This window comes from Trichosurus vulpecula, chromosome 2, assembly GCF_011100635.1.
Source record: "Trichosurus vulpecula isolate mTriVul1 chromosome 2, mTriVul1.pri, whole genome shotgun sequence".
In the NCBI taxonomy this organism is placed as follows: domain Eukaryota; kingdom Metazoa; phylum Chordata; class Mammalia; order Diprotodontia; family Phalangeridae; genus Trichosurus; species Trichosurus vulpecula.
Genome location: NC_050574.1, coordinates 251,232,677 through 251,304,765, shown reverse-complemented (window position 1 = coordinate 251,304,765; position 72,089 = coordinate 251,232,677). Strand labels below are relative to the sequence as shown.

At 41.2% G+C, this 72,089-nt stretch overlaps 1 pseudogene; it reads left to right on the top strand.

Moving 5' to 3' along the window:
• The first annotated feature begins 60,340 nt into the window (after positions 1-60,340).
• On the top strand, positions 60,341-60,779 carry LOC118835325 (annotated as a pseudogene).
• Positions 60,780-72,089: the final 11,310 nt, after the last annotated feature.

Genomic DNA, 72,089 nt, shown 5'->3' with positions numbered 1-72,089 from the left:
GCTTAGAATTATGCCTGACACATGGGCATTTTAATCAAAGCAATTCAATTCGACAAACATTTATTAGATGCCTACTACGCACCAGGCACTCTGGTAAGTGCTGGGGATACAAAGAAAATAAAAAACAAAACAGACTGCTCCACTTATGTTCTAATGGGGGAGATGATGTACAAATACCTAGGTAAAAACAAGATAAATACAGTATAAATTGAGGATAAACTAAGATTTCCAGTCTGGGAAAGCCTTCTTGCTGAAGGTGGAATTTTAACTGAGACTTGAAGAAAGTCAGGGAAGGCAGGAGGCAGAGATGAGACAGGAGAGCATTCCAGTCATGGAGTCAATGAGCAAAAATGCCCAAAACATAGAGATAAGAGGGTCCCTTCTGTTGGAGGACCAAGGAGTCCAGTATCACAATCTCAGAGCGTGAAGAAAGCAGTAAGGCATAAGGAGATTGCAAAGATAGGAAGGGGTCAAGTTACAAAGGGCTTTAAAAGCCAAACAGGATTTTATTATATTTGATCCTTGAGGGGCAGCTAGGTGGCTCAGTGGATAGAGCGCCAGCCCTGGAGACTGGAAGACTTAAATTCAAATACCACCTCAGATACTTAGTAGCTGTGTGATCCTGGGCAAATCATTTAACCCCAATTGCCTCCCCTCCAAAATGAATAGATAAATTAAATATTTGATCCTTGAGGTAGTAGAGACCTACTGTAGTTTACTGAGTAATACAGTCAGACCTGTGCTTTAGAACAGGGCTGTCCAAAATGCGGCCCACAGTGCAATTTTATGCAGCTGGCCTGTGGGTTTTAATTTTCAAAAGCAAAGAATAAAATAACAATTTGCATGGAATGTGTATTAGATTTTTTAATTCCATCGCTAATAAATAATCTCGTTGATGTTAATTTTCTTTGGTGTTTTTAAGCAGTATTACAGACAGAACATATCACATGGAATTTTCAATCGATCTGTGGGATGCATTCCGTCTGTACCATACACACTAGTCAATATGTACCTACCTTTATACTGCTGTGTTGTAGCATTGTTGTTTTGTTTGCTTGCGCGCTCTGCCTGTCGTATTGATGACGCGCATTCCCCCACTTTCTATTAGTATACTGTGTTTTTTATTCTGAGTGCGGCCCTCAAATAATTATTTTATTTTAACGCGGCCCCAAGATAACCTAAGGTTGGACAGCCCTGCTTTAGAATGATCACTTTGACAGGTGAATGAAGAATCAATTGGAGTAAAGAGACACTTGAGCAGAGGGACTCAGCAGTAGGCTAATGCAGTAGTCTAGGCATGAGGTGATGAGGGTGGTGGCAGTATTTAAGTAGCGAAGATGAGTTGAAAGATATTGCAAAAGTAAAATTGACAGGCTTTGGATATTTGGCAGGGCGGCAGGGGAAGAGAGAGAACTATTTCAAGCCTGGATGACTGAGAGGACAGCAAAAGCCTCTAATAGGGAGGTTAGGAAGAGGGAAAAATTGGAGGAAAAAGATGTAGGCATATCTTTTACTGAGAGCTTTATCCAATCACTCTAAATTCTAGCAACTTCTCTCTGTTAATTATTTCTTTATTCCATATATAACTTGCTTTCTATACATTTGTTTGCATGTTGTCTCTCCAATTAGAGTGTAAGATTTTTGAGGGCAGGGACTATCTTTTGCCTCTTTTTGTATTCTCAGTGCCTGATACATTGTTGTAGCTGTCATTTTTCATTCATGTCCGACTCTTCATGACCTCATTTGGGGTTTTCTTGCAAAAATACAGGAGTGGTTTTCCATTTCCTTATCCAGCTCATTTTACGGATGAGGAAACTGAGGCAAACAAGTGACTTGCCCAGGGTCATATAGCTAGTAAGAGTCTGAGGTCAGATTTGAACACAGGAAGAGGCGTCTTCCTGACTTCAGGCGCAGCACTCTGTCCACTGTGTCACCTAATTGCTCCTAAACTGATTGGACATGTTGAGCTTACAATGTCTACGAGACATCCAATTTGAGATATGCAACAGGCAGTCAGAGATGGCAGACTGCAGGTCAGGAGAGAGATTAAATCTGAGAACTAAATGCAGAGAAATGATAATGGAATCCATGGGAGCTAATGAGATCGCCAAGCAAAATAGTATAGAGGGAGAAGAGAAAAGTGCCCCAGATAGAAGCTTGGGGGACACCCACAGTTAGAGGGCGTGTCATGGATAGAGATCCAGCAAAGAAGACTGAGAAGGATCTTTCAGGCAGGTAGGAGAAGAAACAGGTGAGAATAATATTACAAAACCATAGAGAGAAAAGTATTGAAGAAAAAAGGATGATCAACAGTGTCAAAGGCAGCAGAGAGATCAAGAAGGATGAGGACTGAGGAAAGGACATTCGATTTGGCATTTGAGAGATCCTTGGTAATAAATGCTTATTCCTTTCATTGGTCATCAATCCTTCAAAATGAAGATAAAACATCAGATTGTTGAACCAGAACGTCACAAATCCTTCTAATGAAAAAAAAAGTCAGTCATAGACAAGCAATGCCAGTGATTGTTGTCAATTATGTTTCTGAGCACCCTTCAAACCTCAGGGTTGGAAGTTATGATCTATAGTTCTCTGGATTAAAGAGAGAATCAGTTAATGAGCCAATCTGTTGTGATGGGGTAAGCAACATGTCTGGCTAGGTCAATGGAAACTTGACATTCAAATGTGACTGACTATCCATATATCACCTTTGTAAAGATAAAGTCTTTTGGAGTCAATGAGTCTACCATGGAAATGATTATGGAGCCAATTTTTTAAAGTCAAATTAGCTTAATAGTATAGCCAAGAGAATTAGAGGAAGGTTCACTACTACTAGGACATACCCTTCTGTGACAAATTTATGGCAAGACCTCGCTTAGAAATTCACTGGACAGGCAGGTATGGATGCTTTGGAATCTGCCTAGGTGAATACAAGTCCTATCAGGATGTTGCAGTTTGCACGACACCACAAATTCGTTGAAATACGGGAATACTGAAGCAGGGTCAACACCATAAAATTTGTACCATTTGCACAAAAATACAGATGAGCACCACAGTAGTTGGACTCAGTGGTGGGATTCAAATAAATTAGCAACTTGTTCTCTGACCTAATTAATGACTGTTGAGTGAATGTTGGTGAATGTGTATGAATGTGTGTGTGTGTGTGTGTATGAGAATATGTATAGTCTGTGAGTGTGTGTCAGTTTGTGTATGTGTGTGTGTGTGAATGCGTATGAGTATGTAATTGAACATATGCGAATGTATATGAGTCTGTGACTGTGTGTGGATGTGTATTTGTGAGTGTGGATGAATGTATAGAAGTATGTGAGTGAATGTTGGTGAATGTGTATGAATATGTGCGTGTGTGTGTGTGTGTGTGTGTACGCGTGTGTTTGTAATAAACACATTCAGAAAATGTGGATCGCCTCAGAAAAATGGTCTTGTGATGGGTTGTATACATGGGGTTGTTGTACTGATGGACTCGAAGCCCGACTTCTCCCAGGAGTCAGCCAACACCATCCTGAGACCTGGAGACATCAGGACTAAGGTGAGCTCAGGGCCAGGGGAAAGGCAGAGTTTCTTTTGAACAGCTTTAGTTACACTAAAAGGCCAAGTCTGAGGCACCAAGGACAATCTAACTTTTTAGCACGTTTCCCCCTGCCCCGCCCCTCCTCTTGCCCCCCATGGAACACTTCCTCTGAGCCCTTGGCATCCTTGATTTCCATGACACAAGGGTCTCTCAGTCATCAGGATCAGTTGGGACCAGCTCTGGTCAGGGCTCGGGTCTAGAGAGAAAGGTAGGTTGATTACAAGAAGGGGAGAGGGTGCTGGCAGAGGGAGCAGGGTCGGTAAGGGCCAGGCCAGGTGTGTAAGGGCCAAAGGGAGAAGGTGGTTAGGGGCAGTTGGGGGGGGGCAGTGTTTGCCATGTGTTGGGTGGCTTCCACCATCAGCACTTTCTACCTCCTAGCACTAGCTAGGTACAGTAGAAGTGGCAAGCAGGCAGGAGGCAGGAGGCAGAAGGCCGTGGGAGGAAGCCCAAACTGCTTGCTTTTTCTCGCCTTTATGCTAAGAGATGCAGTCCCAGCCCTTTAGCTTCCCTGCTGGCCCCCAGAGGCTCAGCTCGGTGGGTGATTCATTCACAAGCAGATGGAGAGGGAGGAAGTAGGGGAGGGAGGAGGGTCTAAGCCCATCGCAGCCTCTGCTGCTGCTGCAATCACCCCCCTGCGTTCCCATCCCCTCCACCAGTGGCAGCTTCTGCTGGGTGTGTAGCCAGACCCCCCATCCCGGGCCTGGCTCTCCTCTTCCCTTCCTCCTTCCATCTCGTACTGGCACCTCATTATGGCATTCCCGCTTTCCCTTGTGCCTCCATCCCAGACCCCATTCTTGGGCCAGCACCTTTGGGAGGGGTGGGGAATATAGATAGATAGATAGATAGATAGATAGATAGATAGATAGATAGATAGATAGATAGATCTATATATAGATATATACAGATATAGAGAGATATATCTATAGATAGAGATAGATATAGATATGGATATAGATATAGATATACATACATATTTGTGATTTCCACATTGGGCAGCTGCCCAGAAACCCACCATAGAGAGAACTCGGATTACAAGCGACATTTTAACAACAAGGTTGGCCAAACTCAACATAAAACTAGGTATTGGTTCTGCTGAACTGGTGTGAACTGGCTGAATCCCACCAGTGATTGTACTGTGTATCTTGCAGGGTTTTCTTGACGGTGAGGATCAAGTTGTGAGTGCCTGGCACATAGTAGGCACTTAATAAGTGCTTGTTGATTGACAGTGGATAAGAACCAGATGAAATAATGTATGAAGGACTTTCTAATACTACTGAACTATTTAAATCCAAAGCAAGTGGGGAGGGGAGGAGATGAAAGTGGTCAATGCCTCATCCTGTCCAAATGGGTGGATTCTTAGTGATAGCCAGTCTTGTATTGTAACTGAAGTCAATTCTAGACAAAGCTAAGAATGAAGTTGTCTTTTTTCCCCTTTGCTACTTCCCTCCCCACATTGCCTTTTTGGTGACTCCTCCCTCAACTCCCTTCCTCTTAATTCTGTTGAAGAAAAAGCTAGGAATACTCTAAAACACCATCAGTACTCTACTCTGCATTATTGGCACAAGTCTACCAGAAACAATTTTTATTACTTTACCATTATCCTAATGGAGAAATGTCCAAACTGCTCTAGTGGTCAGTGTTGTGGTGGAGCCAGTACTTCTCTGGACTTCTCTATCACACCCTGTAGCCAGAATGGACTTTGTTTTCTTTGAATGACTCAGCTCGCTTCGTTGAGCTTCCCTGGATGCTGGGGCTTGCTCTTCCGGGGCAGGACCAGACAACTTCCTGTGTGATGAGTCATGGGGCTGGCTGAGGGGAGGTGTTAACGGCTACGCTAGGGGGAGGGGCCAAGTCAAGAACCAATCGGCCCTGGTCGTTCAGGCGGTGCTTGATGATGTCAAAAACTCTATAAGAGGGGAGAGGACAGCTTGAAGATCCTCTTTTCCTTTTCCGGTTGGAGCCAGAGACAGTTACAGCGACAGTTACAGCTACAGTTACAGCCACAGCCACAGCTGAAGCAGGAGCTGCCAGTAGCAGAGCTGACCTACGGGAGGAAGCTGAACAAAGACTTCAGTCCAGTGGGTAATCTTATTACCATAGAGGGGGAAACATGATTTTGCTTTACGCAATCATGCTTCTCTGTAGCCTCCTGGTTACTCTTTCAAGGCGTACTTATTGGGCCTGGAAGCTTTTGATCAATATATCAAAATGGGGTTGCTGGTTCATGGGTTGGTTACTGTGGAGCCTAAATAAATGTTTTGATTCTTCTGCCTTCTACTTTGAGAGTTTCTTATATCCGGCGGTTCCGAACCTTTCAGACATGTTTATGATCCTCTTTGAGATTATAAACTCTGCCCTCCTAATACATTTGGCGACCAGGATGGGATCGCTAGGTATAAGATCTCTATTTAGAAGCAGAACAATTCCAGAGGAAGAGATGAATATCCCAGGATGGGAGGATCCATTTTATTCCTCCCTAGCAAAAGAATTGGCTAAAAAAGCTGGACCCTGTGAAAACTGGGAACCAAGGCTACGGAGAGGAGATCCTAGGGATTTGGAAAAGTGTTTACGAGAAGTTGGGATTCAGTCAGGGGCATCACTATCTAGGCAAAGCTGGATAGTGTTATCAGCCTACCGGCTAGTATACGAAAGATTGAGATTAAGTGAAAGACATGGGGGCACTCCTACCCCACAGGAAGAAGGGGAATCTCAGATAGCAGGAGACCAAACTGACTCAAATGAGAACTTTTCTATTAATGTGGCTAAGAGCAACAGGAGACCAAAAAAGCCCAGAGTGCATTTCAACCCAGCCCAGAAAGAGCCTGACTGCCTGCTTCGTCCTAGCCATGGTGGCAGAGGAAGTGAGTGGGGAGAGAATGAGACAATGTTAGGGGCTGAGGCACAAAACACTACTGGGGTTCAGGATGTGCCTCACACAGAGAATAGGAGATGGTTAAATGATCAGACAAGGGCTCGACCCATACAAAGGAGGAAGACAGAAACCCGAGGTGAAGATTCAGTTACAAGGGAAATTCAGGAAGATTTCTCACCGCAAGAGGTCACAGATATTTTGAGTAGATTCAGCCAAAGAATAGGAGAACCATTGATATCTTGGATGGTAAGACTCAGTGATCAAGGGGCCAGTGGAATATCAGTAGATAGGACAGACTGCATGAGATTCATAGGTATCAGCCATGATCCTCTAGTTCAACAAGCTTTTAGGGAACATCATCAGCAAGGAGATGGTGATAGCAGGACTACTCTGTTGGCATTAGCCGCTGTGGGATGCAATAAGAGATATGATACTGATTCTATGTGGCCCACTGAGCACAGACCCTGGTATTCACTTAGAGATTGTATCATGAGACTAAAGGAGGAGGTAATGAAGACTGCCATTATGATAGGAACTGCAGACAAATATTACAATGATCCAATGGAACTGCCTCATAGGAATTTAATAATTAGGACAGCTCCCCCTGCTTATAAACAACTAATTTTGAATTTATTACTTGGAGAAGTAGGGAGCCGTCTTACAACAGTGATAAATAAGATTTTACAGTTACATGACTTAGGTGACTGGGGAAGGGATAGATCTCCTCGAGAGAGAAGGGTGAATAACCAGCAAACTTGGCGCCAAAGGAGAGTAACAAGGAAAGAAATGTTTACTGCTTTATTGAGAGCAGGGGTAGGTTTTGAAATGATAGATGGAATTCCAACCAATGAATTATATAGAATGTACAGAGATAAAGGCCTTGATAACAGGAGAGATAGGGAAATAAGAACTGCTCCTGCAAATACTACAGATGTTGAACCTTCAAACCCAAGTGAATCATATGAAAGGGAATACTAGGGAACAGGCCGAGCCCCAGTCCAAATTAAGGAAATACACAGGCTGGATTGCAGACCTCACATTAACTTGACCATATATTGGAAAAATGGGTCAAGTACGGTAACTGAGGCATTAATAGATACTGGGGCCGAGGCCACCCTTATTTATGGAAATCCAGACAAGTTCAGCCATGGAACTCCTATTACCATTACAGGACTAGGAGGGACTGAAATATCAGCCAGGCAAGTTAAATTAATGATGAAAATTGGACAGTTGCCCAAGAAAGAATATAGTGTGGTTATTGTGCCTATTCCCGAATACATCATTGGAATAGACATATTGAAGGGTATGACCTTAAATTTACCCGAAGGGAAATACCAATTTGCTGTGAGGAAAATGGGCATTAATGCAGTCTTAGTGGGGAAAATCAAGATGGATCCAATCACTTTGCCCGAACCTTCTAAAATAATTACTTTGAGGCAATATCGTGTGCCAGGTGGGCAAGATGAAATTGCCAACACTATAAGAGAATGTGTTGAGGCAGGAGTGTTAGTCCCTACAACTACTCAATGGAACAACCCTGTCTGGCCAGTCCGAAAGTCAGATGGAACATGGAGGATGACGGTAGATTATAGACAGCTGAACAAAGTGACTCCTCCCTTGTATGCTGCTGTCCCAGACACGGTTACTTTAATAGAGAGAATACAAAAACGTGAAGGGACTTGGTATGCAGTTATTGATTTGGCCAATGCCTTCTTTACAATCCCAATAGACCCCAAGCAATGGAATCAGTTTGCTTTTACTTGGCAAGGCCGACAGTATACATTTACACGCCTGCCGCAAGGATATATTCATAGCCCAACTATTTGCCACAGGATTGTAGCTGAACATTTGGATGAATTAAAGTTACCTGGTGTACAGCTTACACATTACATAGATGACATCATGATACAGGGAAAGAATATAAAGGAGGTGGAGGAGAGTTTAGTATTATTAATTGACCATATGAAAAGCAAAGGATGGGAAATCAACCCCGCAAAGGTTCAAGGGCCAGCTCAAACTGTAAAATTCTTGGGGATACAGTGGAATAGAGGACTGCGAGAAATTCTCCCACAAGCTCGACAAAAAATCCAGGATTTTCCCACCCCTACCAATAAGAAAGAGGCCCAAAAGTTCATAGGGTTGTTTGGTTATTGGAGACACCACATCCCACATTTGGGACAGATTTTAAAACCCTTGTATAAAGTCACCAGAAAGAAATATGAATTTGACTGGGGACTTGAACAAAGTAGAGCTTTTGAGGAAGCAAAGGCTACTATTCAATTAGCTCTAGACTTATGGCCTATGCAAAATGGGCCAGTGGAGTTACAAGTGACTGTACAAGATGACTATGCAAATTGGAGTCTGTGGCAAAAACAACAAAGCCGAAGTGTACCTTTAGGCTTTTGGTCAAGGAAACTGCCCTCATCTGGAGTGCAATATACACCTTTTGAGAAGCAGCTGTTAGCTGCATATTGGGCTTTAGTAGAAACTGAGCAACTAACTCTGGGTCATGAAGTGGTATTAAGGCCTGGAATTCCAATTATGACTTGGGTAATGAGTACCCCAGCTTCTCACAGAATTGGACATGCACAAGAGGCAAGCATAATCAAATGGAAGTGGTATATTCAGAATAGGTCCAGAGCAGGCAAAAATGGAGTTTCTGCTCTACATGAATCTGTGGCGAACATTGATACTGAGAGCAATGAAAAGCCCCTTGAATCTAAGCAACAGATGGTACCATCCTTAGTGAAATGGAATAATGGATATGACGGACTAAATGAAGAACAGAAGAAACATGCTTGGTTTACTGATGGGACAGCAAAATATTTAGGACAGAAGAGACATTGGAAAGCAGTAGCCTATAACCCCTGTACAAGGAGAACTCTGGAAAGTTCTGGGATAGGTGGAAGTAGCCAATATGCTGAACTGATGGCAGTGCATCAGGCCATCAGAGCAGAGAAAGGAGGACAGTGTCATATATTTACTGACTCGTGGGCGGTAGCTAATGGATTAGCTACGTGGATGCCTATATGGAGGAATCAGAATTGGGAGATTCATGGCAAACAAGTTTGGGGTAAAGAGTTATGGGAAAATATATGGGACATGTCTTTGGTTACAGATCTGTCAGTTTTTCATGTTGATGCTCATGCAACCCTGACCACACCAGAACGTGAGTACAATGCACATGCGGATCGACTAGCAAAGATTGCTACTGAATGTATTGTCCCTACTCCGACTCCAACTGATGACCTAGCCTTAGCAAGATGGGTCCACCAGACTGCTGGCCATTTAGGGGTCCAGGCCACCCATCGATGGGCACAGGATCGAGGTATCAGTATTTCTCATGCGTTGTTAAAACAAATAACAGAGGAGTGTTGTATATGCCAATTAGAAAAAGAACGAACTCTTCCTAGGATAGTTACTGGAGAAATAGCAAGGGGAAAAGTTCCAGCCCAAATTTGGCAGATAGATTATATTGGCCCACTACCCCAGGATAAAGGATGTAAATATGTATGTACGTGTGTTGACACCTATTCAGGTGTACTAGTAGCTTGTCCTTATAAAGACGCAACTCAGAAAAACACCTGTAAAACTCTAGATATTGTAAGTTTATATTATGGAACCCCAATGCAGATTCAAAGTGACAATGGGTCACATTTCAAGGGCAAAGAAGTGAAAAGATATTGTGTGTTGAATAATATAGAATGGATATATCATATTCCATATTACCCACAAGCATCTGGGCTAATTGAAAGAATGAATGGATTGTTGAAAGAACAGCTGAGAAAATTAAGCTCAAATAATTCATATCGACATTGGAAGGATAATTTGTCTATTGCCTTACGTAATTTGAATAATAGGCCCTTAGGGGGGAGTACACCTCTAGCCAGAATGATGACCCCAAATCTGCAGATCAGAGAACAGCAAACATGTGAGATCCAAAACATTGAATTTTGGACTGTGAGGGAAGATGTCCCACTACCAAGTCCAGGAACACCTGGTTCAGCAGGATATGATTTACATTGTATAGAGAATTTTAGGTTAAATAGGAAAGAGATAAGAAAAACCCCTACTGGAGTATGTATGAGAATCCCCAAGAATCATCTTGGACGGATATTACCTAAACCAGGATTAGCGGCTCAAGGAATACATGTATTGGCTGGAGTGATAGATTCTAATTATCAAAAAGAAATTGTTGTGACACTCCAGAATATGGGTAAAAAACCTGTACAATTTTGTAGAAATGATAGGATGGTTCAAGTCATTATTATCCCCTGTGAAAAAATACCCTTTGTGAAAACTGACCCTCCTCCCAAAATAACTACTAGAGGGGCAAAAGGGTCTTGCTCCATTGATAGAATAAAGTCAGGAGCTAAGGTATGGGTAAAACGGAAGCCAGATGATATTCCAAAGGCTGCAGAAGTTATAGCCCATGGGAAGGACAACACTGTAACAGTTGTCTATTCAGGGGAAAATAATTACCAAATCGTACCCCTGAACCATATATTTTACCGTGAATAGGTTATAATAATAGATTCACAGACTCCACAGGTATGGCTGATGCTGGTAAATGCCATAAACCACTCAGAGGAAAGGTAACTTTGTGTGATTAACGGATGAAAACTTGTACATTTGGGGAAAGGCTGGGAGGACAATCCTAGTCTCTGTCTAGGATGGGATCCTCTTGGCTTCCTCATTATGTTCCTTTTGAAAAGAAACATTTCCCACCTGAGTTTGGCTCTGATGTTGGATCTTTGCATAACTGAAATCTCAACCAAACTTGAGATGATTTTATTTGAAGAATTATAGTCCATACTTGTCTATTCTTTTTGTCCTTTGTTTTGGCTAACCTTGTTGCTAGTTTTGTTTCCTTCAGGCTTAAGCACCCTGCACTTTCCGGTGACTGCCTAAGCATGTAGCATTCTTGGAATTCCTGCCAGCTCGTTAAAGAAATGACCTCTGGAATGGGACTTTTTGGGGGCAGGGCCATCTCTACATCCAATTTCAGCATGAAGAAGCTATGGAAAATGAGACCTTCACCCCTCACCCCAAGATTTTGAGCCCCAATCGTTCAAGGGGGGTGGAAATGATGATAGTGTTCTGTTTACTTATTTTGTGTTATCCTTGCTGTGTTGTTTTATTGTCATGATATTATTGATCCTATGTAATGGATACAAGGATTTAGGGGTGGACATTTGAATTATTAATAATTATTTTGGGGATGATTGATTGAAGAGATTATCTTGCTGGGACCTAGGGGTGGATCACATTTGAATCGTAAACCAATATTTAGGAATGTCACCAAATGATATGTTTTGCTTTATAATGAATGATATGTTTTAGTTTCCTTTGTAATTGGATCACAATGTATGTTCTAGGATACATGGCTGATTAGATTATGTATCCTATAACAAGGGGTGGAGTGTAGCCAGAATGGACTTTGTTTTCTTTGAATGACTCAGCTCGCTTCGTTGAGCTTCCCTGGATGCTGGGGCTTGCTCTTCCGGGGCAGGACCAGACAACTTCCTGTGTGATGAGTCATGGGGCTGGCTGAGGGGAGGTGTTAACGGCTACGCTAGGGGGAGGGGCCAAGTCAAGAACCAATCGGCCCTGGTCGTTCAGGCGGTGCTTGATGATGTCAAAAACTCTATAAGAGGGGAGAGGACAGCTTGAAGATCCTCTTTTCCTTTTCCAGTTGGAGCCAGAGACAGTTACAGCGACAGTTACAGCGACAGTTACAGCGACAGTTACAGCTACAGTTACAGCCACAGCCACAGCTGAAGCAGGAGCTGCCAGTAGCAGAGCTGACCTACGGGAGGAAGCTGAACAAAGACTTCAGTCCAGTGGGTAATCTTATTACCATAGAGGGGGAAACATGATTTTGCTTTACGCAATCATGCTTCTCTGTAGCCTCCTGGTTACTCTTTCAAGGCGTACTTATTGGGCCTGGAAGCTTTTGATCAATATATCAAAATGGGGTTGCTGGTTCATGGGTTGGTTACTGTGGAGCCTAAATAAATGTTTTGATTCTTCTGCCTTCTACTTTGAGAGTTTCTTATATCCAGCGGTTCCGAACCTTTCAGACATGTTTATGATCCTCTTTGAGATTATAAACTCTGCCCTCCTAATACACACCCCCAGGAACCCCATCAGCCTACAAGATTGTACCAACCTTGGTTGTGTTGTAGTTGTGGTTTGTCCTTCATTCTTGAAGAGTACTGTGACATCAGGGAGATGATGCCTTGACTTGTAAGTGAATTGGATTTAAGTGAGGGAGGGCTGTGCAAAGTCACCAGTCTCACTTTCTCCTCCAGAGCCATTAGGGTCCAGCGGCCAGATATAGATCAGGGTGACTGGAGATGGTTTAAAAGGGCCAAGGTCTCCCACTGCATCCACTTTGGTACTCATGCCTCATCAGAACCCTCTCTCCTGGGACCCTTCTGATTGGAGGGCAGAGTGAAGAGGTCCTCTCAAAGCCTCTATTTAAGAAAAGTGCCCAAGCTAGCCATCGGTTTCATCCCAGTCTGGACTCCTTTTGATTTCTTCATCATGCCCCCAAGTCTAATACATACCTTTATGCCCCACCCCCACCCCTTTCAGCTTTTATGTGTTGTGCTCAGTGGAGAGAGCCCCTGGAGTCGGGAAGGCGTAAGTTAAAATCTGGTCTCAGACATTTACTAATTGTGTGACCCTGGGCAAGTCACTTAACCCTGTTTGCCTTTATCTACTGGAGAAAGAAATGGCAAAGCACTCCAGAATCTTTGCAAAGCAAACCCCTTACAGGAACACCAAGAATGGGACATGGCTAAACACCTGAACAACAACAACTTTTCTCTGCTAGATTATAAGATCTTTGAGGACAGGGGTTCTTTTTCATATTTGTGTATCTGTTTTTTATATCTGTTTTGTATCTGTGCCCCCAGCACTTATCACAGTGTCTGACACATAGGAGGAACTTAATAAATATTCCTTTACTGATAGTTTGAAATAGCTTAAGAGAGCTAATAGTTAAATTTCCTGCATGAGCCTTTACACCTTATAGTTCTGCAAATGCTACAAATCAAGGTTTGTTTGTTGTTTGTTTTGTTTATGGTCTAGTCTTAATAAAATCATGTCAAAAATGTTAATAATACAGATTTAAACTTAAAAGGGTGTCCTATATACATTTTTTTGGAGAGCTAGTAGTTAAACGTTTACCTGCACACTCCTGCCTGTATAGTCCCCTTCCCACCCCTTCTCCCCCACTCTCTCAGACATTGATATTTTCCTCCAAGACAATTTGATCTTCTAGTAGGCATCTCAAACTCAACATGTCCAAAGCTAAACTATCACTCCCTCTCCTCCCAAGCGCACCACCCCCTGCCTACCACACACACACGCAGAGCTAATCATTGCCAGGCCTGTCATTACTACCCTTGAAACATCTCTCATATATTCCTCTTTCTCCTCCAAACCTGCCACCACCCTGGTGAGGGCGTATGCTCTCATCACCTCACTCCTGGACTACCTCCATAGCCTTTTCATTTGTCTTCCTACCTCAAGTCTCTTCCTTCTCCAATATATCCTCCCCACAGGTTGCTGTTGCTGTTTTTATTTGTCCTTCATTTTCAAAGGGAACCAATGATACCAACGGTGATGCTATGACTTGCACATGAAATGGATTTAAGTGAGGCAGAATGGACAAAGTCATCAGTCTCACTCTCTCTTGGAGAGTCATCAAAGTCCAGTGGTAAGACAAAAGTCAGGATGACTGGCAATGGCCTGGAATGCAATGGATGACCTTGGCATCTTCTATGTCTGACCCAGCTCTCAGAGCTCCATGGCACCTGCTTCAGCTGCCTTCATGACCATTAGAATAAATGTTCTCATCTGCCCACTCCAGGGGAAGTCTTCACATGCTTGGGGTAGATGTTGCACTAACCCACTGACAGGTTTGAGGCCTGTTGGTTACCTTCAGCCTGTTTAGCCTGTTTGTACAGACAGTTTTACCAGTGGCCACTATACATTCTATAGCTTCTTGGAGTCACAGCTGAGAGTTGAGTGCCAGGTAGACACCAAAGGGGGGTGAGCAGCCCTCATGCCAGAGGCACTAGTCTTTCCTGGACAACTCATACACCCCACAGCCAACAGATAAGCATCCTTAAAGCAAAGATCATTCCCCTGTTTAAAAAAAAGTGGGAGGACACCAGTGCCTCCCTATTGCTTCTATGACAAGACAGAAAAGTTTCTGCAGGTATTTAAAGTCCTTCACAATCTGGCACCAGCCAAAATGTCTGACATGCAACTTCTAATATAGAGCACCCCTCAACTATCTCCATGTTTGTTCAATGGCTGTACCCCTTTTCCCCCCTGGAATGTATTCCATTCTCATATCCACTTCTTAGAAAGCCCAGCTCTGGGGCAGCTAGGTGGCACAGTGAGTAGAGCACCAGTCCTGGAGTCAGGAAGACCTGAGTTTAAATCTAGCCTCAGACACTTGACACACTTACTAGCTGTGTGACCTTGGGCAAGTCACTTAACCCCAATTGCCCTGCCTTCCCCCCTCCAAAAAAAAAGCAAGCCCAGCTCCTCTCAAAGTTCACGTCATGTACCTCTTCTTACATGGAAACTATTCTGGATGTGAGTAAACCAGTTCCAACCATTCTCAAGAGCCAATTGTTAAATTTTTACTTTGAGCATTTTAATATCAGAAATTAGGAAATGCTACAAATCAGGGCTTGGTTTGTTGTTTTGCACATGGTTTAGACTCTAGGCAGAAAGTAAAGGAGATAACATAATAATGTTGCTGTTCAGTCATTGTAATGGCGATTTGGATTTGAAGATCTTTCCCGCCCATTAATAGGCCATGTGACCTGCTTACATCACAGGAAGCCTAAGTTACATGGTGGGAGGAGCTTCCTGAGAGGAAAAGGAAGTTATGTCACAGAAAATGCTGAGAGAGACAGATGTTATGGCCACTAATGGCTGCCCTCATGATAGTTAGAACTGAACAGGCTGACTTAGCTGTACTGTGAGTTTGTTTTGGGGAAGACCCCAGCAGGGGGTCGGAGAGGTTTTGGGATGTTGAGGCTCCAGGTTGTTATATTATGTATTGAGTGTTTTGGGTTCCTTGCTGTTATGATGAAGTGGACTGACTGGATAAATGGCTTGTGGGATATGCTTCTCTGGTATCTGAATGAATGGTTTACTTCTACCTTCTACGTGGAGAGTCTCGTATACTTTGCAATACAGAACCACATAGGTGTTAACAATTATCATCTACATTGTTATTATTGCCTTACTGATACAGTCATTCAATAGTGTCTGACTCTTCGTGACCCCATGGACCACTGCCTTCTGATACTGTCCATGGGGTTTTCTTGGCCAAGATGCTGGAGTGGTTTGCCATTTCCTTCTCTAATGGCAAACAGAGATTAAGTGACTTGCCCAGGGTCACGCAGCTAGTGTCTAAAGCCATCTTTGAACTCAGACCTTCCGGACTCCAGGACTCCAGGAGCCATCTAGCTGCCTCTGTTAATAATGTGATTAGATTTAAAGGTAGTAGTATGCTTGCACATAGCAGGTGCTTAATAAATGTTTAAGTGAGCAATACATTTTCCCCCAGAGAGCCAGTTGTTAAACATTTATCAGTATACCCTTAATTCCCACCTTGAAGTTATTTTGCATATATTTTACATTTTCTTATAGGTTACTTGTGGTTTCCTTGATAAAACACAAGCCTCTTGAAGTCAGATAACATTTTTTTTTGGTTTTGTGTTTATATCTCCATATTCTACTCTGCACTGTAACAGTATACTCTATATTGTAAATGTAGGCATTTAATATTTCTTGAATAACTAAATTTCTTCTTATTAGATTCAGCCTAACATTCAATATAAAGTCTTACACCAAGGTTCAAAAAACCTTTCTTCATAATTACAATATGGGGGGAGGGGTAATAGCCAAATATTATTTCATCTGAAAAAGCTCTGAGGTTTTTAACAAGATTCACATTCTAAGTCAACGCTGTAATATTGCAGGAAAAAAAAAAAACTGGTTGTAATGTAAGGCTTCAGTAAGAGAGGCTCAGGATTCAGAACTAGGCAGGTAATCTCCATTCTGCCCTGATCAGAGCACATCTGGAGGACTGTATTCAGAGTCAGCAAGGTGGCACGGTAGATAAAGCACCAGGCCTGGAATCAGAATGACCTTAATTTAAATCTAGCCTTAGACACATATTAACTGTGTGACCCTGGGCAAGTCACTTAACTTTGTTTGCCTCAGTTTCCTCATCAGCAAAATGAGCTGGAGAAGGACATGGCAAACCACTCCAGTGTATCTTTGCCAAGAAAACCCCAAATGGGGTCAGGAGGAGTCAGACATGACCAAAATGGTTAAACAACAACAAATTCAGTTCTTCACACTACATTTTAGGAAGGACTGATAAGCTAGAGACCAGGCCCCTCCTAGAGTCTGTGCTACATGACAATAGTGCCCAGGATGCTTATCTTTGAAAGGAGGGGTTGAGATGGGGGGACAAGAAAAAAAAATTAGGTGCCTGAAGGACTCTTCCACAGAACACAGATTAGACTTGTCCTGCTGGGTCCCAAAAGGCAGAGCTAGGAACCATGGGTGGATGTCACAAAGTTGGGAGCTTAAGGCTTGAGTGTAAAGAAAATCTAACAATAGAAGCTGCCGCATTTATCTTGTATGGAGGAGTTTCTTTTCCAGGTATGGGGTAACAGACCAGATGGGACTGGCCTCTGAGGTCCCTTCCAACTGTGAGATTTATTCCAGTTCTGAGATCCTGGGATTTTGTGAAAGTGAGGTCCAGAGGTGTTAAGAATTTTGCTTTGCTGTTAACAAGTAGCAGAGTCAGCACCTGAACCCAAGTCTTCAGAGACCACTACTCAGCTGCCTGTCTTTGATCTTAGATTTTGGTCTAAACCTTAGGCTGAAGCTGACAAGAAGCTGACTATGAAAGAAAATACAGGGAATATTTAAAATATAGAATCAAAGGGCTGTAGAGCCAAAATTGACTGTAGAGAACTATCGTAACTCCAACATTTACAGAAGTTAAAGGAGGCCCGGAAATATAAGTGACCTGCCTAATGTAACAAAGCTTGTTAGTGTCAGAACTGGGATTAGAGCTCTGGTCTTCCTCCTTCTCAGCCTAGTACTTGATCATCTTTGCCACAACAGTGCCTCCCCAGCAATAATATTTCAAAAACATTTCAGTCGCTCTAGCTTTTCCTATTATTTTGCCTGAAGGGATTTTTAGATAAGGCTGTGGCTTTGTCCTATCACAGTGTTGGACTTGTAGTCAGGAAGACTTTAATTCAAATTCTGCCTGAGAAACTCATTAGCTGTGGACCTATTACTTAACTTCTCAGTCTGTCTCCTCCTTTGTAAAATAGAAATGATAAAACCACCTACTCTCAGGATTTTTGTGAAGATAAAATGAGGTGACTTGTGTAAGGTACCTGGCAAACCTTAAAGGGATATATCAATGCTAGCTATTATTAATATTAATTATTATGGCTTGCATATGTGATGAAATTATAGAGTATATTAATGAAATAAATAATGACATGACAACTATACTCCAAGCCCCCCCCCAAATTTCTTTCTATGACTACAGTAATATAAGCCCTGCTATAAGCCAAGTCCTCTAAGGGATTCACTTTGGAAATAGGATCTGTGAAATAATCCTTCAACCTCTAACTTGTCTCAACATTGCCACTGGTCTTTTCCCATTGCAGCCAGACCCGGACAACAGACCTGAGACTGACTCCATTCATGACACCAGCACCATTCATGACATCCATTGACACCAACATTCTAATCAGTACATTGGGACCTCTTTATTTGTAGCTTCTGCCAACCAAGTCTTTCCCCTGTACTGTGACTACTTAATCCCTACCTCCTCCCTCCCAGCTCTCTTAAATCTAAGACTTTCAGGACTATTAACTGTCCAGGCAGAAATTCATTTCCCCTTTCACTTCTCACTGAACCTTTATCCCTATTCATCCATATTCCTCCCTGGTCTCTATCCTTAGCTGCTGAATTGATAATGAATTTATGAAATTATGAAATGGGGGCAGCCACACTCAGTTCTTTGGGTACTTAACTGGAAAGATGATGATGGCAGCTGGAAATGGGGTAGCAATCACACTTCAATAACCACAAAGGGTTTAGGGGCAAACCAGTCCAAAAAATATAAAGATGAGCGGGAAAAGGAGTGGGGGATGGGATGGTGAAGAAAGGCAAACAGTGGGGAAGTGGTGAGGAGAGGCAGCAAGTATCATTTGTGTAACCATTGGGAGCTCTAGGCAGCTTGGACCCAATGGAGATGGAAGAGGGCTGGGGGTATGGGGTGGAGCGGGGAGGGCAGGAGCTTGAACTCTGGTTTTTCCAGGTTTTTGCAGGGAACAAACAGACTCAACTCCCATCTGTGCCACTTTGGGGTTAGTTCATTAACATATCCAACTCATCTCAAAGTTGTCAGTAAAACTTTAAGGCTAACATGTCCACATCACCTCAAAATTATCAACTCCTTCTGGTATTCCATGGATGTCTAGCGTTTGTCTGAAATTTACATATCATAGGATCAAAAACCTTGATGGTAGAGTCCTGATTTCTTCTGATTCCACACATACTACCAGGATGTGATTTTTGGTTAACGTATGATACAATTTGTAAATTGTACTCCTTTGATCTTTGGGACAGTGTTTCAACAATTCAGCTAGCAGCTGCTGTGGGGGTGAAAAAACCAACACAAGCCCAACAACAAGACTAGGTTCTTTCAATCTGCTTTACTAGGGAAAGCAACATTAAGGGGTTAACAATCTTACTTTAATCCAACATACAGATATCATTCACTCAGCTCAGGGGGAAAAGTCAGCACCCTGAGCTTCAGAGCAAATACAAACAGAGCAAATAAACACAAATCAACAGACAGATTTCTGTCTGACAAAATCACAATATACAGTTACCAGAGAAGCATCAACATCAAAGCCAGGGAACTAATAACAACGGCTGGCCTAGAGTCACGCACCATTCCTGCTGAGGCTCATAGCTCCAAAAGAGAAAGCCAACCTCTGTGTTTATATATCTTGTTCAGGGTCAAAGGTGAGCCACACATCACAAAATCATCGCAAAAATGCTACTTAAACCCATGCAGTCTAAAAGCCTCTGATGTCACAAACTTGTCACTCAAACCCATGTAAACTAGGCTTTCCCTTGAGGCAAGGAGGTCGTCAAGGACTCCTAATTTAATCAGGGAAACAAAGACCAAACTCTTCAAGGGCACTTGGTTGAATAAGTGCTAAGAGCCCATCTTGATTCCCAATACAGACAGTTTGATTCTAGATTCCCCTCTGCAATCTTATTTTCTCCTATTGTCATTTTACACTAACTACTTATAAACTTACTATACTGACTAGAAGGGAGGCAGGGTGGTGAGGGCAACCAGAACAAGATACAGTTTTGACAGAACTACCAACCTTTCTTCTGTGACCCCTCCAACCGCAGCTGCCTCAATCAAAAAAATTCTTCAGTCTCATCCATGCAGAGCCAAGAAAGCAATACCTGAACAGCAACTTGCACACTGACTACAACTCAGGCGTGTTTTTTGTTTGCCTGTTTATTTTTAACCTATTACAAAATCTTTTAAGTACACAGAGAAAAAAGAGACAAGAAAGGGAACCAGGGCAAATAAGATGTTTCTGTTATTTTGGCAGGGTAATGGATATGTGTGGTGTATTGGAGAAAGCATTGAACTTGAAGATGAGAAAAAGCCAGATTTGAGTCCCGCTTCTGACACTTATTGGCTATGTAGCCATCAGCAAGTCGCAACCTCTCTGAGATTCAGTTTCCTGGTGTGTAAGATGGGATCAACGATAATAGTTACAGTATTTATCTCACAGCAGTTATTTTTTGTTTGTTTGTTTTTTGAGGCCTTTAAGGAATACAGAACAATCTGCAAACTTTAAGGCTATTATTTTTGTCAAAATTAAATAATCTAGCATTTGGAGTTTTATGTACTTTTCCTCACTTTATTTGATTGTTCCTTTTTGTTAAAATGATAGTCACCTGTGTTTTCTCTTAATGAGGCATCTTTCTACCTCTATGAACTGACGTAGAACAAAATAATCAGAATAAGGAGAACAATTTGTACCGTGACATCATTATTAAGGAAAAAAGTTACGTTTGAGAGACTTAAGAACTGTGATCAATGCGAGGATAAATGTGTCTAGAAGACTGAAGATGAAACACAATACTCACTTTCTGCCAGAGAGAAGATGGACTTAAAATGCAGAGAAAGGCCTATATTTTGGGTCATGGCCAATGTGGGGATTTGTTTTGCCTGGACTATGAATGTTTATGAGGTTTGGTTTTTTTTTGTGATTTTCAGTTGCATGTAAAAAAAATTTTTTTTTTTGTAAAAGATATCTTTTCTCATCACCCTCTATAACACTGTTTCTTTCTCTTAAGCATCTTACTCTAATTCCCTGGAGAGATTAAATGAATACATTCTTTGATTCCCACTGTTATTTCCAAAATCTCACTGCGCCACAATTCATCAATCCTTCCTTTGAGGTTCATGCCATTCAATTTACCAGCTTCCATCTCTTCTAGTATCTCCATGTCTACTTCATGGCCACCCAAAAGAATGATCTTGCCTTAGAGCATAGTATTGCCACAAATTGATGTATCTCTGAAATCACACATTCTGAATCACAGTCTCCTGTGCTTTTACCTTTCTCCCGACTATGTCTATTCTTTGTCCTCCTGGTTGTTCAATCCCACTTATTTTCTCTGCTCTGGCTTTACTCCCTTCTATTTAGGGTTTTTAATTTCTAGTTACACAATCCTCATTCCTTCCTTGTCTTTACACTGCTTGCATCCCCTGTTATGATCAGTCATCCCAACTGTCTAATTTCTCTTCTTATACTTCCAAGTTCCAGTATACTGACTGGACTTTAATGAGACTTTAATGGGATGCTTTTAGGTCTAGGCAAATCAAGCAGAAAGGTAAATAAGAAAGAAGCTAAAGACCTGAATAGGATTTTAGAAAAAATAAATATAATAGTCTTCTAGTGATTGATAAATAGGAGTCATAAGGAGTAAGGAGTAAGAATATTTAACATTTATAGCACCTTTACAAAAATTGACAGTGTGCAAGGACATAATTATGTGGTATAGTAGAAAGGAACTCTGAGTCAGAGGACATAAAGTCAAATCACACTTCTTACACTAATCTATATGACCTTGCTTAATTCATTTTACCTCTCAGCCTCAGTTTTCTCAATTGTAAAATTAGAAGGCTGGAGTAGATGGGCTCTGACGTCCCTTCCAGATCTAGATCCATGGTCCTATGACCTCAAAAATAGAATTATGAAATATGCCCTGTATAGATTATAAACAAAAATGAGAGCTTGAAGAAAGGATTCAGATTTAGAGTCAAAATAATAAAATTCTAAAAATAAGCAGGTCAAGGAAATAATAAATAATTTTATCAAAGAAAATGATAGCAATGAGACAACATACCAAAATTTTGGAGGTGTTTCCAAAGCAATCCTTAGGAGAAATTTATGTACCTAAACATTTTATCAACAAAGCAGAAAAAGAAATGTCAATAAATTGAGTATGTATCTAAAAAATAGAAAATTAACAAAAAATTTAAATCCCAAATAAATGCAAAAGTAGAAATTCTGAAAATCAAATAAAATTGAAAATGAACAAAATTTAAGTTGATAAATAAAACAGCTGCTTTTAAAAGGCTAATAAAATATATAAACCGTTAGCTAATTTAATCCCACTCCACAAAAGAGAGGAAAACAAAATTACCAAAATTAAAAAGAAGAATTCACAACATGTAAAGAGGAAATAAAGAAAATTGTTAGAAATGATCATGCCCAGTTATATGCCAGCAAAATTGACTGGTACAAAACAAACTCAGGCTAACCTCAAGTGAAGCATCACCAATGCTTAGCAATCCTTCCATTCAACACTAATTGAGTCCCTATCACACTCCTCACAACAGCTGTTCCAAAACATCTCCTCAAGCCCCTGGCTCTAACACCCCTCTTAGCAGATGACCTCATTGCCTTCCCTAATGAGAAAATGGAGGCCATCTGTCAATGAACTCTTTTATTTCCCCTCCTCCACACCTCAAAACCTCATCTAGTCCTCCTCTCCTCTGGTCTCAGAGGATAATATGGCTCTCCTCTTTGCCTTTGTTAACCCCTCACTCCCTTTCATCTTCAATTCTTTCCTTTCAGGATCCTTTATTTCCCTCTGCATACAAATAAGATTAGATCTGTTATCCAAAGCAAAACAAAACCATTCCCTTGATCCTCTTACCCCTTAAGCTACAGTAAAATCATAGATTTAAGAGCTGGAATGTAGTTAAGAGATCACCTAATCCAACTGCTTTCATTTTACAGATAAGAAAACTGAAACCCAGAGAAGAGCAATTAGGACTTACCCAAAGTAACATAGCTAGTAAATAAATGGCAGAGCCAGGATTTAAATCAATTTTCTCTGACTTCAACATCAGTGTGCTTTCAACTGTATCTCTTTCCTTCTTTCTAGAAGTCTATTTGAATTGTCTCTACTTTCTTATCAACCACTCTTTCCTCAATGTCTTGAAATCTGGCTTCTCTCTGCAAAATGTCCAGTGATACTCTCATTGTTAAACCAATGGCTTCAACCTGCTTTATTACTCTGTAGTATTTGACAGTGTTATCATCCTTGATATTCTTTCTATACTCTGTCCATTCTTGATACTCTTTTTTTCCCTTGGATGTATCCATGACATGGCTCTTTCTTTTGTCTCCCATCTGTCTGACTACTTCTTTCTTTGTTCTCATTCCCCTTTCTTCCACCTGGTCTCCAGTGTACTCTCTCTTTCCCTTAGTAATTTCATCTATGACTATATCTTCAATTATTATCTAGGTATATTATTTCCAAATCTATATATCCAACCTCAATCTCTCCCCTGTTCCAGTCTGGAATTTCCAACTCACATCTATATCTGGATGATCTGCTGACACCTCAGATGTGACAAGTTCACAACTGATTGTCATCTTGCCCTTAAACCAGCCTCTTTTCTCTACTTTGTTATTTTCGTTGATAGCAACGCTGTCTGCCAGCCATCTGGGCTGAAAATATCAGTTATTTTTTACTCTTCTTGGCCCTACATCTAATCAGTTATTAAGTCCACAATATCTCTTTCATCTTCTCCATTCACACCGCTACAATCTGATTTTAGGCCCTCATTATCAGGACTATTGGAAAAACCTAATTTGTCTCCCTGATACTAGTCTCTCCCTTCATCAGTACATTAAAAACATTTTTCCAATTATCTGGGTTTTTTTTTTATTTCTTTAAAGTGATTTTTTTTTTGTAATTCTCTTGAGTGTACTTTCATAGATTGACTCCCAGATTTATAATGCATCTTGTTATTTTTTGGTTATTTTAGTGTGCGTAGACTAGCCTATCCCCAGTGGGGGAGAGGGGAAGCAGTGCTTGGAGTTTGTGTGAATATCCCCTTCCTGGTTCCAGTATGAGTGGGAACTTGGACACATCATGGTACACCTGGAAATCCTTTTCCCCTTCATAAAGTCCTCACACAGTTACTCAGCTAGACCGTGGGGATCGATCTCTTCTTCGTGAGTTTAAATTTAGTATTTCTCTCACCAGGAGGGGTTGAAATCCCTGGAGCTACTGCCTGCCTCAGGTGACTCTCTATCGTCCATTCGCAATGCAGATTGTTCCCATGACATCAACCACTATCCGTCCAGGAACACACCTCCCAAGCCTCCCAGGACCTGTTAGAATTCACAAAGCCAGCCCTAGACATAGGTGCCATGGAATACACATTCACCTAAGATCGGGAAAGAATAAACATTTAAGAGGCAACGGTGCTCATGGCTGGGTGGGAACAAGACCAACTGCCTCCACTGAGCCTTTCAGAGGAAACTCAGCTGTCCTTCCTCACTCACCTCTGAGAAGGAAAGAGATTGATGGAAAAGCAGACTGTCCTTTTTAGACATCTACTGAGTTGTGGCTCAGCCGCCAAGTTGGGTCCTCTTCATCATCACACAGTACAAGCCCCTGAGCCTTGTAATATTTGTTTAAAAAAAAAAAACAACCACCACTTAGCACAGGGCCTGGCACCTAACAGACACTATGAATCCTTGTTCCTCCCCTTCCTTCTGTCAATAAATTTGTAAAACAATGTTTGAAAAGACCAAGTGGCTATTGCTGGTCTCGAACAGAACTTTAAAATGTAGTGCTACAGTGGTCCATTAAAGCCACTCAGCCATCATTGGCTGGCTTATGTGGTGTATTACCCTGCAAGAGAGACAAAGAGAAAGAGACAGAGAGAGAAAGAAAGAGAGATTAGTGTAAGGCCACCTACTTTATAATGGATGATTGCCACAACATAAGTGGTATTCTTGTATGTCTGTAAGTATATACAAGCATGTATGTGTGTCTACAGAGATTTCCTCAGGGAAGCTATTCCAAGGTTATGTATGTAGGTATGCATGTACAAACACATATGTGTATCACCTGGATATTATTCATTACTACATATATACATATATAACAGCATTGAGTATTGTACTATACGTATGTGTTGTCTATGTATCACTTTTTGTTAGTTCTCAGTACCAAATAATTATAAATATATGACCCATATAGTCTTACATATGCTGTGACATATCATTAACATATATAATATTATAAATATGTAGTATAATAATATGTAATGTGCTTAATATATTTATAATACTGTATGTGGCAACGATATATTACCATATATGATACATACATATAATAAATATATACATATGTGTGCATATATATATATAATTCTAGCTATCCAACGAGTGGTACATATTTATGCGTGTTTCTAGATGGCTCGCTTGTTCATTAACAATCATATTTCTATAATATATATTTATTATAATAATATAGACATATATTCACCTATGTACATGTGTATATGTGTATTAATGGTAGCCAACAAGTGAGCGATAGATTTGTGTGTGTATATATGTGCATGTACATATATATCATTTGAAATAGCTTCTGTGAGGAAATTGATAAGCATAGATACATATATGTGAGAAAATTTCTACATATACCCATATTTATATACATATTATAGGCATATAAATATATTTCTTCACAGAGCCATTCCTAACATGTATGTATATGTAGCTATATAATGATATACATGTATATAATATCTATCCCTTACTTGTTGGAGATATATTATTATTCTCTATTTCTGCATCTGGTTATATGTTATACATACCAGAGTCCCTGATAAATGCTTTTGTATTTCGATATCTTGTGACTTTCAGTATCAGAAACCTAGTAAGAATTAATCAGTGGAGACAATTTACTTCATATGTTCATGGGTTGATAACCCACTCTAGTCAAACTGGACGAGTGGCTATTTTTCACACTCTCTTCCTGACATCTCCCCCACTTCTCTGTGCACTCATACATCCCATTTCCCAGGTACACTCTCCTGACATCTCTGTCTGTTGAAATTTTCCCCTTCTTTCAAGGTCTAGCTGAGGTCCACAATGAAGCTTCCTCTGACGCCTGCCATTCCTCTAGATGAAAGTGATCTGTCCTCTCTCGTATTTCTTAGCACTTTTTCTACATTCCTCTTTTGCCTTTATCATAATTGATCTTGTAACATAGTTATGTGTGTACATATCACAGCCTCCTTTGTGGAGTATAAGCTTCTTAAGGTCAGGGTCTGTGTTGTTCTTTGCTAGCAACTAGCAGAGTATATTGAACATGGTAACCTCTAATAAGTCATTGCTGAATTAAATTCTGGATAAAGTGGATATTTGGAAGGCTCATTTAATGACACTTTTCTTTCTTTTCTCATTTTTCACTGGTAAATACAGCTAAGTAAAGGGGATGCCACCAGATGGGGAAAATGCTATGTCTGGAATACACTCCTTTCTCATTTCTATTTCTTTGAATTCCTGGTTTCCTTCAAGACTCAGCTCAAGTGATTCTTTCTACATGAACCTTTTCATAATGTCCCTGCCTGCTAGTGCCTTCCCAACCCTACATTACTTCCCTACCTTACGTTAATTTTGCATATCATATTCACCATTAGAATATAATCTCCATGAAGTCAGGCACTGTTTCACATTTGCCTTTATTTACCCAAGGCTCAGGATAATGCCTAGCTCATAGAAAGCACTTAATAAATATTTGTGGATTGGTTGTTATCTGAAAATAACAAATTATCATTATAGCAGAAGAAACAAGAATATGAAGAATTCAAAGAAACTAATGAAGATTTGAATGAACTGAAGAAAAGTAAACTGAACCAGAAAAGCAACTTACACACAATAATATAAAGGAACAACACTGAAAGAAAGTCTTCTGATTAATGGCATCACCACTCTTGATTTCCAGGACTGATGGTGAAGCATGTGCTTAGGAGAGAGGTGGTGAACTACAGGAACAGAGTTAGACATATATTGTCAGTTATGGCCAATATATGGATTTATTTTGCTTCACTATAATTTTTAACAAAGGAGGGTAGAGGTAGTGAATTGTTACTGGTCAATAAAAACAATACTTTTAAAAGGTATCAATAAAACTTAAAAAAATAAAAGGAAACATACACATATAAATTTCTAAAACAAAAGCAACATTATGTCTGATTTTGAAATTGATGCTAAATAGTTTGGTCAATTAATCTCATCATGTCTCTGTTCCCTTATACATTTTTATAACCCTTTATCATTCCATCTCTGTAAAAAAAAAAGAAAGGATTGCAACCAACTTTATACATAAAAGTGAATGATTTCTAAACAAAACCAATGTAAACATGAAGTGATTTTTATGGTAACATTAAATCTTCAACCATTGAATTATACTGACAAAAACTTCTTTGGAACCAGGGAAGTAAGATAAAATATTTGTATTATATTTTTTTTCTACCGATAGGTGATTCAAATCAGATGCCTTAAATCTTTTCCTTTCAGACTATAGAGTGAATACTTTTTGTTTTGTTTTTTGAGGAAGACAAGCAGATGACCTTCAGCTGTATTTTAACAAAATACTGGATGGCAGAAAGAAAAACTTGCTAAATTAATTCCACAAGAGGGAGACAGGTCCATGCTGAATTTCTTCTGAGGAAAAAGATCTACACAAAAACCTCAAATCATTCTATTTGAGAATGTTCTGGGTTGAATAGCTTTCCAAGAAAAATTTATATTCTATGAAAACAAACAACAAAGCCTTTTAATCTGCAAGCAAATTGCTAATTTTTAACTTTCATTTGCTTGCATTCTCCAAAAAAATCTAGGCAAATTAACTAAAAGGAAAAAAAACAGGTGAGATTATTCTAAACAAAGTGTACTATTTTCGATAACAGAGGCTTGATCGATTCAATGCATTCCTAAGGCCTGGAATTCTTCTCCCTGGAACCCAGCTGGGCTCAGTCTCCCTTCTCTGTTCCAGGGCTAACTTCTCCCGGCCACTGCTAATACAATAGAGCAATCCTGTCCTCATCCCCACACCCTCCTCCCCTACATTTCTGCTAGGTGTAGATAAGTTGTGTCCCAGAGCTAGAAGAGCCCCTTTTCTCCAACTGCACAGCTTTGTTCAAAATCCCTCTAGGGCTAACTTCTTAGCCATTCATCTATCGGCTTCTGCAAGTCTAGAGTTGGCACAAGTTATCTCTAGATCTCAAGTATTTTTTGTTTTCCCACAGGTAGACCCTAGCACCTTTCTTGGGATTGGCTCCTTTGCTCTTTCCCTTTTGTCCCACGCTCTTGTTGATTGATTGACTGCTAGACGAAGAGAATGAAGCACAGCCTTCAAAAGAGGCCAAAACTGAAATCCTGGCTCCAACAAACATTTTTGCAAAGTAGATCTTTACCACTTTTCCTTTTCCACTGCCTGTATCCAACTCCACTCCAATGATTGTTCTCCCCCTGACTTTCACCCAAGAAAGCCTCAATCTGATCTTTCAGACTCTGAAGACCTCCCACTCCCCCATTTGTGGAAGTTTACTGCATGTAAAGCAATTATTTATGTATGGAATGGAGTGAAGTGTAGCTACTGCTAAGCTTGTTGGGAGATGAGGAGGACCCAGAACAGGGGGAGAGGTGCTGCATATATGCATGCCAAGAGGATGTGCCCTGGGTGAGGGGAAAAGGAGATGGAATACAGAGAACAGTGTGACTCTTGAGAGATGTGTATTAAGTTCACCTCTTATCCTCTACGTGGGCTGATCACTGGTTTATTTCCACCTTGTGACACAGGTGGTAAGTATTAGAGGCAGCATGCCCTAAAGAGAATGTTGGATTTGAAGTCAGGAAGATTTGGGTTCGAATCCTGCCTTAGGCAGGACATACTAGCTGTGCAAATCAAAACTTCTATGAGGCTTTTTCCTCGTCTGTAAAATGGAGATAAAAATAGCACCTAGTTTAAGGAGTTCTTGTGAGGATCAACTGAAATAAAGTATAACAATAACAAATAGTGGAGGACAGGGATGGGACGGAGACCCTATGCCTTCCCTCTTCACTCTGGACCCATACCAGGTATCAATGTGAACAGACCTGAGGGAGCCTGGACACCTAAAAGAAGGTTCAGACTTTTTCTTTTAAAAAAAAATTATTTTTTAATTTTTAGTTTACAACACTCAGTTTCACAAGTTTTTGAGTTCCAAATCTTCTCTGCCTCCCTCTCCTCAGGCTTTTTTTCTGGTGTTTTTTTGTCTCTTTACAATCCAGCCTCAGTATCCTGAGCAACGTTACCTAAAGGACTCTCCAAAGAAGAAGGGAATAGATAAGTATAAAATGTACAACGTAGATTAGGCGTAGGGCAGCTACTCATTTCCTCTACAAAAAAAGACATGCTAAACCAGACTCACAAGCACACATTGTCAGAGAACTTAAAGCAGCAACTAAACTAACTGCTAGCTGTTGTATTCTTCCAGGAAGCCGATAGCTAAAACATCAAGACGTCGTTGGGGTTTGCAGGATTTATGAATAGGCATTTTACATGTTATTTCATCTCTGAACTGTCCAACCCTCCAAGCTGATAGCTTCTGACAAGCCAGGCCAAGGCTTGTCTCCTCCTCAACAAAGTTCCATAGTGGATTTAGGAGGGTACCTAAACCAACTGAGAACCAGGATGTCCCCTCCTCTATAATCCATAGGACTTTCTCCTGACCATCTTAGAATAGTTGTTTGGTCACATGCTCAAGAAGGAAATACAAATCCAATCTCAGGTTTACCAGCTGCTTCTCCATCATGGCCCAGGAACCTCATCATTGGGAAACCTCATCATCCTGCAACACTGAGTCACCCTTGGTGATCATCAGTACCCTCTGCTCCTCTAATTAGAGAGTGAAGTGATGAGTTCCAAAATCTTAATTTGAGGAGATCAGCCGTCTCTTCATTTCCCCCGGCTGCTTTTTGACTTCCGCATCTTGGATAGTTACCTTCTCCCTCATTTCCCTTTGTGTGTTGTCTTTCCCCACTCAATTCTAAGTTCCTTGAGGGCAGGAACTGTCTTTCTTTTTTGTATTTCTACCCCCAATACTAAGTAGAGTGCCTGGCACAGAGTAGGCACTTAATCAATGTTTATCGACTGGTTGACATGTACTTTAGTTGTCACGTGCTCACAGACACCATGCTATTAGGTTGGGACAAGAGGTTTGACCTGTCCTGACATTGTCTGAATACAGGAAGACAGGAGAGAGAAGATAGCCCGAGGACAGATCAATCCTATCTAATGATCCAGTGAGTCAGCAGGTCTTCTTACTGAACATCCAGTTTGTTACCTTAAAACTCAAACTTCTCAGTGCTCAGATGCTTGTGGTCCCAGAAGTGGTCAGGGGCACTCTGTTACATATTCTCTGGGACGGTCCATATGGGCTTACCTCCAAGTATGCTCTATGGGGCACAAACATGTAAAGCCATTTTCAAGAGCTCTATAAATGTTAGCTTTTATTATCATCATTATCATTTCACAGATGGGAAAACTAAAGCTCAGAGAGGTTGTGACCTGCCTAGGGTCACACATCTAGTGAGTGTTAAAGTCAGGATTTGAACTTAATTCTCCCCTAACTCTAAGTCCACAGCTCTTTTCACTATTGACATGCTCCCCCGTGCGCCTATCATATGCACAGGAGTGTTCTAGGTGCTAGGAGAGATGTACAAGTTAAGCAAGATAGATACCTGTCTCCTAAATTGATTACATTTTAGTAAGTGTGCAACAGCAATACATATCCCTAAAATGCATAATATTACATGAAAAGTGCATTGGATATAAAAAGTAATATTAAACTAATCAAAATCTCATTACCTGCAATGATCAATCTCCTCAGAGAACTTAGAATGAAACACATCTCCCTCTGATCTGTGGAGAGGCAGAGTCCTGTGTCTGTGTGATGTGGTATATATACACTCATGCCTTCAATGTTTTGGTTGGTTTTAATGAAACAATTTTCTTTGTTACAAGGCAAGGGTGGATGGAGGAGTGGAGAAGAAGGGAAATGACTGTGGTATAAAATAGAAGACAACAATAAAACTTTTAGAGTACATCTGAGAGTTAGTCGCAGAATGTGAGGTCTGAAGGGGAACGTCATTAGTGACCAAAGGGATTATGGAAAGCTTCCTGAGAGAGATGGTGTTTGAAACAAACCCTAGAGCATAGGTTCAAAAGTCAAGAAGATCCATCCATATAGCCATAACCAATCAAGAAATCAATAAGCATGTTGAATTTGAGATACCTACTGGACATGCACTTGGAAATGTCTAGTAGACATTTGGTAATGTGAGACTCAAGCTCAGAGGAGCAAGAACTAGATATATCTGGGAGTCATCTGCATAGCAATGATAATTAAATCATGAAAGCTGATCAAACTATATACAGAAAAGTTGGTCCAAATATACTATAAGTCCACTTATAGTTAGGTGTTGTTGTTTTTCAGTCATTTTTCAGTCATGCCAGACTCTTGATGACCCCATTCGTGTCTTTCTTGGCAAAGATACTAGAATTGTTCGCCATTTCCTTCTCCAGTGGATCCATTTTGTCAGGCAATCAGAGGTTAAGTGACTTGCCAGAGTCCCACAGCTAGAGAGTTATCTGAGGCTAGGTTTGAATTCAGATCTTCCTGACTCCAGGCCCAGTGCCATATCCATTCAGCCACAAGCCACCTTTATAGTTAATGGGGCAGGACACCGAAGGACAATGAGAAAGAGTGGCCTAATAAGTAGGAGAACCAAGAGAGAATAATGAAAATCCAGAAAGGACAGAGTCCAGTAGGAGAGGACAGTCAGCAAGTCAAATGCAGAGAGTTAAAGAAAGATGAAGAAAATTTGGATTTGGAAACTAAGAAATCATTGCTAACTTTGGAAAGAGAAATCTCAGGTGATGATAAGGCCAGGAGACAGAAAATTAGGTTGAGAAAAGAGGGGAGCAGACATAGAGGCAATGAGGATAGATGAGGAGGAGTCTGACTGGGCAAGGGAGATATAAGACAGGGAACCTGAGGGGAAAGTAAGGTCAAGTGAAAGATTTAGGGCAGACCCCAAATCACTGGCAATAAGAAATGTAAATTAAGGCAACCTTGAGGTTCTATCAAACATCCATCACATTAGCAAAAATGACAAAAACAGAAAATGATAGTAGTTGGAAGGGATGTAGGAAAGAGGCACACAAATGCATCATTGGTGGAGCTATAACTTTATCCACTATTCTTTTTAATAGCATTTTTGATTACATGTAAAACAATTTTTAACATTCTTTTTTAAAATGTTTTATTTCAAATTTCCTTTCTCCTTTCCTCTCTCCCTCCCCTTCCTTCTCCCTTCCTTGAAAAGGTAAGATTTTTAAACAGGTTGTATTTGTTTAATCATGTAAAACACATTTCTGGATTAGTCATATTGTGAAAGAAGAAACAGACCAAAAAGAAAAAAAAAAGATAAAGAAAGTGAAAATACTATGCTTCAGTCTGCATTCAGACTCTATCAGTTCTTTCTCTGGAGGTGGATAGCATTTTCCATCATGAGTCCTTTGGAATTGTCTTGAATCATTACATTGCTGAGAAGAGTTAAGTTATTCATAGCTGATCATTGTACAACATTGCTGTTACTGTGAACAATGATCTCCTGGTTCTGCTCACTTCACTTAGCATCAGTTCATGTAAGTCTTTCCAGGTCTTTCTGAAATGGGTCTGCTCATCATTTCTTATAGCACAATAGGACTCCATTATATTCATATATTACAATTTGTTCAGCCATTCCCCAATTGATGGTCATCCTCTCAGTTCTTGGCCACCACAAAAAGAGCTGCTATAAATATTTTTGCACATGTGGGTCCTTTTCCCCTTTGTATGATTTCTTTGGAACTCAGTAGTTGTATTGCTGGGTCAAAGGGTATGCACAGTTTTAATCCAATTATTCTTAAAAGCAATTTTGGAACTATACTTCCAAATTCACTAAACTGCATAACCCTTGATTTTGCAATACGACCACTAAGTTTGGTCCCTCAAAGAGATCAAATAAGGAAGGAAAATTATCTTATTCAGAAAAATATTTCTAGCAACACTTTTGTTGTAGCAAAGAATTAGAACCAAAATAGGTACCTGTGATGAAAAATTATTGTGCTATAAGAAAAGAGAAAGGGATAGATTCCAAAAAAACCTGAGCAGACTTCTATAAACTGTTGCAGAATAAAGTAAGCAGAAGTAAGAGAACAATTTGTAACATTATAAAGAAAAACAATTGTGAGCAAGTTAAGAACAATGATCGATGCAATGACCAGTCCCAACTCCAGAAGACTGATGATGAAGCACAAGTCCCGTCTCTTGTCAGAAAGGTGATGGACTGGAGGTACAGAGTGAGACACATTTTCACATATGGCTGATTGTGTGGATCTGATTTGCTTGGTTCTATTTATCTGTTCCAAAGGCACAGCTTTTGTGGGGAAAAGGGCAGAAAGGCATGGAGTAGAGTGTAGGGGGCTAACGACAGTGATAGTAATTCTCAGGAAAGAAAGTGTCAATGAGACATTTTCAATAAACAAAAAAAAAGGAAGTTCTGAAGGGAACAAGAACAAGCAGGGAAATGTTTGAACTACTGTGTTAAATGCAATATATAGTTTAAAAATAAGCTCTACAGACAGCTAGGTGGTGCAGTGCTAGAGTGCTAGGCCAGAACTCAGGAAGATCTGAGTTCAAATCTAGCTTCAGATACTAGCTATGTGACCCTGGGCAAGTCATCTGTAAAACAGGGATAACAATCGCACCTATCTCTCACAGTTATTATGAGGATCAAATGAGATAATAATTGTAAAGAGCCTGGCACATAGTAGGCACTATATTAATATTGGCTATCATCATCATGACAGATTCAGGATGTCACTTATGATTTTTTTCTGTTCTTTTTACATAAGGAATTATTCAAGGTTATTAATGTTTTTCAAATTCATAATAATAAAAAGAAGAAAATATAGGGAAAACCTTGGCATATGTGTACACAACAGGAAAGAAGCCAATAGATAGGTGAGAGAGAAAGGGATGATTATGGGTCAGTTTGTTGAAGGCTAATGGACAGGATGGGATCAATGGTACATGTAGAGAAAGGATGGCCCTGAGGAGATGATGGGCCACCTCCTCAGAGGCCTCAGAGAAAAGATTTATAAAAGCTGATATGGGTTATATGAAACATAGTTAAAGAAAAGCAAAAGGATTGCCTTGCCACCATTGAGAGACGAACATTAACTAATATAAATTTGTAGTCACTAGAATTACATGATTCCTTCCAAAACCACTCAGTAGCATACGAGTGGGGAACACAGGAGGCAGATGGTGGGGATAAGTCAGCAAGTCAACAAGGATTTATTAAGTCCCTTCTTTGTGGCAGACACGGTGCTAAATGCCAGCCTTCCAAAGAAAGGCAAAAACAGTCCTGCCTTCAAGGAGCTCACAATCCAATGAGGGAAGTCACATGCAAACAACTATGTGCAAACAAGATATATACAGAATAAACTGGAAGAACATCAGAGACAAGTCACTAGCATTATAAAGAAATGCCACAAAAAGCTTCTTGCAGAAGATTTACCTGAGATTTAAACAAAGCAGGGAATCCAGAAGGTGGAGATGAGATAAGAGAACATTCCAGACATGGAAGACAACAAGCAAAGTCTTGTTCGAGGAACAGCAATCAGGCCAACATAATTGGCTCAGAGAATACATGGACGGTGATCACTAGGGCTGATCTAGGGCTAAGGTTTGGCAAAGCATGAGCAACAAAATGAGAAGGAGGACAAGGGACTGAGAATAAAGGGTAATAAAAAGTTGAATTAATTAACTGCAAGACCAATACTAGAAAGGGAAGATAGTAAGAGACAGACTGGGGGTTATGGCCTGAGAAATACACCAATAGATAGATGGATTGAAAGTCACGGTGAAGAAAAACAATAGATTTGAGAAAGGTAAAATATATAGTATAAAAAACATCCATCTCAAGTCAAAAGCAAGCATCATATGCAATGAGGACACACTAATACCTTCTCCAAAAAATACAAGAGTGAAGCAAGAATGCCCATTCTCCTGACTATGATTTGGTATAGATCTGGAAATGCTAGCAACAACAATAAGACCTAAGAAAGGAATTAAAAGCATAAAGATAAGTAAAGAGGAGATAACACTATCCCTGTTTGCTGATGATATGTTAGAATACTTGGAAATTCCTAGGGAATCAGTAAAGATACTAATTGAGACAATAGCTTCAGCAAAGTTGCAGGCTACAAAATAAGCTCTCAAAAATCAACACCATTTCTATATAATAATAAAAAAAACCCAAGGAGCATTAATAGAAAGTGAAATATCATTCCAAATAATAAGAAAATGCATAAATCTGGGGATCAACCTATAAAGCACACAAAAGACTTACAGATTTAATTACAAAGTACTTCCTAAAGAAATTAAGAACTTAAATAACTGGAGGAATAATCAGTGCTCATGGGTAGGCCATGCCAATATAATAAAAATGACAATGCTACCATAGTTAATTTATACTTCTAATAAGGTTTATTATCACTAGGGGTGATCTGGGGCTAAGGTTTAGCAAAATGTGAGCAACAAAATGAGAAAGAGGACAAGGGACAGAGAATAAAGGATAATAAAAAGTTGAAATAGTTACCTACAAGACCAATACTAGAAAGGGAAGAAAGTAGATCATCTGGGAGGCAAAGAGCTTACAAATGAATTTAGTAAAAGTGATATGAGGGAGTCCACGAGTACAGACCTAAAAAGTTAAGTCTACATAGATCATCATCTTCCTTGCGCAAGATACCATGGTTCTGGCTTGTCTTGGCCATGTTAGATTATCCAGGCCAGTGTTCCCTGTGGATAATCAAGAGTTTGTCCAGAGTAAGCATACCTCATCACTCAATAATCTGTGATTGGCTGATTCATTCATTCATTCATTCATTCACTCATCCACTAAGCTTCTATTTGCATATTCTGTGCTAGATTCTGAGGTTTTAAAGGCAAAAGTGAAACAATTTCTGTCCTCCAAGGCACTTATGGGAGACTCCCTCTACATCCCAGCAAAAGTTTAATGAGTTGACACTGGAAGTACATATCTACGTGCAGAAGACTCAGAACCCGGCCCAGTTCCAAGGAGGAAATGAACAAGCCTAATATAGACCCTGTTCTAAGAGATGCTTTCAGTTAAGGTCATAATCATTAGTGAGGAGAACTCATGATGTGTTCATACCACTAGGGAAACCCCCTGGCCTCAACTTTTCCTTTGGAGAACTGTAGACTCTGCTGTTCGGCTTGATAGAAAAATTCAATAATCACAAAAATTCATTAATGGGTAGCCAACCCTTTACCTGGGCTAGTCTGGGTTAGATGGAGAGAGCAGGCCTCTCTCTATGCAGAACATTTCTAACTTGTGAGGACAGAGAACGTGTACCTGAATTTGATGGCTGTGGATCTGGGCTCTGATCTTTATTATGTATATGACCTTGAACAAACCATTTCATCTCTTTGGGCCTCTACTCCTTCTCTAAAAACCATAACTTCATCTGTCAAATGAATGATGTGGACTTAGTGATCTCTAAGGTCCCTTCCACCTCCAAATCTAAATTTTATGATCTCTGTTGAGAGTAGATTGTCTATATTTTCTAGGAGGAAATGAACACCCTCCAAGGAGAACCTCCAGTTCATGGAAAAGAAAAGATAGGAGTTGTTTTTTCTGTGAGTGTACCAGTTGTTTGCTCAAACTGGGAAAGTCTCTCTATCTCTGTTTCTCTGTAGCTCTCCTATCCTCCCCACCCCCACCTCTGCCTCTCTCTGTCTCTGTCTGTCTGTCTGTGTCACTGTGTCTCTGTCTCTCTCTGTGTCTCTGTCTCTCTGTCTCTCTCTCTCTCTCTCTCTCTCTCTCTTTATCCCTCCTCTCTCAGCATCCAGCCATAAAGATTTCATTCACCCACAGGATGGGTACCTGTGTTGGTAAGCAAAATGGGCTCTTAGCACTTAGTTCAACCAAGTGCCCTTGAAGAATTTGGCTTTTGTTTCCTTTGAGTAATTCGGTGTATTTGATTGAGTCTTACTAAGTGCTAAGCCCCAGTCTCTAACCCCTATTAGGTGTTAACCTAACCCATGTGGATGTGAACCTCCTAAGGGGAGGGGCTAACTCAAGAGCCAATCATAGGAGCCTAAGTTCTGGTCATTCAGATGACGTTTGATGACGTCTGAAATCTTATAAGAGGAGAAGACAGAGCCATTTGTGCAGGGCTCTCACTCTTGGTGGCGTGTGGAGACTCTGGGTAGTTGTAGCTAAGAAGACCTCCAGCTCGTAAACCCAAATGCTGAGACTTTGTTAAACTCTGGTAACTATGTATTGGGATTTGAATCGATCAAGGTCTCTCTGTCGAGGTTTGTACTTTGTTTGTATTTTGCTCTGAAGTTCAGGGTGCTGGTTTTTTCCCCTGAACTAAGTGAATGATATTTGTATGCTGAATTAAAGTAAGCTTGTCAACCCCTTAACGTTGTTTTCCTTTCTAAAGGAGATCAAAAGAACCTGTGCTTTTGCAGCATGCTGGTAGCATTCTTGTTGGGTTTGTGTTGGTCTTTCACCCACATAACAGCTGCTAGGCTGATTGTTGAAACAGTACCATGCAGTAAACCGGGTGAGTGAAGGACCACTTTCCCCTTGCCCTTCCCCTTAGGCCCTATGACTCCAAGAAACAGAATTAAGGTTTTGGTCTTGTTTTGTTTGTCCTTTTCAGTTCCCAGTATAAGGAGTATAGTCCCAGATGAGGATCTCAACCCATGGCATCTTTGTGTGTCCCAGGATTCGAAGATGGATGTTGTGACCAGTGCAGCAGGGAAGCCCTGAGAAGCCAGGGTCTCTAGACGTAAGCCTAATGGAGGTTTTGAACTTGAAACTTGGTGGGACTAATGCTGCTCAGCAACTGACTTAAGTTCCCTTTTCCAGAGGCTAATGGTTGTATAAGAGCAAATTATATCTCAGAGGGGTCAGGAGGGAATGTTTGCTCTTGCTATACCTTTTAATTAAATATTCCTTTGTAGAAATCTACGCTTACTGTTAAGTGTTCAAATGGAACTGGAGTGCTTAGGGGGATAAAACTGGAAGGAATAGAATCAACGGAGGCTTGCACCAATGGTAGAAATGAGAGGCTCCCCAATCAACTAACGGTATGGGAAAACCCTGGGGAAGGGGTGAAATGTAACAAACCTGGCCTTCAGGCAGTGGGAGTCAGCGAATCACTTATTACATTAGCATTACCAAATTCTGCTGTCTCAGCTGAGTGGTACTTAGTTACTACAGCAATAACCACCCCCCCCCCAACACCCCCATTCCCTGCTGAGACCTGAAGCCTGGGTTTCTACTGAAGTCACTGTGGTTATGAATCACAGCCCATTAGTTCCAAAAATCAAAACAGAGACCATCTGCCTGCCCTATGCTGGCCTCCTGAGGGCTGTGCTGGTGTCCCTCCCTTCAGAGAATGGGATTTGTGGCCTATGGAATAGGTACCTGGTATTTCCACACAAAATGGGCAGCTCTGCAAATGAATTCTTAATCCAACAACTGGGGAGAAGAAAGTATGTTTTTAGCTCTAGTTACTGTGGCAATCATGGGATGTACTTCTCCAGAGGAAATTTAAGTAAGACCAGGCAGCGAATACAGTCCTGGATTCAGCCTGTGTCTATCTGGGTGGTTTGTTACTATTTCTTAACCTTTCAGCCCTTATCTGCCTCCCTTCAACAGCCCTCCTGAATTCCAAGGTGGGCCCCAAAGGGGTTTTTCTAATGATAATGGTAATAGCATTTTAGCCCTTTGCCAAACCTATGAGGTAGTCAGAGCAGACATTAGTATTCAAATTTAATAAACGGAGAAACTGAGGCTAAAGAAATTCAGCAACTTGTTCAAGGTAAGTAGCAGAGAAGGGATTGTCCACTGTAGGTCACAACTAAATGCCCTATAGTCTTTTTTCCAAATAGTATCCCTAGATGGTGAGACTACCATCTTATTACTTCTCAACTGGAGAGACAGAAAGGATACACATAGTCCATGTTTGTGACAGAACTCTGGGTGGAGCAAACATCACAGAAGAAAAGGGAAATCAGAGGCTTCCCTCCAGGGAACTACCCAATGGGATCCTGGGGAAGGGTGGGAAGAGGCTGATGATTGAAAATTATTCTTACAACTTGGCCAAGGAGAAACAGGGAGAGGCAGCAGGTGGGAGTTTTCTATGGGAATGAGAGTCAGTGTTTGGTGGAGCATGTCTAGGGAAAGGCTGAGGGCGAGAGTAGGAATTAGGGTGTGTGGGAGAGTATGAAGAAAGAAAGGAGAATGGGAGAGGTGACGAAAGAAAAAGGAGAAAGGCGTGACAGCTACAGTACTTTCGGGATAAAGACACAGGCCTTAAGAAAGCCTAGATCCACTGTGTTCACAGCCAGGTGTTAGAGGATTCTGATTGACACAGCCATGTGTGTGTGTGTGTGTGTGTGTGTGTGTGTGTGTGTGTGTGTGTACACATATACACATTTATACATAGATATATATATATATGAGATAGATATGATATGTATGAGATAGATATGATACAATGAGCTCTCTTGTCAAAGGGAAGATTCACGGCCGTTTCTGGTCATTTATATGGGATACTATGAATGGAACCTGGAAAGCATTTCTAGGAATAAAACAGTTTTGAGCAATAGACATAAGAACTAAGAGGCTATGTTGGTCACTGATGATGATGAAAGTGAGGGTTTCAGATATGAGAGGCAAATTTGAGGAGTAGCGTCTGCTTAAAAAGATAGGGTCTGAGGATGCCCAGTCAAGGATGCCACTAATGCAACTCTTCACATAGGTGATGTTTGGGAACCTACTCTCAGGACAATCCAGATGACTCACGCTGGAAATGCCTTGGAGAGTCGTAGAGCTTCCACAGACATCCTGTAACAGGTTTGCTGGCCACATGATAAAGAGGAGTGTATTTTATTCTGTGACTGTGTAATTAGATCTATATCTTGCCACTAGACCCAAATGGCTTCAAAGGGGAAAGGGAGGCTGGTGACTTTGCACAGCCCTTCCTTGCTTAAATCCAATTCACTTGCATGGTCGTGACATCACCTCCCGAATATCATGGTCCTCTTTCAGAATGAAGAACAAACAACAGAAATGGAAGTGAACTTAAAAGACACTAGGTGGCCTAGTTCCTTCCTTGGTTTGACTTCCGCTGACTTCTTGGCTTCTGGCATTCCAGGGAGAGAAGAGAGACAACATTATTAAAGACAATCTGAGGCCAACACACAGAGACACAAGGAAAGTTCTTGTTTCTTTGCCTTGGCATTTGTTTGTTTTAAGGGAAAGATATTGTCACCTAAAACCTTGTTAACTTCAAAAGTGAAACACAGGATGTCTGAGAATCTAGGAATGAAGTCCACACCAGGTTTTGTAGCCAACCTACTACTGATGCCCTAAGGAGTGACCTTTAGAACTCAGCCCAGGGGTAGCTGAAATGAGAATTCATTCAAACAAATTTGGACATAAACTAGAAGAATTAACACTATGTTGACACTCTTAAGTCTGTGTCTGAGTGGACACTTACCAGAGACCAAGGTTGCTTTAGGGAGAATGTGCCCTTGAGGTGTGGGGAAAGGGGAGGGGGTGGCTGATGTTTGAGCTTCTATCTGTTACATCTTTGAAGTAAATGCCCCTTTGTGAAAGTTAATTGGTGTTAATTAGTTAAATGGAATTGGGAAGCTAGTCACTGGAGATTAACCGTGAAGGGAACAGACCCTGGAATGGCGGTGGGGGGGGACGGTTCTTCTGGTGGCATTAAAGAAAAGAGACCCTTAGAGGGATCCCTGGAGCATTTGCTGAGAAAGTGAGGTCAAAGTACACACTACAATAGGAATCAAATTTCTGGATCCTGATTTAATAGGTGGTGATTACAAACAGGGAGTGGAGTGCTCCCAAAAAGAGCTGGTAGGGATGCATTTGCCTGGAGTCTTACAAATCTTATCAAAAAGGCTTTAAATTAAAAAGGAAGGAGTAAAAGAGAAAACAGACACACAGAGAGACTGAAGATCTAGATAATTTGAATAACGCTTGTTGCCTCCAGGTGGATTTTCGGGACCTTAAGAGACAACTGAAAGGGGAAGCTAGGATCTCTTTTATACGTCTAGCTCTAATGAAAGTGCTGATGTGAAGAGGAGGTATGCTGCCTAGGTGCTAGGAGAGAAAGGATATCATTAGGACTTAGAATGTAGTCCTACTCAGAAGTGTCCAGGGAGAGTGTGCTCCTGACCTGGGAGAGAGACCTCATGTAGAAGGCTTCAAAGGGAGGCGCCCTGGTGTAGATTTGCATCTTGACTCCTGAGACAGGAATTCTGGATGATGTTTCCCTTATCCACCCGTTACTGAGATCTGGGTCCCTGGAAAAGAGAATGACGGGCATAGTTGTGGAAACTGAGGCCCAGAGAGTTCAAGTGACTTGCTCAAACAAGGTAGTAAGGGCAGAGCCAAGACTTGAACCAAGGTCCTATAAGAGGTAGCACGGAGCTCTGGAGAGAGAGAAATCAGGCTGAACTTGGAGTCACAGGTCAAGAGTTTGGTCATTAGCTCTGCCACTTAATCAAAGGACTACTAGGTGGCGCCACAGTGCATAGAGTGCTGGGCCTGGAGTCAGACTCATCTTTTTTAGTTCAAATGCGACCTCTGTCATTTACCAGCTGTGTGACCCTGGGCAAGTCACTTAACCCTGTTTGCTTCAGTTTCCTCATCTGTAAAATGAACTAGAGAAGGAAATGGCAAATCATTCCAGTATCTTTGCCAAAAGAAACCCCCAAAAACAAATGAGATCACGGAAAGTTGGACATGAAACAATTAAATAACAACCCAACAATGTTATAGGACTCAAACAAGCCTCAGTTTCTTCGTGTGCAAAGTGAGAAGTACAGACTAGATGGCTTCCACAATTCCTTCCAGCTCTAAAAACTAGGACTCTCCGTTGCATCATAAAAGAGTGTAATAACACCAAGGAATTCAAGTAGGAGAGGCTCCTCAGGAGAGACATACTGAAACGCCGCACTAGAGACAACACCTGCCCGGGGCCGTGACTGTAATGACCAAGCCTCTACAGGTCCCTGGGGAAGGACTGCTCAGAGGCAGGTGGTGTTGTTGCTTAAGAGCTGTAGAGTGGGAAGAATGCTGGACTTGGAGTCAGAGAAATCTAGTCAAATCCGAGCTCTGCCAATCAAGTTTTCTGTAAGAGAGGCAGGAGAGCTAGACAGTCTTTGAGGACCCTTCCAGCTCAAAGGATCTCATGATTTTCCTTATAAGTTCAGTCTGTTTTCACTGACCTATAAATAACACTCCAGGTTTTAGCCGTTCAGTCCTTTCAGTCATGCCCAACTCTTGGTGATCCCGTTGGGGGTCATATTTTCTTGGCAGAGGTGCTGGAGTGGTTTGCCACTTCTTTCTCTACCTCATTTTACAGATGAGGAAACTGAGGCAAACAAAGTTAAGTCATTTAGCCAGGCTCACACAACTAGTAGGTGTCTGAGGCCGGATTTGAACTCAGGAAGATGATTCTTCCTCACTCCAGGTCCAGCATTCTATCCACTTTGCCAACTAACTGCCCAACACTCTGGTTAGGGTACAGTAATGAAGTTCCCAGATAATTTAGGTGGGGACGACAAGGTAGTTGGTTAGTTGTTGTCCTTCACTCTTGAAGAGGACCCAAATGACATCACTATGTTAGAGTCAAGTGTGTCTGACTATAGCCGATCAGACCAACACAAGCTAGGAATCCTCTAGCACAGGTCGGGCACAAATAGTCCATGTGAACATTTGGAGTGGATTCTCTAAATTTGTGCATCTTGAATTTCTTTTGAGCTACTTCAATTCTGCCTTGCTCATAGAGCACAGCACCTTCTCTGATGAGGGCACACCATGCTAGGCAGTCCTGTGCCAGTGACTCTCATGTCACACAATCAATTCCAAAGTTCCTAAGAGGGACATTGAGAGTGTCCTAGTACTGCTTTTTCTGACCACCATGTGAGCACTTGCCCTTTGTAAGTTCTCCATAAAATAGTGTTTTAGGCAACTGTATGTTTGGCATTCCAACAATGTGGCCAGCCCACTGGAGTTGCACTCTCTGAAGTAGAGTTTGAATGCTTGGCAGTTTAGTTTGAGAAAAGATCCCAGTGTCTGGCATCTTATCCTGCCAGGTGATCTTCAGAATCTTCCTAAGACAACTCAGATGGAAGCAATTCAGTTTCCTGGCATGGTAATTGTATATTGTCCAGGTTTCACAGGCATACAATGATGAGGCCTGCACAATGGCTCTGTAGACCTTCAGTTTGGTAGTCAGTCTAATACCTCTTCTCTCCCACACTTTCCTTCACAGCCTCCCAAACAGTTAGCTCTGGCAATGTGTGCATCAACCACATTAGCAATGTATACATCCCTGAAGAATATAGTGCCGAGGTAAGTGAACTTATCCACAGTATTCAAAATTTCTCCATTTGCTATAATCAATGGTTCCATTTATGGATGATGTGGTGCTGGCTGATGGAGCACTTGTGCTTTTTTGCTGTTAATCGTTAGGCCAAAATTAGTGCAAGGAGCAAAGAATAGATCCATACTTTGCTGCATCTCAGCTTCAGAAGCTGCATTGGGTGCACAATCACCTGTAAACAAAAAATCATGCACCAACACTCCCTCCACTTTGGTCTTGGCTTGTAGCCTTTTCAAGTTGAAGAACTTACCATGAGTGCAGTAGTTGACCTTAATAACATGTTCATCTTCGTTGAAGGCATTTGACAACAAGGCTGAAAACATCATGCTAAAAAGCATGGGAGCCAGCACACGGCCTTGTTTCACTCCATTGGTGACTAGAAAAATGCAAGAGCATTGTCCATTATCCAGAACCTGGGCAAGGCTGCCATCATGAAATTGACATGGAATAGTGATGAACCTCTTTGGCAACCAAATTTTGACATAATTTTCCATAAACCCACAACTGACAGTATCAAAGGCCTTGGTCAGATCTACAGACATTGTGTACAGACCTCTGTTCTGCTCCTGGCATTTCTCCTGGAGTTGTCAGGCAGCAAACACCATATCAACCATTCCTCAGTCCTTTCTGAAGCCACACTGGCTCTCAGGTAGATGGTCATCTTCCAGATGAAGGATCAGCTTATTAAGGAGGACTCTGGCAAGAATCTTCCCAGTAATGACTAAGAGAAAGACTCCTCTGGATCGTCACAGGACAATATATTTCCTTTACCCTTATAGAGATGGACAGTGGAGGTATCTTTGAACTCCTGAGGGATACCTTCCTCTTGTCACATAAACCAGAAAATTTCAGTCAGTTTTTGTATGAGCAATGGACCCCCACCTTCTAAATCTCAGCTGGAACAGAATCAACACCAGCTGCTTTGCCACAGGAGAGGAGTCTAATGGCATTCAAAACCTCTTCTTCAGTTGGAAATTTATCTAGAGAGGGATTGACTTCAACCTGAGGTAAACAGTCAATGTCTTCAGCATTGATTGATGACGGTCTGTTGAGGACACTATGGAAATGTTCAGCTCATCTCACCAGGATCATATCGTTTTCACTAATCAATGTGGCTCCATCAGCACTGAGTAATTGAGATGCACTATATGTCTTTTATATGCACTATATGAATTCCCTTCGGGGCATCATAAAAGTGCTTTGGATTGATACTATCAGCATAAAACTGAATTTCATCTGCCTTCTTACTGAGCCAAGAATCCTGCAGCTCTCTAAGCTTTGTATGCCCTTTAACTTTTGATGGAGTTAAATGTTGCTTTCTTAGAGATGGATAAACTGTCCTGCTGGTAAACCCTGTGGAGTTCCCGTTTTTTCATTTAGCAGCTTCTGAATTTACCCATCATTTTCATCAAAGCAGTCTTGATGTTTTCCAATGTTCTAACACAGATGAGCAAATGCAAAGCTATATACCAAATCTCTGAAAGCTGCCCACACCTCTTCTGCTCCACTGTTGCCAACCATGTGTTGGCTCAACTTTCCCTCCGAATTAGCAATGAACTGTTCCTGCTCAGAGAAGCTCTCTTAATCTGTTGACATTAAGTCTTCTGGTAATCATTTTGCCTTAGGGCTGCCACTTTTGTTGAATATGAATATTTAGGTTGGAAACGATAACTCTATGATCAGTCCAACACACTGAGCCACACATTGCCTTCATCACTATCACATCCTGTCTGTCTCTTCTCTTTACAATCACAAGTTTAGGGAAAATGATAAATGCTGGAGAAGATGTGGGAAAATTGGAACACTAATGCATTGTTGGTGGACTTGTGAACTGATCCAACCATTTTAGAGAGCAATTTGGAACTATGCCCAAGTGGCTATAAAAATGTGCATACCCTTTGACCAAGCAATACCACATCTAGGACTATGGCCCAAAGAGATCATACAAATGGGAAAAGGACCCACATGTACAAAAATATTTATAGCAGCTTTTTTTGTAGTGGCAAAGAACTGGAAATTGAGGGGATGCCCATCAATTGGGGAATGGCTAAACAAGTTGTGATATATGAATGTAATGGAATACTATTGTGCTATGAGAAATGAGGGGCAGACAGACTTTAGAAAAAACCTGGAAAGACTTATATTAACTGATGCTGAGTGAAGTGAGCAGAAACAGGATATCATTGCACACAGTTACAGCCACATTGTGGGATGACTAACTTTGATAGACTTGCCTCTTCTCAGCAATGCAAGGTTCTAAGACAACTCCAAAAGACCATGATGGAAAATGCTATCCACATCCAGAGAAAGAATTACAGAGTCTGAATGCAGATCAAAACATACTATTTGCTCTCTCTCTCTTTTTTTGTTTTGTTTCTTCTTTCTTGTCATTGATTCCATTGGTTATAGTTCTTCTTTGCAACATGACTAATGTTAAAATATGTTTAATGCAAATGCACATGTAGAGCCTATATCAGATTGCATGTGGTCTTGAGGAAGGGGGAGGAGAGGGAAGGGGGAAAATTTAAAACTCAAAAGCTTGTGAAACTGAATATCATAAACTGAAAATAAATATGTAAAATTTTAAAATATCACATAGCTTATTAAATGCCAATGTTTGCTGCAAGGGTGTCTCCATGAAGTTTTATTGTGTTTAGGTAAATGGAAGACAGTGTTGGTGATGAGATCATGAGATGCATGAGTCTTCAGTAGTAAGTGACCACTGCCGTTGCTGTTTCCAACTCCATTTCTTTCACGGACTCCCTGCCATGTCTGGTAGTCTGAGCCTATTCTAGCATTAGAGTCCCCAGAATTATAATGGCACAATGATGATAAGAGTCTCAAGGTCTTTATAAAATTTTTCAATAAAATTTTTCTTTGATCTCATCAGGGTTCATCATGGTGGGAGCATAGGCACTGATGATTGTGGCATGGCATTTTCCTGCAAATGACAATCTCATTGTCATGAACCTGCCATTCATTCCTTTTGGCAGACATACAAGCTGCTTGACTAGATAAGTTTTGATTGCAAAACCCATGCCAGCTTCACAGTGCTGCTCCCCTTCACTGCAGCCACTCCAGAAAAAGGTATATTCAGCTCCAACTTCAGTAAGGTGGCCTTTATTTGCCAGCCTTGTTTCGCTCAGGGCTGCTATTTGGATGTGATACCTGCTGAGTTTTCTTGCAACAAGAGCTGTTCATCTTTCAGGCCTAGGGGATTTTGTGTTGTCTATGAGTGTATATACGATCCATGCACTGATGGCGAGTGGGGTAATCTTTGCAGAAGTTTTTGTACATTTTTTTTTTTGTATTTCAAACCACGGAGTGGGATCTCTGCCTGCCTCAGCAATCAGGCCACGGTTGGGTAAGCAGACAATTTTTAGGTCACCTTTTCTAACTCCTTCCTCACACCAGGAGGTGAGCAGGGGGGTCCTTAAAAGGCTGCTCAGACATCCAGGGTGCTGCTGAATTCCACTGCTACTTCCAGTGAGAAGATGACCCTGTGGTTTGGGCTGCCTGTGTGCATGGTTGTGACTACAACTCCCAGTGTATCTATACCTGCTGCTTCATCACTTACTTGTCACCACAAGACTTTGAGATAGGTGAAAATGGTAAAATGGTATGGGTGATGTCTTTTGATTTGTGCATAAATTGGATTTAAGTGAGGCAGAGTTGCACAAAGTTGTCGGTTCACTCTGTTTTCCAGAGTTGTCACAGTCCAGTGGCTGGAGAGAGTCAAGAGGACTGGTGATGGCTCAAGATACAGTGGACAACGTTGGTGTCTTTGAAGTCCAACCAAGCTCTAAGCACTCCATAGTGCCTGCTTCGGCTGCCTTCGTGGCCGTTAGAACAAATTGTTCTCATCCACCCATTCCACCAGGGGAAGTATTCACGTGCTTGGGACAGACACTCTCGTAACTCACCAACAGGTTTGACACCTCTTGGTTACTCTCAGCCTGGTTTAGCCTGTCTGCTGAAATGACTTACTGGGGTATAGCTGCTGCACATGCTACAGCTTCTTGGAGCCACAGGTGAGAGTTAGGTGGATCAGGTAGACACCAAGGGCAGAAAGCAGTCCTTGCACCAGAGATACTAGTCTTCCCTGAACACACCCTACACGCCCCCAGACAACAAGGCAGAGAAGTGAGAAGTAACCAAAAGTTATAACCAGACCCTTTGTGTTAAGTGAGAGCTTCTAACACAAGGGTAACATCAACCTGTATCCAATTGCCATTCTATGCAGATGATTCTCAGATCTATTTGCATTTAGGTGGTAGAATGGATAGAAGCCTGGGCCTGGAGTCAGGAAGACCTGAGTTCAAATCCTGCCTTAGACACTTAGTAGATGTGTGACCATGAGCAAGTCACTTAGCATCCATTTGCCTCAGTTTAGTAAACTAAAATGGGGATGATGACAGTACCTCCTTCCCAGTGTTGTTGTGAAGATCAAATGAGATAATATTTATAAAATGGCCTAGCACAGTGCCTGACACATAATAGGTGATTAATAAATACTTATTCCCCTTCCCATTCCCCTACTTGTCCAGCCTTAACCTCTAGTTTTACATTTCCAACTGTCTATTAGAAATCTCTAACTGGATGTCCCTTAGACATCTTAAAATAAACACGTCCAAAACTCATCTCATCATATTTCTTTTGCAAACTTCTCTTTTACTGTTGAAGGTATACCATCTTCCCAGTCACCTAGTCGTGCAATTCAGTCATCATTCCCAAGATTTTTCATTCTTTCTCACTTCCAATATCCAATTTGTCACCAGGTTTTGTCAATTCCACCTTTGAAACATCTCTCTTGGCCCTCATCTCTTCAGATCTAGACTACTACAGTAGCCCTCCAGCTAGTCCTTCGGTCTTAAGTCTCCCCTTACCTAAGTCCACGTTCCACTCAGTCATTAAAAGTGATCTTCCTAAAACGCATGTCGTCCCACGAGGCAATAAACTTCAGGGGATCCCTGTCATCCCTAAGATTAAAAATAAAGTCTGCTGATCAGCCTTTAAAGCCTTCATAACCTGGCCCCTTACTACTTTTACAATCTTCTTACACCTCATTCTCCTCCATGTACCCTATAAAACAGTGACATTGACCTCTATGTTCCTTGCCAAGGTAAGCCATCTCCTAACTGAGCATTTTCACTGGCTGTCCCCATTGCCTGAAATTCTCTCCCTCCTCATCTCCAAATTCTGGTTTCCCAGACTCTTTTTAAATCTCAACTAAAATCTCACCCCCTTGCAAGAAATCTTTCCTGATCCCTTTTAATACTGATGCCTTCCCTCTAAGATTATCTCTAATTTATCTTGTCTATAATTTTTTTGTATATAGGTGTTTGTGTGTTGTCTCCCCTCATTAGATTAGGAGCTCCTTGAGAGCAAGACTGTCTTTTTACCTTCCTTTGTGTTCCTAGCACTTAGCACAGTGCCTAACAACATAGAGGGCATTTAACAAATGTATTCCTCTTGTTTCCCCTCCTGGCAGGAAATAAGGTCTTCCTTGGAGAAGGGTGGGGGGAGAAGTGGCCAGAGATATCTATTCTACCTCCCTTTGAGCCAAATTACCTGCCTCTCCCACGCTATGCGTGGGGGACAGCCTCACTACACTTGTAAAGGATGTATTCCTATTTATTCAATTCCTACTTATCCAATATATTCCTCATTTATTCCTAACAGCCTAGGGCAGTGATTACCAACCTCTTCTTTGAATGTGTAGGACCATTTTTAATATGAAGATATTTCACAGACATATTTAATTGAATGTATATTTTATTTATCGCAAGAGGACCTACATACACTTAAAAATAGTAATAGCTATATTAGGAGAAAAATGTGTGAGAGAGTATTTATTCATTCTATTGGAGGTGAGTTTACTTACTTCGAAGTTAACATAGTAGAGTGGCCAGAGAACCTGTATTCATTCACTCTTCAACTTTATTACCTGTGCAACCCTCAGGCAAGCCATTTAACCTCCCTAGGCCTCACATTTCTCATTTTTACAATGAGAGGTTTAGTTTAAAAGACCTCCACTGTCCCTTTCAGCAGGAAATCCATGGTCCTATTATCCTGAATGGTGCTGCATATTTTGTTGGAGCTTTAAAAAGATCAAAATAACAAAGCATGAACTCCTTGCTCTCTAGGGGACCTTGTGCCACGGGCTAGGAACAATTAGTCTCTAGGGTATCTATTTCTCTTAGAGTATCAAGAAATCCTCAAAACAAAATTAATTTCTATTTCCTTTAGTAATAATACAAATCCAGCAAATGCCTTAAAGTTCTTTGAGGGATATGCGTAGAAAAGATGAGGAGAAGGAAAGTCCCTTTACTTTGGGATCAAACCAATGATGAGTCTCTTACAGCTCTAGAAAGTGTGGGGAATGATGATGGTAGCCTATAGAATAGGAAGTCATCTTGAAATGGGACACCCTTAGATCAGTGACTCTTCTGAACTCACTCTTCCCCAGCCTGCCTGACGCAGAGGGTTGGGATATCTTTAAGAAAAAACCCATACAGTGAACCATGTGCTTCTCGTATGTGAGAGATTGCAACTAGTGATCCCGTTTAGAGGGGAAACGCCGCAGGTCCGAGCTCTGCTGGGATGGAAAAGACTTCAAAAGGGCAGCTCTCTCAATTAAGGAAGCAGCTTTTCCTGGCCAGAGCTGGGAATCTCATTTCCAGCACAAGCACTTCTGGTTAATGATAAGAAGGCTCAGGATAAGAGAGCCTTGCTTGTGGCCTGAATGGCTTCCTTCCTGATGTACAAATAAATAAATAAATTGAATAAAAGGCCGATTGCAGGCTTCAGGATCCTGATTTGGTTTCCTCTTAACGAGAAAACAAAGACTTCTTTGCCATTTGAGTCCTTTTAGAGTTTCCATTCCCATCCAGCCCCATGAAGGTTTGCTTTGGGTTTTGTTTATTGAAGTTGAAGTCTGCCTTACATGGTTTTGTGCCTGCTCCTTTTCTAGAGTAAGTACTGAGTGGTTCACATTTGAAGAAAGCCCAAGGCATCCAGATCTTCTTAGTCATCAGTTTATATCCCAGTCACTGGAGCAGAATTTAAAAACACAGGTAAAAAAAGGGACGGGTTTGAGGGGGAGAGGGAACAGCTTGAAAATCTACTGCTTGCAGTCTATTGTTCTCAGCCCCACTTCTTCTAAACAACTACATCTGCTGAGGGGGTGGGAAGAAAAAAACGACAACAACAACATTGAATAATGTAGAGGATATTCCCCTGGAGAGGCTTGGGAAAGCTTCTGGGGTTAAAAGGACGATTGATACCAGTGAGACACAGAAGGTTTAGAGTTATTCCGCATCACTCCAAGTCCTCATCTTCCCATATGCAGATGGTGCTCCCAGGGGGTTGTTTCTTAATGAGGCAACTGGGTAAAGTCACTAGCTCATGGAAAAAATAGTGTCACCAAATATTCAGTTTCATGCATGTTTTCCTCATCCTTTACAAGTGTAGTGAGGCTGTCCCCCCCACGTAGCATGGCAGAGAGAGGTGATTTGGCTGAAAGGGAGGTAGAATAGACTTCTCTAGCCATCCCTCTCCTCACCCTTCTCCAAAGGAGACTTTATTTCCTGCCAGGAGGGGAAGCAAAAGTTTGGAGCCAGAAGCTTGGCCACCCTGCTCTTCTCAGAGAGAAGGGATACTGCATCAGAATTAAATCTATCTGTCCCTTTAAATATTATTGTTAGTCTAAGGGATGTGGTTTTTAGGTTCAAGTTAAACTTGTGATGACTATTTATTAATGGGGAAAGGAGAACCGTGAACTTTATATCCAAGACTTGAGTCCCTTCCCACCAAATGCCAGTTATACAATGAACACACACAGGAAGGAGCATGGGGTTCTATTTATACAAGTCAATAGCAAAACAGAATTCAGAGAAAGTATACATAAGAGAATATATACCAGACAATACAGAGGGAAGGAACCTCGCATTGAAAGAGAAGTGACTCAGCTCAAGCAAGAGAATGAGTCCTAGATTTCACCCAAGGGTTTAGCTCCCCGAAGTTTCTAGTATAGCAAGCTGGGGATAGGGACATGATGGAGACTGCCAAATCCTTTCTTATGGGCTTCTTCCCAGACTCTTATTCTCCCTTCAGCCACCTAAAGTGGGGTCAGCATCATCCAGCTTCTTTCTCAAAGCTGGAAGCCAGACACACCCAAAGTGACTGAAGAGCCTCAACGGATTCAAAACATCCTAAGAGACCTCAAAAGACTGAAGGGAACTGAAGAGACCAGAGCCCTCCCCTCTCCTGCTCTCCAACTCTGCCCTCATGCAGCCTTAGGATATTGATCTCCATCAGTGAGGAGAGGGTCCCACATCAATGGACTTTGCTGCTCGGATTACACAAGAAAAGCAATGATCTTATCTGAAATTTGAAGCTTAATTAACACTGAATATAAAGAGATGATGGGTCAGGATACCTCATTGACAGAACCCCTATATATGTTAGCCCACTGTAGGACTGCACCGCCCCCCCCCCCTCAATACTCAGAACATTTCTGAGTTTCTGAAGTTCATTTCAATAGATACTTGCTAAGCACTTGCTGTATATGGAAAACCAAGCTAGGTACTAGAAAAGATAAGCAAGATACAATCCCTTTCTTCATGGAGCTTATAAATCTAGAAGCAGAGCTGAGATGTGTATGCAAATAATTATAACAATATATAATGGGGTAAGTACTATATGAGAAATACAAAGTGAAATGAGAGTATGGAAGGAACAGAGATTTTCTTTTTTTTTTTTTTTTCCTGACTAGGGATCAGGGAATGCTTCAGAAGAAAAGATATGCAAAATCAGCTTTAAAGGGTGGGTTACATTTCAGCAGATAGAGATGAATGAAGGGCATTCCAGGCAGAGGGAACAGCATAAACAAAGGTATAGAGGTTGAAAAACAAAGATGTATTTAGGAAACAAGAAGCCTTCTATAGGACAGAGGTACTTTAGCCATAAGTGTGTTTTTGAGCTTTAACACGTCTGCTGTGACGCCAGACTGGTCCTTCCATACAGATCAGCGGTTAGAGAGCTGGTCCCCTATAGAAAGTGATGAGTACCATCTCCTGAGTAAGAGCAGAAATGCAAAAGCCACCGCTACAGGAGGCAGAGAGTAGGACCCCCCAAAGAGTGACACCTGCTGAGGGGCAAGCTCTAGGGGGCAGAGAGCAGAAAATGATGGGAAGAACCAAACACCAAGCTCCCTCTTCCTGACAGAATAAGTGCTATTACTCACAGAAACTGTGAATCCCTGGAGAAAGGGCTGCCTGTTGTGACAGGACAAAATGGGTAAGGATCTTAATTTGTGGGGGCTTAGATGTTAGACCCATTTAGTTCCATGATTGTGTAAACAAAACGTGTTGTGCTTTGAGCCTTGTGAGCCTTGAGTGCTTGTCAGGGACGCTAATGGCTACTTTTAAGCAAATGTTAAATAGTCTCAGATTCTATTTCCATAAGGGCAATGAGCTATGGAAGTAAGAAGTCTTCAAAGTGTAACCACTCCCTTCATATAAGGAGGGAGCCTCTGACATAAGGATTACATAAAATTAGGAATCTCTCCAAAAATCTAGATGTATTATGCTTTAGCCAGATTGGACCACTACTCACCCTTCCTCACTGTTTTCTGCTTTCTATCTCTATCTCCTATGGCTACCCTCAATTGACAGCAAGTAGTCACTCATTACAGACCTTTCTCTCTGTTCTCTTTGGTACCACATCCCACAGCTCAGCTACTGGTACTGCTTTTGTTGTTGTTAAGTTATTTTTCAGTCATGTCAGATTCTCCATGACCCCATTTGAGGTTTTCTTGGCAAAGATACTGAAATGGTTTGCCATTTCCTTCTCCATCTCATTGGATGGATGAGGAAACTGAGGCAAACAGGGTTAAGCAACTTGCCCAGCTAGTAAATATCTGAGACCAGATTTGAACTCATGAAGCTATCTTCCTGACCCCAGGACCTTGTGCCACCTAACTGTCCTACCTAGCTACTGGTATTGCTTTTCCTCAATAATTTGCCTACTATAACTCAGTTCCTTTGTTGGTTTTTATAATTCTGACTATCCTTAGAAAATTGTGTTCTTCACCTTCCACAAGGAACCAGCCCTCTAGAAGTTTGAAACACCTTCCTCTGAGAAACTTGGCCAGATTATTCAAACTAACCTTGGGCTGTTTTGTGAAAGATCCCCAAAGGAGAGGAAGATGGGTGGAACCTACACTTAAGAAAAGAGAGACTGAGATATTTTTTTTTGTAGTTCTTTCTACATCTTTTAAAATACTTTTTTAATGTGGATTTGTTCAAAGAATAATATTGTCTTTTGTCAGCCCAAGTGTACCATTTTTTTTATTTAGAAAACAATCATGTAAGAATAAGTGCAAAAAGGAGACTAACTTGCTTGAAAGAAGTTTGGAAAGGTTCCTTGGAGGCAGTTCTACAGAGTTTAAGTAACAAGCTAAGGGTCTACACAGGGGTTCAAACCCAAGTCCTCTAATTCAAATTCAGTACTTTTGCAGTTCTAGAAATGTAGAATACATTTTTTTGTTTGTAAAATGTATCATCAGTTAAATCACTGACTCTTAGTAGAGGCTGTTCTTACTGATAGGCAGTGGAAGGTTATTAGTCACACACAGAGCTCAATGCTCTTTAGCATTTTTAATCATTATCTTAGATGAAAACAGAAATGATGTCATGCTTATCAAATTGTGTCCACGGCACAAAGCTGGGAGAGATAGTAAATAGCCTCAGTGACAAAATCAAGATTCATAAAAATCTAAACTAAGATGAAACTTAATAAATGCCCTTAAGTTAAACAAATAATAAAGCAACCAGTCACACATGTACAGGATCTAATCAGCCTAGTTTAACAGTAGTTCATGTGACAAAGACTTGGGAGTTTATGTTAACTACAATAAAGTTCAATATATGCCACCAGTGTAATTGACTGCCAAAAAAACTAATGCAATCTTTGCCCACATTAATAGAAGTCTGTTATTTAGATTAAGGGAGGAGATTTAGATTAAAATCCCATTTTCTCTGCTCTGGTCAGGCATCTGGATCAGCATGGCCAGGCCTAAGTGCATTTTTAATATTTTTAAAGGGATTTTGACAAACTAGAGAAGGGTACAATCCAGAGAAGGGAAATCAAGGTGGTGAAGTACCTGGAAACTGTGCCATCACGTCATAGGATTGTAGGGCTAGAAAGGACCATTAAAGGTCATCTAATCTGAATCTCTAGGTTTTGAGATGAAGAATTTAAAGCCTCAAAAGACAAAGCCACTTGCTTAAGGGTCACTGGGTAAGATGCAACAGAACATTGATTTGAATCTGGGCTGTCTGACTCCAAAGTGTTTTTCCTACTAGAATCAGTAATCAATGAGCATTAATAAAGTGTTTATGACATGGTAAGAAGCAGCTTGCTATAGTGGATAGTGAGCTGGCCTCAAACCCAGGAAGTTGGTCAGTGAACATTTTTTAAGTACTTACTATGAGCCAGGCACTATGCTAAGTAAGCACCAGGGATATGAAAAAAAAGGCAAAAGATAATCCCTGCTCTCAAAGACCTTACAATTGAAGGGGGAGACAATAAGCAAACCAGTATGTATAAACAAGCTATATCCAAGTGTTTCACAGATAACACACTGGAGGCACTGGAGGTTTCCAACTCCAGCCTCTAACAGGTTCACTCTTGATCTGGTCAGACAGGAAGACAGCTTCAGAGGGGTCAATAATAAACTTTATGCTAGTCTAGTCTTCTCAGAAGGTTGCTGATAATGGAAGCACACTCCTACAGCATTCCCTAACAGCCGTTCTCGCTTGGGCTGGTAAGAAGGGGAGGCAACCACCCTTATGTCTGGATGGGGTCAATAGAGACGAGCACAGCTTGTGAACTCCCCTAAATCCCCTCAAGCCTCGATAGGGGCCAGTTGAGGCACACAGAGGTTTCCCCATGCTTTCCCCACTCAACTGACCAGTGCCCACTTGCTTTATAGGACAACAGGCAAAGAAGGCATCTCGCCGACATTAAGCTCACAGGTTAACTTTAGCAATATCGTCATTCTGTGCAAGTGTAGTAAACATCAATTGTGTCACCCCCATATCTCATGATGCAGCCTCAGTAGGACTGCCTAGCACTGATTCTAGGAATTACTTTCTAGGATCCTTGGGGCTATTTTGGGAATTATTATCTAACACCTGGAAACTAGACATTGCCATGGCCGTGGATCCTGAGAAACTGAACTCTAAAAGGATAACAAAATCCTCCTTACATACCACAGGATAAATAAGAAATAATTAGGAAAGGGAAGGCACTAGAGTTAAGAGGGTGTGGGAAAGGCTTTCTGTAAAAGATGAGTTTTGGTTGGAACTTGAAAGTGAAGAAGCCAGTAGGCAGAGATGAGGAGGGAGAGCATTCCAGGTATAGGGGAAAGCCAGAGAAAATGCTTGGAGCCAAGAGATAAAATATCTTTTCTGTGGAAGAGCCAGGATGCCAGAGTCACCAGATGAAAGATACCAGTGGTAGAGAATAAGATGTAAGAAGACTAGAAAGGTAGGAGGGGGCTCGGTGATGAAGTATGTTGCATTTGATCCTGAAGGTATCACTTCTGAAGAAAAATCACTTTGGTGGCTGAATGGAGGATTGATTGGAATGCGGAGAGACTTGAGGCAGACGGATCCATCAATAGACTACTGTGATAGTCCAAGTGTGAGGTGATAAAGTTCTGCACCAGGTTGGTAGCAGTGTCAGAGGAGAAAAGAGGGTATATTCCAGAGAAGTTGCAAAGGTGAAATCAACAGGCTTTGGCTAAAGATTGGATATAAGGGGTGAGAGATAGTAAAGAATCCAGGATGACTCCTAGGTTTTGAGCCTGAGGGCCTGGGAGGATGGTATTACCCTCTACAGTAATAAGGAAGGTAACAAGGGGGATAATTAAGACAATTCTGTTTTGGACATATTGAGTTTAAAATGTCTACTGGATATCCAGTATGAGAGGTTGGAAAGGCAGAGATACAAGACTAGAGGTCAGCATAGAGTTTCGGGTAGGATAGTTAGATTTGAAAACTGTCAGCATAGAAATAATCAAATCCATGGGAGCTGAAGAGGTCAACAAGTGAGTTAGTATAAAGAGAGATGAGAAGAAGGCCCAGGAAAGAACCCTGAGAGACATTTCTGGTGAGAGGACATGATTTAGAGGAGGATCTGGCAAAAGAAACTGAGAAGGAGTGGTCAGATAAATAGGAGCAGAACCAGAGGAGAAAGTTGTGCTGAAAACCTAGAAAGAAGTGAGAATCAAGGAGGAGAGCGTGCTCAACGGCATCAAAGTCTGCAAAGAGGTCAAGGAGAGTGAAGACTGAGAAAAGGCAAGTAGATTCAGCTCCCGCTTCTCACATATACAGTCAGTTCTCCTATAACTCAACATATATGTTCCTAAAAATCACTTCACTGCACAAAGCTACACAATAAATAGCACAGGGCTTCTAGAAAAAGTGGAGTTGGGGCACAACACTTCCAGCCATAGATAATCCTTTTATTTTAATGGTGTTGTCTCTGATGGTCTGCAATATGGATTCCTTTATACCCATTTCTCAGGAGATACCACATGTTCCCTTGTTTCAGTCAAAATGCTGCATTTGTTTCAATCTTCTCCTCAATATTTAAAGCTTTCTCAATGCACATACCACTTGGCATTTTGGAAACCAGATGCTCAGACATGTTTGAGATGTTAAATGAGTATCTTTTTAATATATCAAAAACTTCACAAATGAGAAAGAATACCAAAAAATACCTTTGTAGTGGCAAACTGAGGTAGTTAATAGATGCTTAAGGGGCGTGTGCGTGCGTGTGTGCGTGTGTGTGCGTGTGTGTGTGTGTATGTGTGTGCGTGCGTGTGTGCGTGTGTGTGTGTGTATGTGTGTGTGTGTGTGTGTGTGTGTGTATGTGTGTGTATGCATTTCTAGATGACTCAGGTCATTTGGGTGCAGTTTTCTGTGTTCACCTAGGGTTTCTTATGAATGAAATTGCACATAAGCAAACACAAAATCCACATTATGCTCAGATTGTTTCCTAACATAGCAATAATGCTGGAACAAATTTACATTTTCAAAACAAATGTCACTGCAGAACTTACTGTACTAACTTTGTGACCCCTGCACAAGTCAATTAAACTCTCGGTGCTTTAGGCAACTGTCTAAGACTATGAATTGAGGAGTTGTCAGCCTGCATTGGTAAAGAGAATTTCCTCACCTGGGAGTTCCCTATACCAGTAAAATCACTGGTCTGCTCCTTATTGCTATCTCTATTATGTGCCAGACACTATGCTAGGTGAGGGTGATGCATATAAAAATTAAATAGCCCCTGTCCTCAAGAAGCTTACATTCTCACAGGTGAAATACTGTATACATATGTAAGCAAATATAAAATGGTTATTTTCAAAAACATGCAAGTAACACCATGCTTTTTAAGGAAATTACAAATGTTTAGCTGGAAAAAAAAGATGACAAGAGTGACATTGAATCAATATCTTCAAGCTGAACAGTACCTTGGGAATCACCTAAATTAACCCCCTAATTTTACAATGAAAATGAGACTCAGACAGATTAAGTGACTTGCTCAAAGTGACACGATTTTGACAGTTGTCTTCAAGTACTTGAAAGATTGTCATAGAGAAGGAGGCTGAGTATTTTGTTTTGCTCTGCAGGATAGTACCAGATAGGACCAACAGGGAAAAGTTTCAGACTTTTGGCTCTACATAAGGAAGAATTTTCTAACAATTAGGGCTGTTGCCAAAATGGAACAGGCTGCCTCAAAATATAGTGAGATCTCCAACAGTCAGTGTCCTCTAATGTTCCTTTCAATATTAAGATAAAATTATAGGCAATTGACCATATGACATTTGTATGAGGGGTAAAGAGATGGTCCTCACTGGCTGTGATACCAAGCACCCTGACATACCCAGGATGTCCTGCTAGCACAAGTTCTTTGATCTGCTTTTAAAGGAAAGCAACTTTAAAGGGGTCAACAATTTTACTTTTAATTACATTCACTAGTTCAGGGGAAAAGTCAGTACCCTGAACATCAGAGAAAATACAAGCAGAGAAATTAGCACAAAAGACCAACAGAAAGGGCTCTTAACTGCCTGATCAAAGCAATATTGCTATACACTTTGCATACATGGCTGGAAACCTTTACATCTGAGTAGCTGAGGGGCTCTGCACATATGGCTACTCAGAGTCTTGCCCAGGAAATCAAAAGATCCTTCTTATAAGTGACACACACACACTTCTGGCTAATAGGCTCAGAGCCACAAGGCATCACACCCCTGTGACTCAGTACCTAATTAACTTAGTACCAACAGGTGGGAAAGCCTTCCAACAAGCTAGCCTCTCCTAAGTAAGCTCCTCCCCCAATGAGCTCCTCCTGAGGCCTATTAATGGACTGGGAAGATCGTATACCCCATTAACCATGCACTGGCCTATTGTTGATGATGTCTCAAGTTTCTCATTCTCTAATGTGGAACTTCTGTGGGTTAATAAACTACTCTGCTAAAAGAAAATACCTGTAGGGAAGCTACTGTTTTAGATTGTACTTCAGCTTGCATTAATTTAGGAAACTTTCCAACAGGAGAAGTTAGTGGACCCCACAGAGTGAGTGTAAAGACTAGCAGATCCTTAGAACTAGAAGGACCTGAAAGATCATTTAGTCCCAACCTTTCATTCTGAAGATGAGAAAACTGAGGAGTAGAAAGATTAAATGACTTGTCTAAGGTCACTGTGAAATTTGAGTAACCTAGGCCCCTCCTAGGGGGCAAACTCGTTGCCAGAAACAGTGAGAAGCGCCATAAAAGTAGCCTCAAAACATCAGAGGAATCTTAGGAACCCTTGTGTTTATCCTTATCTAACTTACTCATGACTAACCACTATAATCTGCTTATCTTGATTTGGGATATTTGCAAAAGGCTTCTGTTCCCTTTGTGATCTTGAGTATTAAAACCATAATAGTCTTCATCACTCCAAGGCCACTCAGAATCAGCTTGAAGTTTTGTGAAAGGATGGTTTCCTGGGACTCTCCCATGTACAGCTTCATCTCTAAGAAATCACAAACCCAGGTACTTTGGGCTGGATGTGAGCCGACTTGGAACCAGATAGTGATCAGATCCAGAAAGAAGCCAAAGAAAGAGGCCTATCGAAGGTTGCCTCACAGTGTCTTTTGAGTTTTGGCAGAGTCTACTGTAGGCTAGTCTTATCTTTAACTAAATGCCATGGGAAGGCACTGTGATAAAATGGAAAGAGAGCAGTCTCTGGAGTCAGGGGACCTGGGTTTACTTCATCAGACCATTCCTGCTAATGAAAGTCCTTGAGAACAGCATGTACACTTGGGATAAATATCTCTGCTCTCTTTCCTCTCACTCTCTATTAAATTCTCTGCAGTCTAGCATCTGACTTCATCATGAAGCTGCAAATTTTCTCTCCAAAATTATCAATTGTCTCTTCATCACCAAATCTAATGGCTTTTTCTGAGTCCTGAGGCTTCTGGACCTCTCTGCAGCCTTTGACTCTGCTAATCATCCTCACCTAGAAATTCTGTCTTCTCCAGGTTTTCCCGATACTGTTCTCTCCTAATTCTCCTCTTACTTGTTTGATCTCTCCTCCTCAGCCTCCTTTAATGGTTCTTCCTTCATCTTGTGCCCTTTAACTGCAGGTCATTCTAGCATTGTGCTGGAGCCAGCTCATACCTGTTAAATTTTCGGTGTGAGCTTTATTCCTCAGAAACAGGCAAATGGCTTCTCCCCTGGCTGTCTGTGTAGAGACTGCACAATGCCCGGAGTCACAGTGAAGGACACGAACCAGCAGGAGTTCGTCCGGGCCCTGGCCGCCTTCCTGAAAAAGTCAGGGAAGCTGAAAGTCCCCAATATGGGTGGACACGGTCAAGTTGGCCAAACAAAAGGAGCTGGTGCCCTACGACGAGAATTTGTTTTACACCCAGATTGCCTCCACGGCCCAGCACCTTTACCTCCAAAGTGGGGCTGGCGTAGAATCCATGACCAAGATCTACGGGGGGCACCAGTGCAATGGGGTCATGTCCAGTCACTTCAGCAGGGGCTCCAAGAGAGTGGCCCGGAGGGTCCTGCAAGCCTTGCAAGGCCTCAAGATGGTGGAAAAGGACCAGGATGGGGGCCAGAAGCTGACACCTCAGGGACAGAGAGACCTGGACTGAATTGCCAGGCAGGTGGCAGCTGCCAACAAGCAACACTAGGACAAACCACACCAGATTCATTAATAAATTGCCTTGTTCTTAAAAAAAAAAAAAAGAAAAAAAAAGGAAAGAAAAGAAATGGGTAAATGCTACAAACCAGGGCTTGATTCTTTGTTTTGTTGATTGTCTAGTTTGAAGAAAGTGATGGAGAAAATGTTTCAAACCAATGTTGCAACTAAATGTTGCAAATGTTGAAAACTTCTCCTGTTGGAAAGTTTCCCAAATCAATGCAAGCTGAAGTACAATTCAAAGCACTAGCTTCCCTACAGATAGTTTGTTTTTAGCAAAGTAGTTTATTAATGTGGCAAACTACACTTAAAATTGTGTGCATTTTTGAAGACCCAAGTATTAAATATTTACCAGCACTCCCATGGGTGTCTCTCAAAGCTCTGTCCTGAGGCATCTTCAGCTCTCTTCTCCCTCAGCAGTATCTTCCACAATCTTCTTAACAGCTTCCACAAGTCCAATTACTATCTTTAAGTAGATGATTCCCAGATCTACATATCCAACCCTAACTTCTCTTCTCATCCACAGTCACATATAGCCAATTGTCTTTGGACGTCTCAGACTGGATAACTTGCAAATGCTTTAAACTCTACATGTTCAAAAAGAGCTCATTATCTTTTCTCTCAAATCTCTCCTCTTTTGCACTTTCCTATTTCTGTTAAGGACACCACCATCCACCAGTCAGCCATACTCAAAGCCTCATTCCTCACTCTCACCCCATATATTCGATTTATTGCCACATCTTGTTTCATAACACTGTGTGTATATATATATATATGTATGTATGTATGTATGTATGTATGTATGTATGTATGTATATTCTCTTCTCATCACTCACACAACTATCACCTAGTTCAAGCCCTGACCTATTGCAAGAGCCTCCTAACTGGTCTCCCTGCCTCAAGACCCTTTCTACTCCCAATCTTTCCTCCACTCAGCTGCCAAAGGGATTTTTCCCAAAGTATAGATCTGACCATCTCCCTTCCCCCACCCTCCCACCCCCCTCCACTGCCCCAACTCAGTGAACTCCAATGGGTATCTATTACCTCCAGAATCAATTCTAAAATCTTCTCTTTGGCATTTAAAGCTCATCAAATACTTGGTCCTTCACCTTTCCAGTCTTCTTGCACTTTATATTTCTCTACATACTCTATAATTCAATGACACCAACTTTCTTTATGTTCCACTCACAGGACACACTGTCCCTAATTTCATGTATTTTTATTGGCTCTCTCCCATGTCTGGAATGCTCTTCCTCCTTACCTCTGACTCATGGCTTCCCTCAAGACTCAACTCAAATATTCCTTCTGTAAGACGCCTTTCCTCTGAGATTAATTTCCATTTATAGTGTCCATATCTTGTAGTACAGGAATTTGCATGTTATCTCTACCATTAAAATATGAGCTCTTTGAGGGCAGAGAATGTGTCTTTGCCTTTCTTTGCATCCCCAAAGCTTGCCTAGTACAGTGCCTGGCATGTGTAGCAATATTGAATAAATGCTAATGATTGACTCACTAAATTTGAATCCTGCCTCTGATAGACTTGTGTATGACCTTGAGTAGATCACTTAAACCCCCAGAGCCTCAGTTTCCTTATCTGTAAAATGTTGGAGCTGGACTATATGGCCTCAGAGGTCCCTTCCAGCTCTAGATTTATGATCCTATACTTAGAGTTGTTGATCAGCCTTTCTCAGTTGTGTCTGACTCCACAATCTCATCTGAGATTTTCTTGGCAAAGATACCGGAGTAGCTTGCCATTTCCTTCTCCAGCTCATTTTACAGATGAGGAAACTGAGGCAAACCAGGTTAAGTGACTTGCCCAGGGTCACAAGCTAATAAGTGTCTGAGGCTGGATTTGAACTCAGATCTTTCTGACTCAGAACTCTATCCACTTTACCACTCAGGTGCCCCATATTTAGAGGAGGAAAGCATAAACATTTACTATTTTGCAGGAATTATTTCACACTGTCCAAAAACTTCCATCACTAAGATACAGCATGGCATAGTAGAGAAGGCACTAGACTTGGAGTCAAGAAGCCTTGAGTTCTTCCTGCCTCACAGACTCCCTGGGTGACCTTGGGCAAGTCACTTCACCTAACTGTGCCTCAGTTTCAGCCTCTATAAAATGCGGGAGTTAGATTCATTGTCCTCTAAGGTCCTTTCTAGCTCTTAATCTCAGGTTCTGTAATTCTCTGTGGTCCAAATCCAGCTCATGTAAATTCTGTGACTACTTGCCTGAAAAATCATTTTAATTCTCCCCTACAAATATGACAGACATCACTGGTTATGGGCTTTCATATCATTATTGGCGAAAGGTCAAATACACTTTACAGACTGAAAGGACTGTGTTATAAAGCAAGAGTGACAACTGGAACAGCACCTGCATGAATTACAGGAAGTCACAGCCAGAAGAATGAGAAGCAATATATTTCTTCAAGTCCAACAAGATTAATTCTCCCAGAATTTCATGGTGCTTGCCTGGGTAAATTACCCATGGTTCCAGGCAAGTTAGCCAAAAGCAGGCCTAGCAGCCAACCTTCAGTATCCTAGGACAATTCTCTTTTTTTACATCAGAGATATACATTAACAGTTTCTGCATGACCTGTTTTTCTTTGAATGCAGAAATTTCAACAAGTATCTCAACAACCAAATATGCTCCTCTTTCCTTGGAAGCATTCTGTGTCACTTTCCGTATTAACTGAAACTACCTTCATTCTTTTGTTTCTTATTGCAACATTTGGAGAGAGAGAGAGAGAGAGAGTGTGTGTGTGTAGCGTCAATGCTACTTGCAGCTGCTGTGGAGGTGTAAGACCAATAATACCAGTACACAGGAGGGCTGCTGTGTTGGCAACCAAAAATGGGCTCCTTAGCACTTAGTCAACAAGTGGCCTTGACTAGTTTGGCTTTTTCCCCTGAACTGAATGCTGTTTGTATGTTGGACTGGAGTAAGCTTGTTGGCCCCTTCACCTTGCTTCCCTTGCTTAAGCTGATGGAAAGAACCTGTGCTTTCCCAGTCAACCCCTTCACCTTGCTTAAGCTGATCGAAAGAACCTGTGCTTTCCCGGTCAACCCCTTCACCTTGCTTAAGCAGATTGAAAGAACCTGTGCTTTCCCTGGCGTACCTTACACCCCCGCAGAAGCCGGATGGTTAAAAACAGCTTCCGTTGGAGCCAGAGGCTTCTACGGCCAAAGCCACAGCCACAGCCACAGCCGAAGCTGAAGCTGCCAGTAGCAGAGCTGACCTACGGGAGGAAGCTGAACAAGGACTTGAAGCCAGTGGGTAATCTTTTTACCATAGAGGGGGAAGCATGGTTTTGTTTTACACCATCATGCTTCTCTGTAGCCTCCTGGTTACTCTTGTAAGGTGTACTTATTGGGCCTGGAAGCTTTTGATCAATATGTCAAAATGGGGATGCTGGTTCATGGGTTGGTTACTGTGGAGCCTAAATATATTCTTTGATTCTTCTGCCTCCTACTTTGAGAGTTTCTTATATCCGGCGGTTCCGAACCTTTCAGACATATATATATAATCCTCTTTGAGATTATAAACTCTGCCCTCCTAATACGGCTGCTAGCACAAGTTCTTTGATCTGCTTTTCTAAAGGAAAGACAACTTTTAAAGGGGTCAACAATCTTACTTTAATTATAGATAAGTAGAAAATACAAGCAGAGAAATTAGCACAGAGATTCAATAGACAGGGTTCCAACTGTCTGAACAAAGTAGTACAACCACCTACATACACCACCAGACTGTGAGAGCACCAACATCTGAATAGCTGGGGAGCTTTTAACAAAAGGCTACTCAGAGTACCGTCAAGGGAATCAAAAGGTCCTTCTCATGAGTGAACCCCCAAAGCAAAATCTTACCTCAGAATACATATACACTTTTGGCTAATAGGCTCAGAGCTAGAAGGCATCACAACCCTCCTGACTCAGTGCCTAATTAGCTTGGTACCAAAAGATGTGAAAGCCTTCCTACAGGCAAGCCTCCCCTTAAGCAAACTCCTCCTTAGGCAAGTTCTTCTTCCAATGGACTCCATGTGACTCAGGATGTATCACAGCTGGGCCAGATTTCAAAGCAGCAAGACATCCGTGATTGAACACATGTGGTCACATAGGCCTACTAGTGGACGGGGAAGATCATTCTATTCCATTAACATTACAGAGAGAGACAGAGAAACAAAGAGAGAAGGGAAGGGAAGGGAAACTAGATGACACATTTGTTAAACATTTTATATATGCCAGGCACTGTGCTAAGCTCTGAAAATACAGTACAAATAAAAAGAAAGATTGTCCCTATCCCAAAGGAGCTTACCTTTTTCTCCCCCTCCTCCCCTTCCCCCTCATCCCCCCTTTTTCTTCATCTTCTTTTTTTGGATAGCACTGATGATACTGAAGTTTAATTTATTTATTTATTTTTAGTTTTCAACATTCACATCGGTCCTTTTCCCATTTGTATGGGTTTCTTGGGGATACAGACCTAGAAGTGATATTGCTGGACCAAAGGGTGTGCACATTTTTATAGCCCTTTGAGCATAGTTCCAAATTAGGAGCTTACATTCTAATGGAGAAGACCACACATAAAAGGGAGTTGAAAAGGAAGGAAGCAAAGAGGGGAGAGAGACAATTTGCCCACAAAAGTGGAGGGGCAGGGTGGGCAAGGTGGAAAAGTCCAAAGTCAGGAGTGGAAATAGGACTGAAGTGAGTCATAACTGGCCTGGGCATTTCCTCTGGGCAGGAAATCACCAGTGGGAGGAGGGGGCCAGCCTCAGGGCAGAGACATTGCCAAGGTGAGAAGGCAGCTGGGACAGAGGCTGAAAGGTCCAGAGAATCAGCAGTAGAGTCAGGAATAAAGTGAGCAGTGGCTGGATCGGGCATTTCTTCAAATCAAGATGTCAGACAAGAACTCCCAAATGGGAAAGTGGGGCTGGCTACGAAGGCAGGAAATAATTAATAGGTTTCCTACATGAACACAAACCTGACTGCCTAGCCATCAAAGGTAAAGTGTCAAGGTGCCAAGGCCCTGACTGATCCCTTTAAGGAGAAAGACAGGATGTGACTAGCAAGTGCCAGCCACTTAAGAGGAATCTGTACCAGAGTATTCATTCACCAGGCAGGGGGCTGACTCGACCTCTTGATCCTGAAATACTTCTCTGGCATTTTGACCCCAGCTTGATCTTGGCTCTTTATCTCCTCTTGACCCCTCTCCTGATTGCCCAATCAGTCATTTGAGTCTGGTTTTTGTCATCTTTGTTTCAGCTTTCACTCTGGCCCGACTTTCTCAGCAACAATTTACAATTTTGACTTAGTCTTGGCATTCTGATTTCTGCTTCATTTCTGTTCCTAGTTCTATAGTTTGAGTTCTTTACCCCCAACCAGACAATATCTGCAGACACTCTGTCCTTTGTTAGGTACAGCTAATGCTTCAGAATATGAACTTTTAACTTCTTTCCAGTCTTGGGGAACATAACCCAAAGAATCATAATTCCTAGAAAACTAACCAGTGGGCCATCATGCATTAAGGGAATGTGTGTGTGTGTGTGTGTGTGTGTGTGTGTGTGTGTGTGTTGATTAAGTACATACTTCATGTGACCCTGGGCAAATCACTTGATCTCAGTTTTCTCATCTGTAAAATGGAAATTTTGGGCAAGATGGCCTCTAAGAGCTCTTCCAGCTCTGTCTTTGATCTTATACGCACAGCCCTGTACCAACTGTCCCAGGGGCTACAAAGAAGAATAATTGTGACTGTGAAACCTGAATTTCATTGAACACAGAGATTTCAAAAAGAAATTTAACAGCCAAACACACATGTCTATGCTTGGATGAATTCTAACCTACTTAGCTTTCAGTGTCACTAGAACCTGGCAAGAAGACATGCTATCCCCCTGAAGGAGATTATAAATCAAGGAAAGGCAAGACATGCACACCTGAAAAGCCAGAGAGCAATCCAAGAGCTAAATAGTAACAGAAGGCAAAACTACAAGAAGTATCAGAAGGCAGTATGTGATTAAGAGCCCCATGACTGGTTCAGATCATAATTACCATGACTTCATAGTAAGGAGTGATCACTGTGCATTGGAGTGGTCAAGGAAGAATGCTTGGAGGAAGTGGAAATGGAACTGGCCTTTAAAGAATGGTTAGGAGTTGAATGGGGGAAAAGAATGAGAGAGAATTATTCCAGGGCAAGATTCAGAAGGGAAGAAGGAAAGAAGTATTTATTAAGCACCTACTAAAGGGCAGAATAGTGTGAGTGTAACACTTTCAGGCTGAAAAGCAAATTGGATGTGTGCTTTCTAAAAATAAAGTTCTCCATAGAATACAGAGTTGGAAAGGCCTTCAAAGGCCACCTGTTGCAGCATGTTCCTGGATAAGAATCTTTTTCATTATGGGCCTAACATGTCACCATCCAGCATTTGCCTAAATACCTCTAATGAACAGAGAAACTAACTAGCTTCCAAGTTAGCGCATTCCAAGTTTCAGTAGCTCTAAATGTTAAGAAGTTTTTCTTTATATCAAGCCAAAATACAGTTATCTCTTCCATATTGCTGGGGCTAGGGGCATGCTCCCAACCACATCTGGAAAATCTATGTAAAATTTTTTGGTCCTCCTTTTGTACCAGAGAAAAAGTCTGAATTATTATGGTATTAAAAGATAAAATGTTGATGTAAGATACCATATATATACTTTACACATTTCTGAATTTCTAAAATTTTTTGTGTCATCTGCTGGTCTTTGAGTGTCTTCTATGGCTTCTGCAAAACTCCCCAAAAATTCCCATTTAATTTCTTATGCCAACCTTCAACATATCAGCAAAACCTTGATGGGGAAAGTCGTGATGTGGAAGGGATAATTCTATGTCTTTGGGCAACATCTATCAATTTCTGAGTTCTTTCCTTTGAGACCAAACAGAACAAATCTTTTTTTTTTAAGTTTTATTGATATGTTTTGTTTTTCCATTACAAACATTTGTAGATTATACCCATTTCATGAGAGATCTCTCGGAACACAGTAAAAAAATTAAGTAAAACTAATAATACAGTGACCTCATCTGAACTGCATGCAACAATCTATATCTGTAGCACCCTCCTACGCCTCTTTTTTAAAAATAATAATAATAACAGACATCTTTTCTCTCCCTTCCACTCCGCACTCCATTAGGGAGAAAAAAGAAAAACAAATTTATTGTAACAAATATACATAGTCAAGCAAAATTAATTCCCTTAATGGCTATATACAAAAATATACACGTTCATTTTGCCCCATGAATCATGGATAGCATGTTTCATCATCAGTCCTCTGGAATTATGAAGGGTCATTGTATTGATCATAGTTGTTATAGCTTTTAAAGTTGCAGATTTTTACAGGGTTGTTTTTATGGTATAAATTGTTCCCCTGCTTCTGCTTGTTTCATTATTCATCATTCTATAAAAGTCCTCCAAACTGATTATTTTTGTAATCTCGACATTATAGTATAAATTGTTCTTCTGATTCTGCTTACTTTAAATCTAATCTGCTTTTGAGGCAATTGTCTGTCAAGCGCTCAAAGGCATCTAAATCTTCTCTTCTCCAGGCTAAATATCCTCTGCTTTTTAAATCTGTTCTAATCATAACAACCACAGCAATAACGTTAGCTAGCGTTTAATTAGCACCTATTATGTGCCAGGCACTGTGCTAAGTACTTTACAAATAATCGATCCTTACAACAATCCTGAGATATAGGTGCTATTATGATCCCCATTTTACAGTTGTGGAAACTGAGGAAAACAGAGGTTAAATGACTTGTCCAAGGTTCCACAGCTAGTAAGTGCTTGAGGATAAATTTGAACCCAAGTCTTCCAGACTCTGGGCCCAGAACTACCTAGCTATTTCATATGGCATGGCCTTGGAACCCTTCAATATTATGGGTTCTCATCTCCAGATTTCTCCAGCTTATTTATATCTTTTCTAAAATGTGGCACCTAAAACTGAATTCAACATTCCAGATGTTACTGTCTTCATTCTGGATTCTATACGTCTCTTAATGTAACCTAATACTATCTTACCTTTTTGGGAGTGGTATAGCATACTGTTAATTCATATTGAGCTTGTAGTCCATTAAGACCCCTGGATCTTTTTCAGAAAAATCCTACTATCTAGCCATGCATCCCCACATGAAATTGATGTTTTGAATCCAAGTATAGGACTTTATACTTAACCATATCAATTACTTTCTATTAAATTTAATCCAGCATTCTAGCCTATTAAACTGTTTTGAGATTCTCACTCTGTCATCCAACAAGTTAGCTGTCCCTATTAGCATCATCTCTTCTGTATATTTGATAGATAAGCTGGCTATGCCTTTATCTAAGTCATTGACTAGATGTGGCATAGCATAGATCCCTGGGATACTTCCCTAGAGGCAGCCCTCCCTATAAGTTGATGGTGAAGCCATTAATGATGATCCTTTGGATCTGGTCACTCAACTGGTTCTAAATACACCTAATTGAATATGCTATATTACAGTGTAAAGGGCACTGGTTCTGGAATCAGGGGACCTGGATTCAAATCCTACCTCTAACATTTACTGCCTCTCTGACCTTAGGCAAGTTACCTAATCACCCTGAGTCACATCTGATTGAACTAAATGTTAATAATGGTAGTTAATATTTACATAGCACTTAAAGGTTTTCAAAGTGCTTCACCCATATTCTCTCATTTCATTCCCACGATAATCCTGGGAGATAGACATTTTTATTATTCTCATTAGTCAGCATACTCCAATCTCCTCATACTCTCCCCAACCTAGTACATCTAAACCCCTGGCTGTTAAGGAACGAATTCTCCCAACCACAGCTACCTTCTCCTTTCCTCTCATTCCCCTCAACCCTATCCTACTAATATCCCACTTAAGAACTAGCTGCCTTTCCATTCCACTATGTTTTCCAGAATGCCTGCTCCATAACTAGCACACTTACTTTCATCTTAAACCTTGTCCTTTATCGTACTTTCCACCCACTGGCTCCCTACTGTAGACGTCACATTCCTAGGCAGCCTTTCCAGTACTGGCTGCACTCTCATCCATACTTCTGATTCCTTGTGGTGGTAGAGGAGTTGGAATGCTCCTTGCTCCCTACTGCTACTTCCAGATTCCTCTCCTCCTTCCAGCAGCCTCTCCTCCTCTGAGATCCACATTATTGAAATTTATCCTACAATTCAGATCATGGCGGCTATTAATCTATTGAACCCTAGGAAATTCACCTCCCTCCCTCAATTAGTGCCTAGTTCACAGTCTTTTACTGCTGTTTTCATATGAGGAGACTTCAACATACATATAGATACTTCCTCAAATACCCTAACTCCTCAGTTGCTCAATCTTAATTCCCATGGCCGCTTGATGAGGGTGAAAGAAGAGAGTATCAAAGCTGACTTGAAGTTTAATATGAAAAAAACTAAGATCTTGCCAACTGGTCCCATCACTTCCTGGAAAATAGAAAGAGAAGAAACGGAAGCAGTGTCAGATTTTATATTCTTGGGCTCAAAGATCACTGCAAATAGCAACTGCAGCCATGAAATTAAAAGACCTTTTCCTTGGAAGGAAAGCTATGGCAAATCTGGACAGTGTACTAAAAAGCAGAGATGTCACCTTCCTGACAAAGGTCCATATAGTCAAAGCTATGGTTTTTCCAGTAGCAATGTATGGCTGTGAGAGTTGGAGTATAAGAAAAGCTGAACACCACAAAATGGATGCTTTTTAATTGTGGTGCTGGTGAAGACTTCTGTGGGTCCCTTGGACATCAAGGAGATCAAATCAGACAATACTTAGAAAAAATAACTCAGGCTATTCACTAGAAGGTAAAATCCTGAAGCTGAAACTTAAATACTTTGGCCATAACAGGACTTACCAGAAAAGATCATGATGTTGGGAAAAATTGAAGGCAAAAGGAAAAGGGGATGGCAGAAAATGAGAGGGGTAGACGGTGTCATGGAAGCAACAAACATGAGCTTGGGAAGACTTCAAGAGATAGTGGAGGACAGAAGGGCCTGGTGTGCTATGATCCATGGAGTCACAAGTAGCTGGACACAACTGAATGACTGAACAATACTAAATCTACTCCTCCTCAGCTATACACAGAAACAGACACACCCTCATGATCTGGAGATCATCCACAATTGTACTTCCATGTTCATGGACTTCAAAATTCCTTTATTGGATCACTATCTTTTATCATGCCATCTTGCCCTCTGCCTTACAACTCCTAATTCCCTTCTTTAAGCTCACTATGGTCCCTCATTCTTTCCCAGCCCCTCATCCTCACGTAGACTGCACTCTCCTCCTTTCTAGATCCACTGGGGAAGCAGGTTGACTCTACACTTCTACACTTAAACCACTTTCCCACTTGTCCTATCAGCAGTTATGCCTTGCCAAACCCAGCCTTCCAGCATTCCCATCTATTGCCAAAACTCCTTTTCATATGTATCTGAATGTAGCTGGAGAAAGTCATGAAACCCTACTGCCTGGGACCACTACACATTTATGTAATATAATCTCAACTGAACCTCACTGCATTAAGGCAATCCCTTTACATCTCCCTCATCAACTCTCCCATTCACCACAACAGCTATTCTAAATGTTTTTATTCCTTCTCCAGGCTCTCATAGCATTTATCTCCTCTACCCTATCATCTGAATATCTTGCCTCATACTTCACCAAAAAAAAAATTGTGGCCATTTGCTAAAAGCTCCTTCTTCTTTCCTCACCTCCTTCCTATATCCCTCAGAAACCTTCTACTATCTCCTCCTTCACCCCTATTTCTCATGAAGAGATGGCCCTTCCAATTGCCACTCCTCTACATTCATCCTCGATCCCATCCTATCCTGTCTTCTCTAATAGATTGTCCTACTATCATTGCTTTTTTCTCTCATCTTAATTCCCTCTCTGTCCATTGATTTCCTTCCATTCATGACTCCTCCTTCCTTAAAAAACCCTCACTTGATCCTACCATTCCTTCTAGCTATTGCCCCACATCTCTCTTCTTCTTATCAGCTAAATTCTTTGAGAAAGTAATCTACATTCAAGGTGTCTCTGCCTCAATTATTCTCACTCAGTTCTGAACCCTCTACAATTTAGCTTCTAATTTTATCAGTCAACTGAAACTGTTCTCTCTAGAGTAACCAGTAATCTCTTCCTAACCAAATCTAATGGGCTTTACTCAGTCTTTATGCTTTTTGACCTCTCTACAGCCTTTAACATATTCTGTCACCCTCCTCTCCTAGATATCTTGTCCTTTCTAGGTTACTATGACATTTCTGCCTCCTTGTTCTCATC